Raw genomic sequence first — 72089 nt, forward strand, 5'->3', positions numbered from 1 at the left:
GTGTATGGTATTAGGGTACAACAGGCCTCTCCTTTCTCGTCTGGGGTCACCATTAAAATCCTTGTTGACAGTATAGTGGTTTTGCCACTTGTTACTTGTTGAAGAGGTCTGGATTTGATTCCCATCTATCACTGGAGGAATTTCTAAAGTCCTCTTCAGTGGAGGCTATATTTAGCCAATCTTTGGCAGAGGGACTAGAGTTCCTCAGCAAATCTTCCAAACTGCATAAGATTGCCTAACTACAGTTATCTCAAGTTTTTCAGCCCGCACAATATTCATATTGACCTGTAAAAACACACTTGTACAAACAATATATAATGGTGTAATATGGCCTAATTCGCTGTACACTTGAAACCCTATAACAGCAACACCATCATTTAAAAAAAAGGAAAAAATAAGCGAGCATGAAGTTTACATAGAGATATTTAATACAGTATTAGCTTACAAAAAAAAAGAAAAAAAAGAAGTAAATGATTACAACCTTGAATATCTGCAGACAGCTGGACCCATCAGTATCTATTTTGATGTCTTTCTCATTAGTACAAAGAGAAAATAGGCTGAAATGTCTTGTTTACAAATATTCAAGACTGTGCGCTTCATTTTATGTTTAATATGTAAGCCGATATGTCATTAAATATCTTTGTGGAACAAGTATTCACCTATGTACTTTGAAGTAGTTTGCTATCAGCCTACATCGATCTATCCTATAGATCACATATTTTAAATTTCTGTAATTTGCAGTTATCAGAAAATTTAATTTTCTAATAATATTTTTACCCATGATTTAATTCTAGCTCGTTAGAAAATGCCAAAGGTCTAGAAAGTGTTACTCCCATTTTAATAAGAGGTAAAGCCTTAAATGTGGAATGTTCTCCAGACATTCAGGAAGTTTATCTCACACTGAAATCTGAAAATTCGGATATTTTAACGTGCACTCTTAAAGACCACTGGTAATAATTTTGTATTTTTAAATAATTATATAAATAAAACTGAGTAGAAGTTTAAAATATTTTTAATTTTGTTATTGGATTAATTAAAATACCCCATGCGCTTATTTTCTGAAATTATATCAAATCTCGTGTGTGCATGCATTTGTGTATATACTGCCAGTATATACATTGGGGCACAAAGCTGTATATACAAAATCATTTAAAGTTCTAATGAAGGAGCAATATGCTAAATGAATGCATCTGCTAACAGCTGACTCCAGTAGACAAAATAACAGCCTGAAGTTGAACGATTGCAACATAATGACTGATTTCTACAGATATAGCAATTAAAAGCTTTAAGAAATGTGACATATGATATAGTATAGTTATTAACCTATATTTTCACCTATTTGATTATAAGTTCACTCCCAATTATGATATACTGCAAAATACTTTTATTTACAAATACATAGATGGTTTGATTTCCATTAAGCTTTTCACAAGTATTTACAACTCCCAGGACTCTGTATATAGATCTCTTTGTTTTCAGAGCCATTTCAAATAATGTGTCATTTCATGTACAAATTATCTTGAAATTTGATGTATTCATCCTGCTGTCCCTTATCAATGTTTTCAACTAATATTAAACACTGTTTCAGTAGATGGCAGCACAAAAAATTAGCTTTGACAATCAAAGGACATCACACCTGTCAGGCATTGTCCAATTTTAGCTTGCAAAAGCTGAAATCATACCCTCAAATTAAGTAATACACAAATAGAGGATTTTATTGCTTCAAAAAAAAAAAAAATGTAATGGCAAGTTTATTTTTATATTGTTATTTTATGAATTTTGTTAAAATTCTGGTTTTGATTTTTGAGTTTTTCTCTAATGCTAGACAATCAAGTTGAAACAAGAAAAAATTAATAAATTGTTTTCAGTTGATTTTTTACTGTAATCATTTTGTGTTAATCTATTATTTGTTTTAATTTCTTGAGAGTATCATACAGAAGTGTTCTACATATCATATTGAGGTAAATTTCTCTTATTCTTCTACAAAAAGTATAAAGTTTTCATTTTTACAAAACTTAAAAATTTTCTGAAGAATCTTGCTCCACAGAGCACATTGATATCGAAAATTCTTATTGGGGAACCCACCCATGTGCAGCAAGGTCACTTGTAAAACAGTTAATCATCCTACTCTCACAGACGACATATTCTTTATTTATCCCATACTTCTTATTCCCATACTTTATTTATCCTAACAGTAATAATGATATTGTTAATTATCTGGATATGCAAGTAAAACTTATCAACACAGAAATCAATACAGGTAGTCAATACAGAAATTATTATTATTTGTTTTATTTGATTTTTTTGTAATTGACACTATTTTCTAATATTAATCCTATTGGCTACTTCACTTATTAATTTCAGGTTTTCCAATTCTAATCCATTAATGACAGTCCGAAGGTATAATTAAAAAGTTCATACGAGTACTTATTAATGATTTGCCATCATAGTCTAACAGAATGGAAATGCAAGTCTGTTCAATGCATTTATTTGTTCATAGGTTTATGTCATTTGATTTATGATATGCTATGCTGCTTTCTACCTTCCTAAGCAGCACACTTTATTTAATTCACTAACGCATCATGCATTATTGTTAATAGTTGATTTCCCATTATACATGTATTATGTATATTATGCAACATGCAAATCTTTCATTTTTTTTTTTTTTTGGGCACCTCCGTAGCCAGGTGGGCAGGAGCAGCAGTGCATAGCACATGCATCTTGATTAGACCAGGGTTCGAGCCCGTGACCACCAAATACGGAGGATGCGGAAAGGTCAGGGAATGACCGCCACATATCCCCAGAGCAATATGGCCTTAGTTGCTAATGCTCTTAAAAACCAAAAATAACTTTCATTTTTTTTAAATTTATAAGTTATAAAAGAATTTTTTTTGCCTGCCACACCATAATATCAACATTTTAATTTCTTTGCTTTGCTGTTTAAATTAAAACAACCCCTATAACAGCTGGTAATGGCAAAACAGATTTTTCCCCAGAGAAAAATTGAAGTGACTACAAAGTGCCAGTATCATACCCTTCATTGCAGTGAAAACTTGTCCAGTTATAAATAATCCTCTGTGGCAATATAATGGTTTTATCATTTGTCATTCATTTAGAGAGCTCTGTGTGTGAATCCCATTAGAGACTGGAGAAATTCTTAAAGGCTTTAAAAAGTTTGTCATTTACTGATCTCAGGCGGAAGAAGTAGCTCCCCATAGTTATTCTAAATTTCTCAGTCTGCACAACATGCAGATTGGCCTGTGAGCACACATTGTACAGACAATGCCAGTTGTTATGGAAATACCAAAAATTCTCAGAGAAAAATTGTACCTTTATTCATATGCCATTTCACTATTGGAAAAGACAGTTTCATCTCCAAAATGTCTGTTAACCTACTTTTTAAACAGACCCTAAGATATAAAATTAATCATAATAATTCAACACCATTTACGAATATTCCTATGCTGTAAATTAATTGAAGAATACAGTATTTTGTATGTGCTGTTTTTGCATCAGAATTCAAGTACAATACAACTTTTATTGTTGTAAGGTGAAATAACCATCCTGCACATCAACATTTAAGGGAAAAAAGAAAAACTAAGTTAATGGATTTACTAACCTACTCAGATTTTTGAACTGTTGGATTTTCTGAACCATTGGATACTTTCAAATTCCATATATTTTGATACATGCACACATACGCACACTAAGTGTTTTAGTGTTATAATAATGTAATTTGGAAATATTTTTTTTTTCATAGGGCAGATATATTTATCAAAAAAGATGACACAGTGCATGTTATTGCTAAGTTTCATAATAACCATGCACTTATTCATGAAGAAGGCTTCTTGATTGTTAATCCAGATTTCCTCATATCCAGTACTTCTATAGTGTCGTCTCTATTTTGTATGAGAAAAGCTGTTCTGAGCGAAAGGTTTCGTGGTTGGGACAGTGGAAATTTCAGCATGCTGTTAGGAAACATAGTTCATCAGCTATTTCAAGAGGTAAGGTGCAAAGGTGATTATCATACTTCAACTATACAGTGCCAGACAACTAGTAGCGACTTGCCCCATTTTAACCTATTTTTGACTTAGAAGTGTAAGTTTATTTTATTTTATTTATTTTTAAGTCCTTAGGAGATGGTTATTGAGTTTTAGTCCATTCCGCAACTTAATCCTCTGCATATATCCTGTCACAGAAAGCAGTTGTTTTCAGGTTTCCTGTAATTTTGTTGTAAGTGAATTGGCTCGTATAAAGTAGTGAAGATTGGGGGGGGGGGATACTAAAATTAGGACTCTGGTGGAATATGAAAAAAACAGAAATTGTTGAAACTGTTGATGCACAGAAAGTGACAGCAGTTAAAGTAAATGGCAGAATTGGGAAAAGATCATGGTGGAAAAAAATGCATGCTAACTCATAGAGCAGATAACCACCTTTATGAATCTCTGCCGAAAATAGATTTTCTTGTTCTGAAAATCTTTCCAAACAGTGAAAATAAATAACTGGAATAGAAAAAACTCATAGAACTGTAAGGAAAAGATTAAGGAAATGGGTCTGAAATCATGTGCCAGTGCTCATTAAACAACAGTGACAAGCACATGTTACATGAGCTAAACAGCATCAGCATTGGTCTGAAGAGGAAGATGAAAAGTTTAGTGAACTAATAAAAAATTTATTTCAGTGGCAGCAGCAATTGCTGTAGAGTTTTCTGCAGTTTCAGTGAATCTTTAATGCTTCATGTATGATGAAGACAGTGAAGTTTCCCGTTAGTGTGGTCTGGGGATGTTTATCAGGCAGTAGTGTGGGAATATTAAAGTTCTTTGATAGCATTGTGAATGGCATAATTATTGTTCTTGAGCTTAAAGAGAGATCCCTATAGGTTGTTGATGTGCAAATGTCTCCTCTATTCAAGGAGATCAAAAGATGAAGTGAATAAATAATTATAGACCTGTAAACTTGACTTCTGTTTCTGAGAAAATAATGGAGTCAATAAGAAAATAAGTCTGGTGAATTACCAAGTCAAGATTCACCAGATTTTAAGCCCATAGAAAAATCTGTGAATGCAATATGAAAAAGGTTAATGAAATACTGAAAGGAATGTCAAATTACTTGCATGCTCCTTTCTGAGATATAAAGCTGTTATACATTCCCCTCTTATATCTGACAAAATATTATGGTTTTAGGTGAGTAATAAAACCTTTTTAAAAAAAAACTGCCATTAGTTGCTATTATTTTATATCTTAATATTTATTTTGTTCATTAATATGTGCCTAATTTTTGTTTTTGCTGAAATCGTTATTTTCAGTCAAATATTGTCCTAGGAATATGAATTTCTTAGGTTTATAAAAAATTTAAATGTATTTGTGCTAGAAATGTGAAAAATAAGTTAAAATGGATAAATTGTTATTATTTGTTTGGCATTGTGTATATTACTTGTGTATATATGCAAGTAATACACAATATACACTGTGCTGCCACTTTATTAGGTACACCCCTGCTGTACACACAAATGGTTTGTCCCACAACGTTGCAAGTCACATGACCACAGTTGTGGGTATAAATGCAGCAGAACAACCTTTCTAGTATTAGTTACGCATACAAACCATAGCAAGAATGGGGAAAAGGAGGGATCTAACAGACTTCGAATGTGGCATGGTAGTATGTGCAAGACGTGCTGGACAAAGCATCTCTGAAATGGCAGTTCTCCTGAACTTTTCATGCACCACAGTTTCAAGGGTGTATCAAGAATGGTGCAACGAACAGAAAACATCCTCTCAACGGTACCCCTGTGGAAGAAAATCGCTTGTTGATGAGAGAGATCAGAGGAGGATGGCTAGAATTGTTCAAGCAAACAGACTGGCCACAATGTCTCACATCACGTCAGAATACAACCTTGGTGCGCAGAACAAAATATCACAACGGACCACTAGTTGCACTTTGTTGCGAATGGGCTACAACAGCCGACGGCCACATCATGTACCTTTGTTATCAATGAAGAACAAGAGAGCATGCCTCCTGTGGGCACAGCAACACCAGCACTGGACTATTGAGGATTGGGAAACAGTTCCTTAGCCTGACGAGTGGAAGTTCCTGGTGCATCGTGTTGATGGAAAGCTCAGAATTTGGCGAAAACAACATGAATCCATGGACCCCTCATGTCTGACAACTACTGTGCAAAGTGGTGGGGCAGTGTTATGATGTGGGGAATGTTTTCTTGGCACACGTTGGGTCTATTGATACCCATAGATTCACATCTGAATGCCACATCATACCTAAACATTGTTGCTGACTAAGTGCATCCATTCATATTGACAGTTTATCCTCAGTCAGACGGTTACTTCCAGCAGGATAATGCCCCAGTGCACAATTCCCGAATCACTATGGAATGGTTCCAGGAACATGACAATGACTTTTCTTTGCTGCAGTGGCCTGCTCAGTCCCTGGATCTCAATCCTATTGAACATCTTTGGGATGAGCTGGAAAGGGCTGTTTGCTGCAGACCTACACCTCTGTCAAATCTCAAGGGAACTTCGTGACACACTCATGTCTGCATGGTACTCTATTCCTGCACAACGTTTTAAGCATCTTGTTCAATCCATGCCTAGATGAATTCAGGCCGTTTTGAAGGCTAAAGGAGGCTCGACACACTACTAGGTAGGTGTACCTAATAAAGTGACAGCACAGTGTATGTGTAGCTGTGTTTTTTCAACTGGTGTTCCATTAGTGTTTCCCACAATGTTCCACCAAATATTAGCACTTATCCACATTCTGATATTCCAATGTACTTTAAAATTTAAAAAAAAAAAAAAAAAAAAATATATATATATAAGTTTGTATTAATATATTGAATAACGTATGTATAAATGGATGTGAAAGTTAAACATGGTTCCAGTAACTAGAAGGGTGTGGAAAGTAGAAAAAGAAATGTAGTAGATTTGTGAAAGGTTGAAAGAATGTTAATATCCTAAAGGTTAAGGTGAATTGATAGAATTATGGGCTGAATTAACAAGTAGAAGACAATGCTGAAAGAAAGCCGCGAGTTAGGGTTGAATTTGAAAGTGTCTGCAATTCTGCCCAGACACGATAGGAGGGAGTATATGATTAGCATTAGTAGAGGCATATGATGCAAGAAAGCAAGCTTATGCAGCATCAGCCAAAAAAAAACTTCCACTTCACCCCTCCGTTCATTCGAAATACCTGTCCAGCTGAGCCTTAAATTTATTTAGGCTATCAACTTGCATGAAAAGGGATGGAAGTCTGTTCCACCAACCAACTACCCGCTGGCTAAAGGCAAATTTCCGCACGTCTGACCTACATCTGTCTTTCCTCAATTTGAATTTATGCCCTCAGGTGATTATTCTGAGCAAGAGGAAGAATCCCATTAGCATTGAGCATGCTCAAACCATTCAAGGCTTTATATAACTCAATCAGTTCACCTTCAGGTGCCTAGTCTCCAGACACTAATTTGCAAAACTTAAGCCTTTCTTCGTAAGAGTACCGCTTTGGTCCATTCACTAATCTTGTTGCCCTTCTCTGTACTCGTTCCAGCAGCTCTACATCCTTCTTGAAATGAGGCCTACAGTACTCAAGGTGTGGCCTGACCATTGCCTTATACAAGGGAATAATCACCTCCTTATCCCTGCTAGAAAAATTCCTGTATATCATTGACAAGACACCACAAGCTACTCTTGCAGCCCATCTGCACTGCTCAGAGAACTTCATATCTGCCTGCACAATTACCCCCAGGTCCTTTTCATTCTCTACCACTGTCAGTGTAGTACCAAAGAGTTGATACGCTGCTCTGGGGTTGCTGTTTCCCATATGTAGTACTTTATATTTGTCAATGTTAAACTTCATTTGCCACCTCTCAGCCCATCTGCTCAACCTTTCCAGATCCTGTTGCAGCAGCATAGTGTCAGTAGTGTCTTTGACAACCCTGCCAACCTTTGTATCGTCTGCAAACTTGGACACTAAGCTTGATATACCATCATCAATATCATTTATAAATACAGAAAACAATAATGGACCCAACACAGAACCCCGAGGGACTCCACTATTAACATTAGTTCACGATGAGCAGTGTCCCTTGATTACCACTCTGTCCTCTCCCCTCAACCACCCCTTTATCCATAGCAGCAATTTGCCTCCAATGCCACACTGCTCCAATTTGTGCAGCAGTCTTCCATGTACAACAGTATCAAAAGCCTTTCTAAGATCCAAATATATAATATCAAAGTTATTCCCTGCATCCAGTTCTTTTGTGACTGTATCATAGTATCCAATCAAATTGATCAACCAAGACTTCTCCTTAACAAAACCATACTGTGTCCGAGCTATAACTGAAGTCTTGTCTAGATGATCTTGCAGTGCTTCTTTAACCAGTGCCTCCATTAATTTTCCTGGAACAGAAGTTAAACTCACAGTTCTATAATTACTTGTGTCAGCCTTTGATCCTCCTTTGTGAATTGGGATCACATTTGCACATCTCCAGTCTGTGGGTACCTCCCCTGAGTCCAAGGAAGCTCTCATAATTATGGCTAAGGGTTTGTTTACTTTCTTTGCTGCCTCCTTTAATATAACTGGATAGATCCCATCCACCCCAGGTGCCTTTCTTGTGTTTATCTTCAACAATTTCTCCTCCACTTTACTCTCAGTTATTACGAGATTCTCTAGCTTACTGCCAGAGTTGAATACACCTCTGGCATTCCCCTTCCCGAATAACTCCTCATGTGTGAATGTCGATGCAAAATATTCATTTAGTTTGTTAGCTACCTGAGCAGGATCATGAACAGTTGACCCATCGATATCAAGTGGCCCAATCTGATTCATCCCCTTCCTTCTAGAGTTTACATAATAAAGAACTCTCTGCTGTTTTTCTTTGCATCCCTTGCCAAAGATTTCTCATAATCTGCCTTTGATTTCCTAACCACCTTTGTAACTCGGTTACAGATCAACTTATATCTATCATAGGCTTCTGTGTCATGTGTTAATTTATATGTATCGCATACATTTTTATTCTCTGTCATATGTCTCATTAGTTCATCTGACATCCATTTAGGCCTAAACCTTGAACAATATTTCTTAGTTGGTATGCAAAGCCTAGTAGCTTCCAAGATAAGTTCTTTGAATGCTTCCCATTTTGAATTTGCTGTTGGTAACATCTTCAGTTGGTCCCACTGTATAGAATTTAAATACTGTTTCAGACCATCGTAGTCGCCTTTACGAAAGCAATAACCCTTCCCTTTACCCCTGATGGTAGTTACCTCTTTGAGTAAATCCCACTTCAGCACTGTGATCACTGCCACCTAGTGGTTCCTTCATCTGCAGATTCTTAATGCATGAAGAATCACTACTGATAATCAAATCAAGAGTATTACTCCCTCTAGTTGCGTCCCGAACATGCTGACGGAGAAAACAATCATCCAATAAATCCACAAAAGCCTTGCTAGTGTGTGAGTGACCAACCCACAAATTCCAGTCAATATCTGGGAAATTAAAATCCCTCATTATAAGACTCTCTGATGTACTGGCACACTCTATTTCTCTGTACAGTTTCTTATTATACTCATCAGAGTCATTAGGCCTATAGCACACTCCTACTCTCAATTTTGATCACCCAATGCTTATGTCGCACCAAACTGACTCGACACTGCACTGTCCAGCTATGTCAACTGGCTTCACTTCCTTGGATTTTATGTGTTTCTTAACTAATAGCATAACCCCTCCTCCCTTCCTATCCTGTCTATCCTTTCTGTAGACGTTGTACTCCCCAAATTCCAGTTCTGCATTCCTTATATCTGTGTGACACCACGTGTCTGATATCCCAACAATATCCACCTTTGATGCTTTGAGCAATACCTCAAATTCATCAAATTTATTTACCAAACTCCTAGCATTGGTGTACACGCAATTATGCATGCACCTGTTTCTGTTCTTAGCTACCCTAACACAACCCATGTGTTTACTTGTACCGCAATGACTCCCAGCAGTCTCTGAAATATCCTGCATCTTGTTTTTCAGGCTTCTGCTCATTCCAATAGAAGCAGTGCAAGAATCACTTTTTACCTCTGCTAGTGGCTGCTGTTAATCTATTAGTCCGTGTATCCCCTCCCAAGCTAGCAGTTTTCCGACCCACCTAACTCTGCCTCGATAGCATCAGCAAATATTCTTGCACTCTTTCTATTTAATTGTATCCGATCCCTGTAGAAGCAGTCTCTCCTGTTAACAAGTACAGTCCAGGCTGATAAAAATTCTACCCCTTGAGCCTTGCACAATCTTTCCAGGGCCGAATTGAGAGATGATGAGAGCCTTGTCGATCAATTCGGCCCTGGAGAGATTGTGCAAGGCTCAAGGGGTAGAATTTTTCTCAGCCTGGTATTAGTATTAGTAATGACCGCATGGTGCAAGAAAGCCTATGGCTTATGCTGCACCAGCCAAAAAAAATCTGAAAAAAACAATGATAAAAACAAAAAAAAAATAAATACTAATAATTAATTAAAAAAAAGGAAATTAAACCTATCATCCTATGCGCTTCCCTTACCCGAAAGTACTATCCAGATGACCTTTGAATTTCCCCAAACTGTCGGCCTCTACCACCCATGAAGGCAACTTATTCCAGTAATTTACAACTCGCTGGCTAAAATAAAACTTTCTGCAGTCCAATCTAAACATTTCCCCCCGTAACTTGAATTTATGTCCCCTAGTTCTGTGCTTGTTAACAGGAGAGACTGGTCTGTGCTTGTTAACAGGAGACACTGCTTCTACAGGGATGGGATACACTTAAATAGAAAGGGTGCAAGAATATTTGCTGATGCTATTGAGGCAGAGTTAGGTGGATCGGAAAACTGCTAGCTTGGGGGGGGATACACGGACTAATAGATTAACAGTAGCCACTAGCAGAGGTAAAAAGTGATTCTTGCACTGCTTCTATTGCAATGAGCAGAAGCCTGAAAAACAAGATGCAGTATATTTCAGAGACTGCTGGGAGTCATTGCGGTACAAGTAAACACATGGGTTGTGTTAGGGTAGCTAAGACCAGAAACAGGTGCATGCATAATTGCGTGTACACCAATGCTAGGAGTTTGGTAAATAAATTTGATGAATTTGAGGTATTGCTCAAAGCATCAAAGGCGGATATTGTTGGGATATCAGACACGTGGTGTCACACAGATATAAGGAATGCAGAACTGGAATTTGGGGAGTACAACGTCTACAGAAAGGATAGACAGGATAGGAAGGGAGGAGGGGTTATGCTATTAGTTAAGAAACACATAAAATCTAACGAAGTGCATCCAATTGATGTTGGTGGATAATGCAATGTTGAGTCTGTTTGGCGTGACATAAGCACTGGGAAAGGAAAAATGAGAGTAGGTGTGTGTTATAGGCCTAATGAATCTGATGAGTATAATGAGCAGTTGTGCAGAGAAATAGAGTGGGCAGTAAATTAGAGTGTCTTATAATGGGGGATTTTAATTTCCCGGATATTGACTGGAATTTGTGGGTTGGTCACACACACTAACAAGGCTTTGGTGGATTTATTGGATGATTGTTTTCTACACCAGCATGTTCAGGAGGAAACTAGAGGGAGTAATACTCTTGATCTGATTATCAGTAATGATTCTTCATGCATCAAGAATCTGCAGATAAAGGAACCACTAGGTGGCAGTGATCACAGTGTTCTGAAGTGCGATTTACTCAAAGAGGTAACTACCATCAAGGGTAAAGGGAAGGGTTTTTGCTTTCGTAAAGGTGACTACAGTGGTCTGAGACAGTATTTAAATTCCAACGGTGGAACCAACTGATGATGTTACCAACAGCAAATTCAAAATGGGAAGCATTCAAAGAATTAATCTTTTAAGCATAATTTGGTATGAAAAACTAGGTTTTTAATACCAACAAAGAAATATTGTTGAAGATTTAGGCCTAAATGGATGTCAGATGAACTAATTAGACATGTGACAGAGAATAAAAATGCATGGATACATATAAATTAATGTGACACAGAAGCCTATGATAGATATAAGCTGTTCTGTAACCAAGTTACAAAGGAGGTTAGGCAGGCCAAGTCAGATTACGAGAAATCTTTGGCAAAGGATGCAAAGAAAAACAGCAAAGAGTTCTTTACTTATGTAAACTCTAGAAGGAAGGGGATGAATCAGATTGGTCCACTTGATATCGATGGTTGAATTGTTGATAATCATGCTCAGGTAGCTAACAAACTAAATGAATGTTTTGCATTGACATTCACACATGAGGAGTTATTCTGGGAGTGGAATGCCAGAGGTGTATTCAACTCTGGTAGTAAGCTAGATAATCTTGTAATAACTGAGAGTAAAGTGGAGGAAAAATTTTTGAAGATAAACACAAGAAAGGCACCTGGGGTTGGATGGAATCTATCCAGTTATATTAAAGGAGGCGGCAAAGGAAGTAAGCAAACTCTTAGCCATAATTATGAGAGCTTCCCTGGACTCAGGAGAGGCACCCATGGACTGGAGATGTGCAAATGTGACCCCAATCCACAAAGGAGGATCAAAGGGGGAGACAGGTGATTACAGACCTGTTAATTTAACTTCTGTTCCAGGAAAATTAATGGAGGCACTGGTTAAAGAAGCACTGCAGGATCATCGAGACAAGACTTCAGTTATAGCTCGGAGACAGCATGGGTTTGTTAAGGGGAAATCTTGTTTGACTAATTTGATTGGATACTATGATGTAGTTACAAAGGAACTGGATGCAAAGAATAATTTTGATATCATATATTTCGATCTTAGAAAAGCCTTTGATACTGCTGCACATGGAAGACTGCTTCACAAATTGGAGCAGTGTGGCATTGGAGGGAAATTGCTGCTATGGATAAAGGAATGGTTGAGTGGGAGAAGACAGAGAGTGGTAATCAATGGACACTGCTCTTCGTAGGCTAATGCTATTGGTGGAGTCCCTCAGGGTCCAGTGTTGGGTCCATTGTTGTTTTCTGTATTTATAAATGATATTGATGATGGTATATCAGGCTTAATGTCCAAGTTTGCAGACAATACGAAGATTGGCAGGATTGTTAATGACACTAATGACAGTACACTGCTGCAGCAGGATCTAGAAAAGTTGAGCAGATGGGCTGAGAGGTGGCAAATGAAGTTTAACATTGACAAATGTAAAGTACTACATATGGGAAGCAGTAATCCCAGAGTAATGTATCAACTCTGTGGTACCACACTGACAGTGGTAGAGAATGAAAAAGACCTGGGGGTAATTGCGCAGGCAGATATGAAGTTTTCTGAGCAGTGCAGACGGTCTGTTCATGGTGTCTTGTCAATGATATACAGGAATTTTTCTAGCAGGGATAAGAAGGTGATTATCCCCTTGTATAAGGCAATGGTCAGACCACACCTTGAGTATTGTATACAGGTCTGGAGGCCTCATTTTAAGAAGGATGTAGAGCTGTTGGAACAAGTACAGAGAAGCGCAACAAGATTAGTGAATGGAACAAAGGGTTGCTCTTACGAAGAGAGGCTTAAGTTTTGCAAATTAAGTGTCTGGAGACTAGGCACCTGAGAGGTGATCTGATTGAGGTGTATAAAGCCTTGAATGGTTTGAGCATGCTCAGTGCTGATGGGATTCTTCCTCTTCCTCTGAATAATCTCCTGAGAGGGCATAAATTCAAATTGAGGAAAGACGGCTCTAGGATAGATGTGCGGAAGTTTGCCTTTAGCCAGCAGGTGGTTGATTGCTGGAACAAACTTCCATCTGTCGTTGTAGAAGTTGATAGCTTAAAATGGATTCAAGGTAGAACTTGACAAACATTTAGAGTGAGTGGATTGGTGAAATAAGGGTGTTTTTTTTTTTTTTTTTTTTTCTGCTGATGCGATAAAAGCTTGCTTTCTTGCATCATGTGCTTTTGCTAATGCTAATAGAAAGTGGGAGGACTGTAAAGTAATATTAGTACATCAAAATACTAATAAAATAAAAATAAAAAATGTAAATAAATTGAAAATGAAAATAAAATGGCTATTCCTTAAATGGCTGTTGAATGATAATATTAATTGCCTTAAATGGCTATTCCTCAGATTGGGTTGATGTAAGAAGCGGGGTTCCCCAAGGATCAGTATTAGGACCACTGTTGTTTTTAATTTTCATAAATGACATCGATGAAGGGATGGAGGGCGTGATGTCTAATTTGTGGATGATGTTAAAATTGGTAGAGTAGTTAATGATCACTGTCAAACTGAGCTTCTTCAAAGAGACCTAGATAGACTTCAGGAATAGTCAGAAAAATGGCAGCTATGCTTTAATCCAACAAAGTGTAAGGTATTACACCTGGGAAACAGTAATCCCAAAATAACTTATTCACTTGGTGGAGTTCAACTAAACCCTGTACTGGAGGAAAGGGACTTGGGTGTTATGATACGGTCAGACATGAAATTCTCTGAGCATTGTAAACAGGTTGCAAGGAAGGCCCACGATGTCCTATCGATGATCTATTGAACTTTTGCAAGTAGAGATAGGGATGTGATAATCCCATTATAAAAGGGTTTTGTTAGACCACACTTGGATTACTGTGTTCAAGTATGGAGACCACACCTAAAGAAAGACATCGAGCTTCTTGAAACGGTGTAAAGACGGGTAACTCGCCTGGTGAGATCGGCAAAAGCGCATCCTTATGAAGAAAGACTTCGAATGTGTGGGTTGCAGAGTTTGGAAACTAGACATCTTAGAGGAGATTTGATTGAGGTATTTAAGGCTCTGAGAGGCATCAGTAAAATGAATGAGGACGAAATTTTCAAGATTATAAATGATGCTAGAACTAGGGGACATAAATTCAAATTCGGGGGGGAAATGTTTAGATTGGACTGCAAGAAGTTTTATTTTAGTCAGCGAGTTATAAATTACTAGAATAAGTTGCCTACATGGGTGGTAGAGGCTGACACTTTGGGGAAATTCAAAGGTCATCTGGATAGTACCTTTGGGTCAGGGAAGCGCATAGGATGATAGGTTTAATTTCCTTTTCTTTTATTAATTATTATTATTTATTTTTATTTATTTATCTTTTTTATCATTGTTTTATTCGGGATTTTTTTTTTTTTTTTTTATTGCTGGTGAGACTAAGCCATAGGTTTTCTTGCACCATGCAGCCATTACTAATAAAATGATAGTGTTATGGCTGTCATCAGATATGGGTGGAAAACATATTTAGAAAATGGTCGAATATAGGTAAGGCAAATATGCTTCATCTGATGTCAGCTGAAATAAATAAATATTGATATATGATCAGATATTTCATCAGGGGACTACACCTGACCATGTATCAGGAACTTAGTTTCTATACTTGTCCATAGTAGTAGAAGGAAAGTGATAGGCCAAAAAGCAACGAAAATGAAATTAGCACATTGTAATACAGTATATTGGGACTACCTTGTTCATACTGGACAGGGTAGTCCCAACGCAGAGTAATTTATTTAGGTAAAAATAATGATCAATTTAGAATAAATATGTAAATTTAGTGTAGGATTTAATTATGTATAGATAGGTATTGATTATGTATTGAACTGTTTCATATCCATAGACTTGTTTCCTGTTCTTTCATAATTAGATTCTTAACTACACTACCATTGGATATGTCAACTGGTACTTTATCCTTGGATTCATTAACTATTCTTTCCGCAGTGAATTCACACCTGATACTTTCTATGGATTCATCTAGATTTATATACATGGAATTAATTCTTGTTCTTCCATACTATAGTCGTTTCCTTAGAATTGTTTCATATACATGGACTTATTTCCTGTTCTTTTATAATTGTATCCTAACTACACCACCTATGGATCTTAAGTCGCCATGTTACTTATATTCCTGGAATTATCACTTCATAATTGGATTCTTAACTACTCTACTTTGGGTATAATGTCAACTGATTCTTTTTCCTTGAATTCATTTACTATTCTTTCCACTGTGAATTCACACCTGATACTACCTGTGGATTCATCTAGTTTTATGTACATGGAACTATTTCCTGTTCTTCTATACTATAATTGTTTCATATACATGGACTTATTTTCTGTTCTTTTATAATTGGATCCTCAACTACACCACCTCTGGATCTTAAGTCACCATGTTAATTATTTCTAGAGATTTAAATTAGTTTTTTCCTTGGATGTATTTTCTTGCCAAATTGGATTCTTTACAAATTGGACTAAGATTATAATTATTAATCTATTTATATCTCAAAACATTTGATGATTCTTGTTTTCTATACTCTGATATGTTTACAATCATTCCCTTATATGAGACTATTCAGCTTAATATAATGTAGCCTCATCATTTGGTCTAACTTGTATATATAACCCCAGGGACTCACATCTGGTGAGTATGGGCTTGGCACACCCAGGGTCCTGAGCTGGATATCATCATTTTTCTTTTTCTTGGTGATTCCTTTCTACTTCTGACTCTTGTTTTCTCTCTCTCAGTGTAATTCAAAAAAAAATTTTGGCTGGTGCAGCATAAGCCTCAGGCTTCCTTACACCATATGGCTAATAATAATAATATATATTTTTTTCCAAAATATTGTACAACACTATTTTCCGAAGTATTGTGCAACAGAATTTATCTATTTTGTATGACTGTATCATGATAAAGTCATACTTTTCCAACGCTAATTTTAAATTATCTCCATACACTTGTATTTTAAATATGACTATAGCGTCACTATTTTCCCACTGTTTCGCATTTCTTCATAGCTTACTATTAAGTCCACTATGCTGCTATAAATTTCTTTTTCATATAGTTATATTGCTAATGTGGTTGAAATTTGTGTGAAATTTGTATCTACTCTGCCGAATGTGTGCGTGTCATCTCCCTGTCTTTTTCAGTCTGCTACGTATATATTTTTTCCAGCCAGCTTGTTTCCACTGCGCATTTCTTGAAATTTTCAGGTATCATTCACTTTCTTATTATACTTTCTGTTTCGTTTTAGATTCGTTTCTCAGCATGTTTCGACACATATTTTTTCATTTGAATAATGACTGCCCGGCTAAAATTTAAGCGATTCTCTCAGTACCGTATGGTACTACTCACTGATCTCGATCAATATTAAATCGAACATACTATGTGATTGAGATCAATGTGACAGGAGCATATAATGTTAAATTATGCAATTAATTTTTGCCCTGGATCGCTTAAGTCACATTTATAAATTACAGAAAATTTTATAATATTGAAAAGTATTACACTTCCCCACCCATCTACCTCATAATGCCACCCAGCTGGCAAAATTTTCTGGGGAGGACACTGACATATGCTGCGGTGCCAACTCTTGTCTCACATGCACATGTGCCAATAGCTCCCCTCAGGCAATCAGCAGCAATGTGCAACAGCGTTCAGTATTCTTAATTCCATCCTGACGAGACAACGTGATAGCTTTTCAAACTTTTCATTTCAAAATTTATTTTTTATCCCTTTAAATACGATCAAAAACATATCTGCATCTTGGTTAGTAATCACTGCCAACAACGTGCGTTCTATTTGGTGGCATGTTTTGCCCCATTTGGCAAATGATTTCACTGGTTTTGAATTGCAAGTTCAAAACTTGTAAACTTGCAATTCTATTGCAAGTTCTATTGCTTTTGAATTGCAAGTTCAAAACTTGTAAACTTGCAATTCAACTTCCCCTTGTATAAGGCAATGGTCAGGCCACACCTTGAGTACTGTATACTGGTCTGGAGGCCTCATAACAAGATTAATGAAAGGAACAAAGGGTTGCCCTTATGAAGAAAGGCTTAAGATTTGCAAATTACAGTGACTGGTGACTAGGCACCTGCGAGATGATCTGATTGAGGTTTGTAAGACCTTGAATGGTTTGAGCAAGCTCAATGCTGATGGAATTCTTCCTCTTGCTCAGAATAATCGTCTGAGGCATAAATTCAAATTGAGGAAAGACAGTTGTAGGATAGATGTGTGGAAGCTTGCCTTTAGCCAGCGAGTGGTTGATTGCTGGAACAAACTTTCATCCGTTGTTGTAAAAGTTGATGGCTTAAATAAATTTAAGACAGAACTAGACAAACATTAGGAATGAGTGGATGCGTGAAATAAGAAGGGTTTGTTGTTTTTTTTTTTTTGTTTTTTTTTTTGCTGTGATTCAAGAAATCTTGCTTTCTTGAATCATGTCTTTACTAATGCTAAGGACTTGGACACTGCCAATGTACGTACATGACTGCATTGACTTATATGCAAATGACTTAGATGATGCAACTCTCCTTGAAATTAACGAGCAAATTGCATACGAAGAAGAGAAAAACAATTCTGAAATAGATTACACTGAAATGGCACCAAAAGAATTTTCAACAGAAGAATTGGAGAAAGTTTTTCGGGGGTTGACATGGCCTGCCAGGTGATCATGAATGGAGATCTGAATGTTGAACGTAGCATCAAGATATGGCAAATTTTTTGAGATGGGAGTTGATGCTACAACGACTTGTATGATGAGAAAAAGACTACTTCACCAGACTTCATTATTGAAATACCTAAATAAACAATAAAGCTTTTTTCTCATCTCTCATTATGTTACTCATTAATAAGATTTTTTCAATATTTTTTATTTCAAATCCTTTTAATTGGCTATCAAGCGTAAATTGTTTATAGTTTTATTATAATTTGTTTATAGACAAATTATAATATTATAAATTATAAATTATAAATTAAAATTATAATATTTTTATTATAATTTGTTTAAAGGTATCCATTGTCTCTGGTATGAGAGACACAGTCTATAAACAATTTCGATTAAAATCCATTATAATTATAACTCAATCAGCACGGTTTCGCATAACACAGAACAGTTTCAATACTAATTATTAGTGCTATACAGGGTATTGCTGTATATACACGGGGTTTTTTAAAAAATACACGGCATAACTTCAGGAATGAGTTCCTCATATGTAGACAATAAAAATATTTTATATCGACATAGTTCCGGAAATGCTTGGTTCCCGAGTTATTGACCGGAATGTCTTATCTTCCGCAGGTGATTTCCTTCATCACAAGGTACTGACAGAATCTGGTGGTTTTCCATTTCGACCACGTGCTCAAATCAGGATCAAGCAGATATGCACTTTATGTATGGTTTGGCGGACGGCAATGCCCTGGAGGCTCATCGTTTGTACCACGAAAGGTTCCCAGAGCGAAGATGTCCAGACAGGAAAATATTTAAAGGTATCCATTGCCGCCTTTGTGAACATGGGACCTTTACACCTCGTGCTGCCGACAGAGGTCGACCAAGATCCACGACTCCTGAAGTAGAGGAGGATATTTTGTATGTTGTGCCATGCCACTCCTGGAATTGGCACACGCAGAATAGCAATGCAACTGGCTGTTCAACGTTCGACTATTTGGAGAGTGTTGCGAGAACACCAACTGCATCCTTACCATCTGCAATGGGTACAGGCCTTGTCACCAGCAGATTACCCTGCGCGAGTAATGTTCTGCCAGTGGTTCTTGCAGCACTGTGGTACAACTCCTCGCTTTCCTGCCTTAGTGATATTCACAGATGAAGCACAGTTCACACGAGATGGAATCCAAAACTTTCACAATCAACATGCATGGGCTGAGGAAAACCCACATGCAATTCTTCCATCACATCACCAACAGCGGTTCAGCCTCAACATCTGGGCAGAGGTTTTTGGTGATAAGTTATTTGGGCCCCATGTACTTCCAAACAAACTCACAGGGCAGGCGTACAGAAACTTTCTGGAAAACAACATGCCTGGTTTCTTGGATGACACGCCACTGATCATTCGTCAACAAGCACACTTCATGCACGATGGCACTCCCGCACATTTCAGCCACCTAGCCCGCAATTACATGGTTCGAAGGTTTCCTGGTCGGTGGATAGGTAGAGGTGGACCAACTGACTGGCCTCCAACGCTCACCTGATTTAAACCCACTAGATTTCTTCTTGTGGGGCCATTTAAAGTCATTGGTGTATTCGACTCCGGTAGCTGATGTGGAAACTCGAATTGTGTTTCCACAATCGAATTGTGGCAGGTTGTGAGACAATACAAAACATGCCAGGAATTTGGCATTGTCTTCATGAGATGTCGATGTGAGGCCTGTATTCAGGCAGAAGATGGACATTTCGAACAATTACTATAAGGTGATGTGAACAGTTAGACGCTTAACTTCAAAACTTGGAAACCAAGCATTTCCGGAACTATGTTGATATAAAATATTTTTGTCTACATATGAGGAACTCATTCCTGAAGTTATTATTATTTTATTTTATTTATTTATTTTTTTTTTTTCATTTTGTTTCTTCTTATTTTATTATATTTCATTTAGTTTTCTTCTTTTTTCTGTTCCAGCCTCTGTCAGATCAGCCATGAAATATACGTCAGCATACCACTTACTTACCGCTATTTTTGACCTGGCTTCCGCACTCGCTTAATTCAACTTTCATCATGGTTTCATTGTTTTAACCACATGCTATGTATATTTCATGTCAGAAACAGAGGCCTTACTTTTTGCTGCATTCCCTTTGGTTTTGACTACTGACCCTTGATGAAATTAATATTGTATTTACAGCATTAAGTGCTACTTTTAAAGTATTACTTTTAATTTACAGGTACCAACCGATTTTTTTCCATAGTTTTGACTTCTGGTTTCGTCAGCTTGTCTCCCCTCTCTCATTGCAACATATCTACATTCCATTATGGTCATTGGGTAATTTCTGCTATATATAGCAGTGCCCCTAGTCCATCAACCATTTTAATGGCATTCTAAATATCATTCCTTATATTGCTGTAACCATTCTCTACAACCTCTTATTATTAATACATTACACACACACGCACGCACGCACACGCACGCACGCACACGCACGCACACACACACACACACACACACACACACACACACACACACACACACACACACACACACACACACACACACACACACACACACAGAGGCAGTTCTCGCTTTACGAGTTCCTGGGCTTACGTGTTTTTTTTCCCCCAAGTATCAAGTATCAACAAAATCGAAAATATGAACATTAATTGCAAAAAATGAATGTTAAACATTCATAAATACTGCATTCCAAACCACATGCGTAGCTATACAATACAGTTTACCCCGCTTTACGATATTAATCAGTTCCAGAGACACCATCGTATCGTTAAAATATCGTAATGTGAACCCAATAACACATTGTTTTTTGGTAATTAGTTTCAAGATCTCAGAAGTTGAAATTTTTACTGATAACTAAGCTATTTATCTCTCTAAAGTGTAATTTGTAAGGTCACGAGCATGACCTTAAGGTCATATAAAAGGTCGTGAGCATGGTTTGTAAATTGTATTAGTTACCAATTGAAATCATTAAAATGCACTACACTTTCATCGTTATCATATGTTCCGTTATAAGAATCAATTTTAAACACCTTCGTGATATTTTTCTAAAGCACATTTCTGGAGGTTACGACCATAAAACAATAAAAACAATTTGCACTTTCCGGTTTATTGGGCTTTTCTGTTACTGCAAGCAATTATAAACGGGTAGTAAACTCAATGTTATTGCATTTGCGAAAATGCAAATAGCTGGAATTGTGTGGGTTTTTACATTATTATGGTGAAATGTTTCCCCTTTATTGAAATCTTCAATCCTATAAAAAACAAATAAATTTTCAGACTCTTCTCTTCATTCCTTTTTTTTTTAAACACCGTAAACTTGTTACTCCACATGAATCATGCTAGTTGCAATTTGTGCATGCTCTTAAAAAAATGCTTATGCATGCAGTCGTGAAATTTATAATTAAAAGAGAAGATTATCTTGGAAACAAGCGCCTCTTGAAACATTTCTGAAGAAGACTCCTTATGCAACAAACCAACAAGTGCCGAGCCAATCATGAATGATCAACAAGTGTGCATTTAGTTGATGATGATGAAGAATAAATATTCTTTAACATTTGTAAGTCATAAATAATTTCTCTATTATTATAATTTGCTTGATTTTACAGGTTACATTTTCATTTCTTTCGGAAAATCAATCATTGTTTAAACATAAACTGATTAGCTAACTAATTTCATTGTTGAGAACGTAACCCTTATTTTTAACCTTATGTCTATGGGAAATAAATTCCCGCTTTAGGAGTTTTCGCCATACGAGCACACGCTAGGAATGAATTAACTCGTAAAGTTGAGAACTACCTGTATATATATATATAAGTTAATTGAGAGGATGAGAATAGAAAATAAAAAAATACAGTGTCCTTAGTCCATAAACCATACTACAATCCTTTAATATACAGGGGGTTCTTGTTATCCAAGGATAATTGATTCCATAAAATTCCACTTAAAACGGGGAACAAATTTTCGTAATGTGTATTATGTACTTGTGTCTAAGAAATAAGTGAATTCACACACCAACCATTAAATGAATTTTACTAATATTAATAAAATAATAAGAGGAGTTTACCTCTTATTACCTCTGTAGAACACTTTCGTATGATACCCTCCAGAAATTAAAATGGAAAAAACGAAAAAAATCGACAACTTACCAGTACAATATGTACACGTAGAACATATTGTGTATTACAGCTCTGATTCGTACTATCTAATGAATTTTACTGTAATTAAAGTTTTTACAAATAATTTCAAAAAACAAATTATATAATTTACAATAAACTGGTGGCTGTATATACGGAATGCTAAAACTATAATAAAATCATTTACTATAAAATATGCTAAAATATAAAGATTAAAAGCGCTAAAAACCTGAAGCTTTCGAGAGCGTCAGCTCCCTTCCTCAACAGTAATAAGACTTCCTGCAACATCTCCTTATATAACAGGCTCACGGTACCTCCACACGTGGTTCCCTCGGCGTATGGGCAGACCCGGAAGCGGAAGTGGCTCGGGTACGTGGCAAATGAAATTGTTCATCCGTACTTAGGACAACTGCTTCGAAAATAGGATATATGCGCATACCTCTGTCTCTATTCATGGTATTCTTACTGGATGAGCCAATCCGTAAACCCTCTAGCCACTTACGCTCCCAGTACCCGTGTGCGTGGTCCACGATAATTGCGTCCTCAGGGGAGATTTGATGCTGCTTCTCCCAAAAATGTTTGGCCACAGCAGACTTATTATAATTGGCGGTTCTTATAGCATTTAAATTCTCCCCCAGACAATCACTGAGCTGTCGTTTTGTTTCCCCCACATAACACTCCCCACAGCCCGGGCATTCTATTCTATATACAACTCCACTACCGAGGTCTTTTGGTATACGGTCTTTCATCTGGGACACCGCTGTGCACAGCCTCTGCCCGGGGAGCTGTACACAGCGTGTCTTATAACCCCGTAAAATTCTCACTAAATGCTCAGTAAGGCCCAGATATTAGGGGATGTATGCGGTGGCTACCGGCACGAACGGCTCCATACGTTCAGACACTCCTCTGCTATATCTGTCCAGGATCCTCTGGGGGTATCCGCATTTTCTAAGGTCTGCCGTGACATGATTAATTTCCTTTTCTTTATCCTCAGAGGTGGTGCAGTGTGATCTTGCTCTATCAAATAGAGCTTTTACTACACTGTTTTTGTATTGTTCAGCTTGTGCTGAGTTGTAATGGGTGTATTGGCCTCTACACATGGGTTTCTTAAGAACTGACGTCTTAAGTCTGGAACCCATCCTAGAGACTAATACATCCAAAGAGGGCAGGGTATCGCCTATTTTCACCTCTGAGGTAAATTGTATGAATTGGGAGAAGCTATTAAGCCAGCAAACTGCATCATTCTCCCTCCCCTTCTGGACCAGGGCAAAAGTATAGTCAACATATCTCTTCCAATTTCTAATAGGAATTAGAAATTTAGCATATTTTATAGTAAATGATTTTATTATAGTTTTAGCATTCCGTATATACAGCCACCAGTTTATTGTAAATTATAGTAAATTATATAATTTGTTTTTTGATATTATTTGTAAAAACTTTAATTACAGTAAAATTCATTTAATGGTTGGTGTATGAGTTCACTCATTTCTTAGACATGAATTTTCCCGACCTCAGAGGCCTCTTTCAGGATATTATGTACTTGTACATAGTAAAAAAAATGGATTGAAGGAACTGAAAAATGAGATAATTATTTTATTAGACATTTTTTATTATAATATGCTGAGGAGTGTAAGGTTAAGTAAAGTTTATTGAAGTTACACTATTTTTCAGTTTTATGAATAAAGAATGAATCCAGAGTTGTTTGGATTTTTATTGCTGTATTTTTCAGATAAAATTGTGTCATAGCATTTAGTTGTCTTTAGCTTTGCATTTAACTTTTGCTGCACAATCATGAAGAGGGTCGTTCTCACAAAAATATTCAAGTGCTTGGTCAATTTTCTCAAAGGTCTCTTTTAATTCTTTAATTTTCGAATCCTCCTAACTGTGGGGACTTGGATATCGGGGACCCCCTGTACCTCTTCAATTTATTATAAATTCAATTTATATATATATATGTATAAAACAAATTTTTGCAATGTAGGTAACTTGAATTATTTGGATTTTACCCATGAAGATAATTTTTATTTGTTTAAATTTATATTTATATGTAGATTTCATGTTTTGTCAATTTCTTATCCATTCCAAAATGTTTCATTGTTTTGAAAAGATTGAGGAGCATTTGATTTACAGTATTACATATAATTTATTAAAATTTTTGTATAGTATGGTTGCAAAGTTACCAAATTATACTTTATTTTGTCTTAATTCTGTGTACCACCAAATATGGAGGATGCGGAAAGGTCAGGGAATGACCACCGCATATCCCGGAGCAATATGGCCTTAGTTGCTAATGCTCCTAAAAACCAAACAACAACAACAACAACTTAATTCTGTCTTCAGAATAATTTATGTTGATAGTGTTTCCATTAAATAGATTTTTTTTTTTAAATATAAACCCCAACCAAACATGAAAGGTATTAGAACCTGTAGTACTTAGTACATGCATGGATTGAAGACTAAGAAGATTATAGGTGGCTAATCATATTTATATAATGTTTTATTTATAGCCTGTCCTTTGATCAGGCTGTAGGAAAATTTTTGGAATGGAGTACCTAATTGAAAACTAATGTTTGATATATGGTCATAAAGAAAACACTATCTCATCTCAGGTGAGAATCTCCTCCCTTTAGTAGATTTGGGTTCTTGATCAAGTTGCCCATTTATGTCACTACAAATGAGGGCCTATATACAGTCGGTCCTCGTATAACACGTGTTTACATTGCACGAATTCGATCATACACGATTTATAAATAGGGGAATGTTATCTTATATAGCACGAACCGAATTCGCTTATGCACGATTTGCCTTTGTATTTACAAGAAATGGCAGTCAAATGCGAAATCACCCCAACCGAACGCAACACGATAGGAATGAAGAAGATTCTGAAAATGTATTTATGTTTTATATCGGTGAAGGGGAAACACATTTCACCATAATAATGTAAAAACTAACACAATTCCAGCTATCGGTATAATCGCAAATGCAATTAGATGGAGTTTACTACCAGTTTATAACAGATTCCACTAGAAGAAACGCAACTGGAAATTGTTTTTATTGTTTTATGGTAGTAACCCCCAGAAATGTGCTTTAGTAAAATGTGAGGTGTTAATAGCGTATCCCGGCCTTTACCGTGTTGTTTATTCAGTTGCTACCCGCGCGCAGCTTTGTTTATGTGTATTAAGGGTGCCTCCTCGTTTTGTAATTGTGCTTTATTCCCTAAAAATGAGTAAAATGCTTAAAAGGTGTGAAAAGGAAGCGTCCTGGTGAAGACAATACAGATTCAGAGAGAAAAGAAAAGCAATATCGATAAACAGAGGTGGACTGGATCACAAATTCTTACCCGGGAAAATTTATAGTGGCCTCATACTACAGTTTATGGCCAAAATCACACCGGGATTTCCCGGGTAAGGCTTATGGCCAGTCCGCCTCTGTCGATAGAGAAAAAAAATATGAAATTGTGAAACGCTTTGAGCGAAATGAAAGACCATGTGATATTGCACGTGCTGCAGACCTAAATGAGGCAACGCCGAGAATTACAAAGAATGCGAAGAAAATAAAAACAACTTTCATAGCAGGAACAACTCAAAGTGTAATTAAAATCCATTAGATTAAGACACAAGAATTGGAAGAGATGGAACGGCTGTCATCTGTTTGGATAGAAAATCAAACAAAAAACAAGTTTGTTTACGATAGAAGCAAAAGCAGTAGCAATATTTTATTACGTAATAAAATACGTAAGCATTTTATTACGACTTACGTATTATAATTTATACTTACGTATTATAAAATACGTAAGTATTTTATTACGACTATTTTATTTAATATAATAAATTTTTTACGAATAAAATACGTATTTTATTCGTAAAAAAATACTTTTTTATAATATAATAAAAATAAATATTTTTTATTATTTATTGTATAATAAAAATAAAAAAATATTATATTATTTTTTATAACGATTAAAATTACCCGATTATTTATTGTATTTGGTAATTTTTTGGTTCCAAATGTGTGTTCAATCTTGGGTGGTCGGCACCTAACCCCACTTTTCCCATAGGGACTGTTGTTAATATTGCACGTTTTTGCATTGCACGAGAGTTTCTAGGAACACAACTATCGTGCTATACGAGGACAGACTACTGGTTAACCATGAGTATTCATGAAACAGTAAGTTGTCAGACAAAATCATATTCCAGTTGTCATGGTGACTTACACTGATAATTACCATGTGACATACAATATAATGCGGCGCCTCCATAGCCAGGTGGGCAGGAGCGGCAGTGCGTAGCACATGCTTCTTGATTAGACCAGGGTTCGAGCTCGTGACCACCAAATATGGAGGATGCGGAAAGGTTAGGGAATGACCACCGCATATCCCCGGAGCAATATGGCCTTAGTTGCTGATGCTCTAAAAACCAAATAACAAACAATATAACACAAAAAATAAGTTAAAATTACCTCCTGACTTCTCTTTCCATCATAGCACAACTCTGTGGTTATGAGCTTTGCCTTTCTGAATCCTTTCCATTTCCATAAAGTGCCAGTACCACTTATATGCTTTCAGGGGTTAAATAAATAGATTACCAAAGGTGTCATTTAACATGGCAGATGTAAACCAAATAATTTCTGTCACACAAAACTCAATATTGATCAATTACATTGCAGCATTCGGAGCCTTGAAAAATGACAAGCATCATGTAACATTGAATATAATGCTTCAATTATACATGAAAAAAAATTGTGGTTGCAAAAAATTTTATGGTTTAAATATATTTCAGTACAAAAGTTATTTTTAATATGTATGTATTTTTGGTATACTAGTCATGGTATAATTAGAATGATGGATTGTCTTACAAACAATGGTTATTTTGTATATAGGTGGTTCAAAAAAATATTAATACTGAAGATGAGATTCTGTCAGTTTTAGATGGTCTTATGAAGAGAAATGATAATTTATTGGCAATGTAAGTTTGTTTTTGTGTTTTTTTTTTTTTAACCTTAGTTTATGAATTTGGTTAGGAATTGTTATTCAAATTTATAAATATGAAGAATTTGTTTCTTGTTTATAAACTTAAAAAAACTGTGTTTCAGTTAGTGATCCTTTCAGGTATCTTCAATGGAATATGCTCAATAATGATAGTTATTGAACTTTTTTTATTAAACAAATCTTTATTCTCAGTGTGGATATTCTCAAAGTAACTCCATCAAAATACAGAATACATCTCTAATTTAATGGTGGTTTGATGTAATGTGAATATATTAATGTACATAAAAAAAAAAAATCCCTGTTTAATAAAAGTTGTCTTTCAAATAAAGAGATTCTCATGACTGTGTCATTAAAAGAACTTTGGTGTACTAGTAAAATTTTTGCACACGGAACCAGTAACATATAGCGCATTTTTTCCTGTCTTGTGCCACAGTCCAAAAGGTTAAGGAACAGATTATCATTGTTATAAGATTGGTCATATGGAACAGCTTGCTTCACCCTGGCAATCTCATATTTCAAATAACAGTTTGAATTGCAGTGCCTTATATTGATGGTAAAAATGTTTTATGGTTAGATGAAACATTTCATCTAACCATAAAACGGGGGTTAACCCCCCCATTCAAGTAGAAACAGACTTCTTTTGTAAAAGATCTGAAGATTTTTTACAAAAGACAATAACCATCAATTCATGGAAGTTGGAAGTCCATCTGCACAGCGACAGATTTAATCATAAGTGGGATAAGTGGTCACTTGGGGCCTCAAATTTAGAGGATCCTTGAAACACTATATCTAAAGTACTACTGAAAATGTATTAGGATCTTCACTAAATAAAAATTTTACTTTTATTTATTGCTTTCTATGTTTTTTTTTTTTTTAATTCATAAAATATTTTGCCTGCTAAATACAAATATAAATTTATAGGACAATAGTGTCCTACAATTAAAATTCAAATGGGTACTTGTTAACTCTTTCCACATGTATGTCACTTGCATTTTGATGGCATTTTCATATGCAGAATATTGGTGATTGAACATGAAATACTGGTAATAGATGGTTTACTTGCAGTGATAAAACTAAAAACCATGTTAGTAATAGAGTGCTAAACATGTTAATACTCCTAAATCTTAACTTCATCAAGGTCATGCTTCAGACTTTGTTACAACACTAAAAAATTTATGGACTAAATGCAATTTCCAAAGTAATACAAACTTTATGTTTGAAACTACACAAAAGTAATAAATGTAAATGTGAAAACCATGAGGGTAAATGCATTTTCCTCAGTAGAAATATAGATTATGTTCAGTTCAAAACAAAGTTGAAGTTCATTTTAGTTCTATTGAAGCATAGTTTTTTAAAATGTTGTTTGTTTATTCTTTTTTATTTGAGTGCTTTTGGTTTCAGCAAAGAAAAATGATAAACCATGAAATGCTTTTACAAATTAGTTGGTCGTATGAAATGAGTCCAAAGCGTTATTTTTGAATAACTAAATTTCATAACAAGCATAACAGTGAATGAAGGTGTGTTTTTTAATAATGCATTTGAATATGTATATGTTATAGATAGCTATATATTGATTTATTTAGGTATCGTCAGGGTGTTCCTGAAGTAGATATTTTAAAAGAAGCAAAACAGTTTGTTTCAAGTATTCGGGAGTGGATGAAGCGATATGTTGGTAAACCAGATAGTAGTAAGACAGATGGAACAATCCACGTAACAGATGTGTTGGATATCGAAGATAGTATATGGTGCCCTAAGTTTGGGTTGAAAGGAAAGATAGATCTTACTGTTAATGTTAAGATACACTCCAAACAACAAGTAAATAAACAGGTAATATTTTAAACTCTTATCTGAAACTGAGAGTTTTTACTCTCAGCAAAAATTTCTTTATTCCTTCTATAGCATATCTGTTACAAAAAAATTCTCGTATCACTATTTTTTCCTAAGGCTCTTTTTCATGTTTACCTTCTGTTTTCTAATGATAATAATTAAAAGTATGATAGATTCTTACATTTTTTGTTGTGATAAGCTTAGGAGGTTCATAAACTGATTGAACTAAGAACAAAGTGTGACATTCTACTCTTCATACTACATTTGAGCTGAACTTGGATTTCTTCCATCTCCAATCATACAGTGACCATTCATCTCTGTAAATGCTCACAGTGCACAATAAAAGCTTGTTAAAATTTGAGGTTATTCATTCTTTATTACAGTTACATGTCATTACTTTCCAAGATTTTAAATATTTCATATTTCTCAGTATTTAAGGAATATTTTTTTATCAGAAAGTTTTGAAATATTTAACCATTTCTAAAAATAATAATTATATTCAAGTTATTGTATTATTTTGAACAGCATTAGACATGTAAATTGTATATGATCAATTTCAGATTCTGCCCCTGGAATTAAAGACAGGTCGCCCATCATTTTCACCTGAACACCAAGGACAAGTTAGTCTTTACACTATGATGGTGGACAAATATTCGCCATCTCTTGATAAAGGACTTCTGCTTTATCTCAAGGGTGAACCAAAAATGAAAGTCATCACTGCAAATTATAATCAGCAAAGAGGGTTAATTCAACTCCGAAATGAATTGGCACACCATTTTGAGTCATTTTCTGCAATTAATGAAACTTACTGCACTTCCAGCAAGGAACTGAGTGAAGAGGATTATTGCAATATTTTAGGAAGACTCCCTAGTCCTATCAATAATATGAGGTCATGCTCAAAATGTTCATATCTTCTGCCCTGTGTTCTATATCAAAAGTAAGATTATGAAGTTGTTTAGCCATTTGTGGAAATATGAAATATTGCTTTTAAATCAAAACTCTGTTTTCTTTAACCTAACAGCACGTTCACATCAATTCTTATGCATGTGAGGATTATTTTGGCCCTTCTCAACTGAGTTTTCCCAGATTTTTAACAGAGAAACTAAAAGAAAAACTGGTTGAACAGAGTGTTTTAGATCACAAATCAAATTTTAAAAAAATGGCTGTTCAAATATCTCCTATGCAAATGCCAATATTTAATAAAAAACTCCTTCACTGATGTTTAAAAAACCTAAACAAATCAAGCCAATCACAGATATTTAAGTCATGGAAATCGTTATCTATAGATTATACTTTTAAGATAAAACTTAGTAATTAAAAGTGAATTGATCAGAAGTTCAGAAAATGTAATAGTTGCATTGGTGGAAGTTTGTATAATTTTCTGATATATATATATATATATATATAATAATGTTTTGTTGGCTTGACTAGCCATTCAAAAACTAATGAGAAAACAGATTTTTAATGAAAAAAATGTAGATTATTTTTGTTGAATTAAAAGTTTACCATTGTTTCTCTCAGTATAGTACAATGCTCCCTTATGAATTAGCTTTGCAAACGGAAAATAGGTCATTAGCATATGCTTGAGTTCATGACATCATGTGCCGTTATGTTTCCTGTTTAGTAGGATCTCACCAATTGTGGGAGTTGCATTCCTGGTGAAGTTCTCAACTCAAGTTTAAGGGTCATTAAGAAGAGCTTTTGTTCGCAGCTCACAAACTGGCCTTCTACGCTGAATAAAATCATAGGGGATGTCTGATAGTAGAATTTGTTTGGATATTCATAACAGTTTTTAATACATTGAGGGAAAGACCTATCATGGGAATTAACAATTAAAATTAGATTAAATTAATCAATAACACTTCATGTTTTAACCCTACACCCCTTAAAAAGCCTACATGCATATCTGGATGTGTAGGGGTTTCTTCACCATTACAGAGTCAATAAATAAATTGTTGCCTTTAAAACATGGTATTAAGTGTTATTAATTAATTTAATTAAATTTAACTATTTAGATATTATTCATTAAAAGCAATATTCATTGGGGGGGGATGAAAAATCCTTTGCTAAATTATTTTTTGGTTCACAACTGGTCTGTTTTTCTAGAACTGAGACTGCAGGTGGAAAAGGTGTTACTTGCTTGTGCTGATCTGGACTCTGGCTGGTATAGGTGAAGATCACTTGAGGTGGAGAGGATGGATGTTGCATAGGTATCTGGGCATTTGATTGACTGAAGTTCATCTCTTATTTGCCATTTCTTTTCTTGTTACAATCCAGGCAGTGGTGGAGAGGCCTGTTAATTTGTCTAGTTTGTGGGGGAGGTTTGTTGACTGGAGATCTCATGGTAAGGGATGTGATATTCCTAAAGGCCAGCTGGTGGGAGAGGAAGGTAGTAACTCTTCTCCCTGTTGTGATTTATGGTTATCTCTGGATTCTTTTGAATTTCCATGTTTCTTCTTTAAACTCCCTTCTGTAGTTGTCATCTGTATTGTAGGATCCTAGGTTGTTGAAGGTTAAAGCTGTGCCCTTTCGAAACACTAGGCACAACTTCATTATATGGTGTAATTTTGTTTAAGAGTTCTACGTTTTGTTCTGAGTTCTCTTGTGTGCCATTTTGTTCTAAGAGCAATACCTGCTTTTACTAACGGTACTACAGTTTCACGATTCTTAAAACCACATGATACTTATGGTGGCAATATGTTGTCTCCAGTCTAATATGGAGTATCATCTGAGTTCCCAATGCTTTTGAAGATGTAAAAATCTAATTGGTGGTGAAATGTTATCTATATAATATATTTAGCAGTTTTGCAAAGTGCTGTATGTTGTCATTTCTTTGTATAGTGACTCATTCTGTATAAAAGAGGTGAGAATACATTTTGACATCATGATACATAACATAATAATACTATATAATGTGTTTTGCAGTGGATGAATTGCTGTTTGTTCGTGTCAGAGACAAGCTAACTTGGTATATTATGTAATATGTGTTATGCTGCCAAAAGAGGATCTGTCCACCTCTATTATATAAAATGACTTGTTCTATAAAGAAATTACAACAATTACTACTTTGTGAAAAACAAAATTTATTTTCTGGTAATGATGTGATCTTATTTCCAGTGCCAATATAAAGAATTATTTTTGAGTTCTCAGTGCATCTGAAGTTGTTAAAATGTAACTGATGAAATGTTAAGCATCTAATATAATAGATTTAATACTTTTGTAACATTTCTTTGTATTTTGCAAATTTATTTGTAATTTGTTTGTATAATGACTCATTCCATCTAATAGAGTTGGACATATACCTTTTCTTGGCAGCATAATATAAATAGCATAATATAGTATACTTTGTTATGGATAAATTACTCTTTCTTTGTGCAGTAAGAGGTGCCCAGCAACAGTGATTTTTGAATGGGGGGTCACACCACATGCTGAGGCTTAGAAGTGAGCAACATAAGCAGAATTTTCATATGAGAGTAAGTTTGAGAGTGGTCCAAGAGTGCTTTTAGCATAAACACCTAATATAAATTGTATACTTGGCAGAAGAAGCATAATGATATACAGTTGGTCTGTAGAAGAAAACAAATTTCAGAAAAGAGAAATTTTTCTTAATCAGTAGCAAAGTTAAAAATAACTTTTTGCCATCAAAAAGCTATTCCAAGCACTTAGATCTGTGATCCCAGGATTTTTTTTTTATTATTAAATATTTGATATATGCTAGTAATTTATTAAAAATTTTCTATTTTTTTATTATTTTCTAATTAATATTTTAATAAATTTCCTAATTTATTAAAAAAAGTTGACTTGCTTTTAATATTTTTATTTTTTTATAATGAGGCGTGATGTAAGAATAAAATTTTTTCGATATTTCTTTGCATGTTTACTTCTAGGGGTCTAGAAAAGGAAATTAATGACTCAGAACATTCCATATTTACACTAATACCAAACTTTGCTGGTCATCTACTCCCCTCTCATTTGCAGTATTTTAGACACTGGTGTGTGCTACTCAATCTGGAAAATTCTAGAAATTCACCTCAATATTTTTGGAATGAAGATAGTGGTTGCAGGTAATATATATTCATTTATAAATGAGCACATGTATTGTGCTTTATTTACATCATCTTTATTTTGCTTTTAAATAATCCCAAAGTGCTTTTGTTTCTTATAAAATTTATAAAGAAGTTGCAGTGTTTAATAATGTGGATGGAATATGGAGTGTAATATTTAATAATAAAGAATGGAATGATTTACAACTTAAAAAATGGTGTTTATCAAACTTTGGATAGTTGTCATACATTAATGTAAGGGGATTGAAAGAATTTACTTACACCCATCCAAGTAAGGCTAAGCAGTGATTTGTGGCTGCATCCTAGGAGGTCTCAAAGAATATCTGAGGGGGGGGGGGTTGTGATATATCATGAATTAAAAATACCAAACAGTTTCAAATGAAGAAGGGTACTAAGGCTGCTATAATTAGTGAGGAGGTTAAAGGTTTGCTGAATTATATGGGTTTTGTTTGGCTCGAAAGGGTTTGCTAGAAGTAAAAGGTTATGAAACACTGTCCTATCTAATCCAGTTGACTTTGAAATTACAAATAGCATTTTCAGCCATTTTAATTGCAAATCCATTAAAAACTCTTAATTCAATTTTTTATTGATAAGCAGTGCTAATACCTTTTGTTTTTCATACTATTAGTTCATAGGCATTGTTTATCTCAGAATATAGTGTTGGCAGTGTCAGTGTTTCACTTATATATAAATTAAAATTTTATATAGGTTCTCTTAGGAGAAGATGGTTAATGTGATCAGTGTTGTTTTGGCAAAGGACCAGTTCTGGTCCTTTGCCAGAACAACACTGATCACATCAACTACTTCCAAGAGCAGTGAACCAGAAAGTTCATTGCTCTTGGAGGTAGTTAAGTTTTGAATGTTTTAGTTACTCTTGAACATCTGTGATAAATAATAAATTTTAGATAAACAACCCTTACAAAAGTGAGGAAGGACTAATGTCAATGTCAGAACCAAATGAAAAGCAAAAAACAAAACAACACATCTTCAAAACTTAACTACCTACTAGTGCAGCGATTTTCAACTCACAGCACACCAAGCAAGGTGCTAAAATTGTCAAGGCACACCATCCGTTTTTTTAGGAGAGATTTTATCATTTAAAAAAAAAATGCATATTAAGATTGTGTTTAAAAGTTCAATAGCTAAAATTCTAATCATTGTGTTATTTTTTTAAAATAATATTGATCTGGATTTCAAAAGATTTATTTTTAAAATTTATGTTCATATTTGTTATTATTCCAATTATTGAAATAAGATATCATTGAAAAGGATACTATTTATAAAAAAAAATATTTATATAAAAATATCAGTGGGAAACCTGTGCTTGGTGATGTCTCTTGTCCGAGGTCGGATGGTTGATAAGCATACCCTCAAGTCCTCCTCCAATGTTTTGAAGTTGCGACCTGTTCTTGCTCTTCATCGTGTTCATAGCAGAAAAGCCAGTCTCACACAGATACGATGTAGAGAAAGGAAGGGGTGTTTCAATTGCCTTCTTTGTGATAATGGGGTACTCCTGTTGGAGAGACAACCAGAATGAGGGCAAATCTGTTGATGAGTGCTTTGGTTTCAGTCCTCTGTTGTTTCTTATTTCTGTCACCTCATCTTCTGCAACAGTTAATTCTGCTGATTCCAATGCACTTAACACAAACGGATCTCTTACCCAGTCCAAGGAAGATACATCAAGTGACAGGAAATACTTTTCAGTGTTTTTACTTAGCAGTGACAAACTTTGTAGAACTAAATGAACAAGATTTTTGTCCAGTCTGCAACTATTTGTCAGCTCAAACATTTCAACTTTGTTCTGTTTTTTGATTCTGGCTCCCCACAGCACTAATTTTTCCTTAAAAGAGTTAATTTTGTCAGTGCAAGAAGAATGCTTTCATTCTTTCCCTGCATACTCTTGTTAAGAGCATTCAAGGCTTGGGAAATGTCAGCTAGGAAAACAACTTTATTGCTCTCATCACTAAGCAGGTCATCATCATCATATTTACACTCATTGGAGCATTCCCCGAGCAAAAACTCAACAACGCAATTTAGCTGTTTTCGACCTATTTAGCCTTCCGAGCAGCAAGGACTCGCCCTGCTGCAGGGAAGTTTACCATCCCTAGCCCTGTGGAGGCAGGTCACTACTACCCTTAGATTTACACCAGCTTTATAGCTTTATGTTCATAAATTCAGATTGCTTTGATCAAACCACAGTCTAAAAACTACATCAATTTAGTAGTCAAAAAGTTATATATACATCAGTTTAGAAGTCTAAAAGTACCATTTACATATAATACAAAACTAAAATAAGCAACGACAAGCAGTTGCAACTCAATGCTAACATCCGCAAGCATGTGGGGATAAAGTGAACCCACTTGGTTCAAGTAGTGCCCTGAGCACTATGAATAATATTTACATTTTTTAGATACGTCAAGAAAACTCTATATATACTTTCATTGTCAAAAAGCCTTTGCATTTCATGGCGAGAGGAAACCCCTAACTGGCCAAGAAGCCCTTGCCTTGGTATGTCATATAATTGACATTGAAAAATTACACATGCTGACTATGATAGATACAAGTTGATATGCAACCAAGTTACAAAGGAGGTTAGGCAGGCGAAGGCAGATTACGAGAAATCCTTGGCAAGGGATGCAAAGAAAAACAGCAAAGAGTTCTTTACTTATGTAAACTCTAGAAGGAAGGGGATGAATCAGATTGGTCCACTTGATATTGATGGGTCAACTGTTGATGATCCTGCTCAGGTAGCTAACAAACTAAATGAATATTTTGCATCGACATTCACACATGAGGAGTTATTCAGCAAGGGGAATGCCAGAGGTGTATTCAACTCTAGCAGTAAGCTACAGAATCTTGAAATAACTGGGAGTAAAGTGGAGGAGAAACTGTTGAAGATAAACACAAGAAAGGCACCCGGGGTGGATGGGATCTATCCAGTTATATTAAAGGAGGCAGCAAAGGAAGTAAGCAAACCCTTAGCCATAGTTATGAGAGCTTCCTTGGACTCAGGGGAGGTACCCATGGACTGGAAATGTGCAAATGTGACCCCAATTCACAAAGGAGGATCAAAGGCTGACACAAGTAATTATAGACCTGTGAGCTTAACTTCTGTTCCAGGAAAATTAATGGAGGCACTGGTTAAAGAAGCACTGCAGGATCATTTAGACAAGACTTCAGTTATAGCTCAGACACAGCATGGTTTTGTTAAGGGGAAGTCTTGCCTGACCAACTTGATTGGATACTATGATGCAGTCACAAAAGAGCTGGATGCAGGGAATAACTTTGATATTATATACTTGGATCTTAGAAAGGCTTTTGATACTGTTGCACATGGAAGACTGCTACACAAATTGGAGCAGTGTGACATTGGAGGCATATTGCTGCTATGGATAAAGGGGTGGTTGAGGGGGAGAAGACAGAGAGTGGTAATCAATGGACACTGCTCATCGTGGACTGATGTTATTAGTGGAGTCCCTCAGGGCTCAGTGTTGGGTCCATTGTTGTTTTCTGTATTTATAAATGATATTGATGATGGTATATCAAGCTTAATGTCCAAGTTTGCAGATGATACAAAGGTTGGCAGGGTTGTCAAGGACACTACTGACACTATGCTGCTGCAACAGGATCTGGAAAGGTTGAGCAGATGGGCTGAGAGGTGGCAAATGAAGTTTAACATTGACAAATGTAAAGTACTACACATGGGAAACAGCAACCCCAGAGCAACGTATCAACTCTGTGGTACTACACTGACAGTGGTAGAGAATGAAAGGGACTTGGGGGTGACTGTGCAGGCAGATATGAAGTTCTCTGAGCAGTGCAGACGGGCTGCAAGAGTAGCTCATGGAGTATTGTCAATGATATACAGGAATTTTTCCAGCAGGGATAAGGAGATGATTATTCCATTGTATAAGGCGATGGTCAGGCCACACCTAGAGTACTGTATACAGGTCTGGAGGCCTCATTTCAAGAAGGATGTAGAGCTGCTGGAACGAGTACAGAGAAGGGCAACAAGATTAGTGAATGGAACAAAGGGGTGCTCTTACGAAGAAAGGCTTAAGTTTTGCAAATTACAGTGTCTGGAGACTAGGCACCAGCGAGGTGATCTGATAGAGGTGTATAAAGCCTTGAATGGTTTAAGTATGCTCAATGCTGATGGGATTCTTCCTCTAGCTCAGAAAAATCACCTGAGAGGGCATAAATTCAAATTGAGGAAAGACAGATGTAGGATAGACGTGCGGAAATTTGCCTTTAGCCAGCGGGTGGTTGGTTGGTGGAACAGACTGCCATCCCTTGTGGTGGAGGTTGATAGCCTAAATAAGTTTAAGGCTCAGCTGGACAGGTATTTTGAACGAACAGAGGGGTGAAGTGGAAGTGGGTTTTTTTTTTTTTTTTTTGGCTGATGCTGCATAAGCTTGCTTTCTTGCATCAAATGCCTCTACTAATGCTAATGCTAATGCTATCCTCAATCTGCCCGCAACGACAGCGATCACTGTCCGCGAGGCCAAATTGATGTAGCCGCAACCGAAGTCTGTGTCCAGTAACAACCATAGCTTGAAAGACTCCAAGCTTAGGCCACCTCCATATCTGTTCCAACTTCAAAATATCAGGCAATAGTTCAAACGTCACTCTGCCCTTAGAGGACGTAGCCCAATGCTCTTACCAGAGCTGAAGGAACTCTTGCGATATACACTGCCTTCTTCCTTCAAGTCAGATCTGCCCTATGTTCTTCCCACATCGGGGTAACAACGGACACCAGTCAACTCTGTGGGTAAGTTATTCTTGGTCCGGTATCTTAGGAGTCGCTCGAGAACTACCAAATCAGCTGGCACTGTACCAGCGATAATCTTGAAGGGCATCTGTGGAGACGGTGCAGCAGGCTCTGGTCATGCAAATCGCTGAGCCGCCATCAAATGTTGCTTCATGACACCTGTCAATTGCCTGATCCCAGGCTCCACAGGCATAGTTAATAATGGGCACAAAGAGGCACTTATACAGGATGTCTAAGTTCTGTCCTTTGATTCCCCAGCCAGTTCGGGTTATTTTCCTCAGTTTCCCATACAGCTTTTTAATCTTATCCCTCAGATACTTATTCACTGGAGCAAAACCTAAGGAGAGCCCACCAAGGCTTACCATGGGATGTCTATTCGGACTAAAAAATTCTTTAAGCATCATGCACTGCGACTTCGTCGGCGATATCATTAGCTTGTGAACCGAGGCCCAAGTCTGTATCTTGTTCAAAACCCAACTGGCCTTTTGTTCCAGTTCTAATCGGCCATTACCGCACACCAGTATGGCAACATCGTCTGTGGTAGATGACTTTCATCAACCGGTGAAATACCACCACTTTGCTTATTGGAGGCTTGAAGTGGTGAAACCCATGTTTAGTCTCTAGAGCAAAGTTTCCGGCATCCCTCTCCCCCCATACTTCTCCTTCAACCCATGCACGGTACTTAGTACTATAGGTTTTGATACCTTTCATATTTGGGGGTTTCATATATATAAAAAAAAAAGCATAAGCTACGATCCCCACACCATTCCAGGCTTGGTTTAATAACTCATCCAAGACAAAGTTCCACATGAAAGGACCAATGATAGACCCCTGCCATTAAGCAGGTCAGTCAGCTCAGACTCTTCAGACGTAAAAAAAATTATAAGCTCTTTCCTCAGTTCATAGAACCTTGAAAGTAACCGCCCTCGAGATAGCCACCTCACTTCTGTGTGCAGTAGGAGTTGTGTTTGTGAGTAGCTTCCATGGCAGAACACAGTGCTGAAAACAACCTCAATTTTAATGGTCTACTCTTGATGTAGTTAACCATTTTGATTGTCTCATCCAGTACTTTTTTTGGAGCTTAGGTACTACTTACTACTGATTTTGAAATGAGGACCTCTCTGTGAAGGAAACAGCGTGTAAAAATAATGCCAGGATTCTTTTGCTTGGCCAGTGCGATGAATCCTTTCAGGCTTCCCAGCATAGAGGGAGTACCATCTATGCAGTAGCAGATGCTGATGCATGATTTCCATGACAAATCATGAGAAATGAAATAACTGTGGACAACATCAAGGATGTCTTGGCCTTTTGTTGTTTCTGGAAGTGGTTTGCAATATAAAAATTGTTCAATGATGTCTCCATTATAAACAAACCTGCTGAATGCTAGCAGTTGAGCTTTTCCAGTGATGTCAGTTGATTCGTCCAACTAGATGGCAAAAAAATTGTCTTCTTTAATGTTAACTATCACTTTTGACCCAACATCTTGAGACATGTCTTGTATATGCAGACTAATAGTGTTCTCAGACATTGGGATTTTCAAAATCTTTTCATATTCCTCACCAAACATAATATTTACTATTTTACAGCATGCTGGTAAAATTACTGACTCTGCAATTGTATGTGATTTCATCTTTTTTGCCCCAATTTTGGCAGTGGTATAGCTTGCTTCTTGAGCTTTGTCAGAAATAGTTGTGATTTTGTCCATTTTTCAGCCTGGCATGTTTGATCAGCTATAAGCCTTTTAAAATATTCAGTTGGTTTCTCTCATAAATGTGAGAGCTTTTTGTGAAAGTGTCTTTTCAGCTTATTTGGAACCATAGTGTGGTTTGCCAGTTTCTCACCACAAACAACACACTTAGGACATGGCTGCTCTTCTCCAGATGAAAAGAATCTGAAAGACAAATAGTCTTCGTTATACTGGCACACGACAGTTTTAGAACTAATAAAATAAATAAATTTTCTGTTTATACTCCGGGACGACCAAACGGTCAGAGGAGTTCGCATGATAGATTGAATACAAGAAACAGCACCGTATTCAGTAGTCACGGGCTTGAACCCTGGTCACTCAAGGCACGTGTACTTAGGCACCCGCGCGCCTAACTGCACTGTGTTATTCTACCAGAACTAGTGCCAGCTACACTTGATTCATTGTCATCATCTAACTTACGTTTTTTAATTAGAAATCTTTCCATGTCTAATAAGCCCTAAAAAAAAAAAAAAATAAAAATAAAATAAATTCAGACATAACAAAATAATTAAAATAGAAATAAACAAAAATGCATTAGTGCAAACTCGCACGGAATAACATACCCAATACAAACGACAACTGACTGAAGACTGACACTGATAGCTTGACAATGGCGAAAGATGGGGTGGTAAAAGTACATTGCAGGGTTATTTTTGGATCTGGAACAACATGGATGGAAGTTCTTGGAATTTTACTATAATAAACTTTTTTTTTTTTTTTTTTTTTTTTATTAAACTGTCATTGTTTTCATTCTTATCGGCCTTTCATGAAAAATATACAGTACTTCTAAAATTTACTTCGGCAATTTTTTTTATTCCCCAATTTTTTTTCTCGCTTCTTTTCTACTTTTCCCCAAACTCCACGGCACGCTGGTTGAAAATCTCTGTACTAATGCAATGAACTGGCCTGTTACCAGAGCAGCACTAATCATTTTGAGTGTCCTCTCCTGAGAGGAGAATTATATGTGTGTGCTGTATAAAGCACATGAGCACATAAATAGATATAAATTTTTAATTATTAAGCATATTTCTCTCAAATAAAGGGACTACGCATTCAACAATATGTTGAACAGGATGCAATCAGTAATAAAAGAGAGAGCCAATCATGTGGTATTGAAATGGTTCTTTATACTTTTAAAAATTTTACAGTTTATTGTTAAACTTATCCTAAAACTTGATACAAGTTTTTCAAATGTGGATGTTACAGAGAATTTTTTTGTTCTGTTTTAAAGAATGTGACTGATTGACAACATTTAAGAGAATTAAGAGTAGCAGTCATAAGAAACGCAAAAATATAGAATGAAATATCCAGCATCTTGAGTGCAATATACAAAACGTTTCATACTGTGGGCTGTGCTTTCACAATTAATTGTTACCTGAAAATGAAAAAAGCTCATATAAATGTGATTCTGAATTGTTATGGAGCTACAACTGTTTTAATTTTAAAAAATTACTATGGAGTTTTTAACGATAAAAAAATTAAATGATAATAAGCAGACATATATCTGGTAAAATGTTTATTCATATTAGGTACATATTTGCTTCTGCTCCCCTAAATTTGCCTCCATTTGCTTCCGGTTGGGTTATCTCAGTCACAGACAGCTATGTTAAAGTGATTCTAGACAGGTATAGAAGAAATTTTCACATTTAACATAGTACTCACATAGTAGCTTAGCCTGAGCTCACTACCCTTGCCTGAGGTTGACTGATTCAGAACCAAATGAAAATGCTTAGATAAGTTTCTCTGGCCTTTGAGAAGTTTTGAAAAGAAAAGATCTTGGGTTCAAATTGTGCTATATTCATGAATGTTGTAAATGTCCAAACAAGTTATATCAATATTGAAGCTGAGAGGAACTTGTTATTTATATGAAAATAAATAAATAAATCCAAAAATTTAAACCACTAGTCAGTAGAATTCTCTGTACTTTGGTTGTGTAATTGGTTTATATATTTAAAGTTTTTTTCACAGAGTATTTTTTTTTTTTTTTAAATCATTTTTGGATAAAGTAACGTTTGTCATTTGTTTACAGAGAAAAGAAGGGCTTGTGCTTCAGTCAAATGATGCTGTCTTTTCCCATTTCTGATAAAGATAAAATTGGAATGCACTATATTCACAATTTTAAGAGAAGTCCCCATCACTGGAATGCTTCAAATTTGAGGAGTATTGGCCTCAGTGCTTCAGATCCAGTTGTCATTAGCAGTGAGCATAACAGACATGAGATTGCATTTGCTTCCGGTTGGATTATGTCAGTCACAAACAGCTACATTAAAGTGGCTCTAGACAGGTATAAAAACTTCACATTTAACATAATTTAAATTTATTTGGTATATTGTGTTATTTATTGCAATTTTAGTTTAATATTTAAGGAAGATATTTTTATTATGTAAATCTTTAATTAAATGTAATTATGGCCTCAAAAAGAAAAGGTATGCATAACATGTCACAGGGTGTCATTACCAATTGGGGAATTGTCACTGACAATTCAGCCGTGAGTTGTGATCTTTTCCTTCTACTCACTGTCACTTGTATGCAGAACTCTCCCTAACTGATGGTGCACTTCCGTAGCCAGGTGGGCAGGAGCAGCAGTGTGTAGCACACACTTGTTGATTAGACCACCAAATACGGATGATGTGGAAAGGTCAGGGAATGACCGCCACATATCCCCGGAGCAATATGGCCTTAGTTGCTAATACTCCTAAAAACCAAATAACAAACAAAAACCCTAACTGATGGTGATTACTCGCAGGCAGCATACCTTGTGAATTAATCTAGACTTTAGGGACTGTGGAATGCTTATGGGATAGGAGGATTTTTCTTAGTGTGAGCCTGCCTTAGTTAATAGATGGAATTTGTTTTGTAAAGATGGAATTCATTTGAACAGAGGGGCAAAGGTTTCTGCTAGTGTTATTGGGAATAGGTTCAAGAAACTTAATTTGGGAGAGGGGTCAGGGCTTCATTGGAATAATGCAAAAGTTAGTGACATGGATCAAAATCACACTTGTCTGTGAGTATTTGTGTCCAACCTGTGATTTTTTTATGCACAGAAAGAAACATTGAAATAGGTGCAGAAACCACCAGCAGTCACATACAACTCAGAAAAATGTGTTTAAGTTTAGCATTAGCATTAGCAGAGGCATTTGATGCAAGAAAGCAAGCTTATGCAGCATCAGCCAAAAAAAAAAAAAAAAAACAAACCCACTTCACCCCTCTGTTCGTTCCAAATACCTGTCCAGCTGAGCCTTAAACTTATTTAGGCTATCAACCTCCACCACAAGGGATGGAAGTCTGTTCCACCAACCAACCACCCGCTGGCTAAAGGCAAATTTCCTCACGTCTATCCTACATCTGTCTTTCCTTAATTTGAATTTATGCCCACTCAGGTGATTATTCTGAGCAAGAGGAAGAATCCCATCAGCATTGAGCATGCTTAAACCATTCAAGGCTTTATACACCTCTATCAGATCACCTCGCTGGTGCCTAGTCTCCAGACACTGTAATTTGCAAAACTTAAGCCTTTCTTCGTAAGAGCACCCCTTTGTTCCATTCACTAATCTTGTTGCCCTTCTCTGTACTCGTTCCAGCAGCTCTACATCCTTCTTGAAATGAGGCCTCCAGACCTGTATACAGTACTCTAGGTGTGGCCTGACCATTGCCTTATACAGTGGAATAATCACCTCCTTATCCCTGCTGGAAAAATTCCTGTATATCATTGACAATACTCCATGAGCTACTCTTGCAGCCCGTCTGCACTGCTCAGAGAACTTCATATCTGCCTGCACAACCACCCCCCCAAGTCCCTTTCATTCTCTACCACTGTCAGTGTAGTACCACAGAGTTGATACGTTGCTCTGGGGTTGCTGTTTCCCATGTGTAGTACTTTACATTTGTCAATGTTAAACTTCATTTGCCACCTCTCAGCCCATCTGCTCAACCTTTCCAGATCCTGTTGCAGCAGCATAGTGTCAGTAGTGTCCTTGACAACCCTGCCAACCTTTGTATCATCTGCAAACTTGGACATTAAGCTTGATATACCATCATCAATATCATTTATAAATACAGAAAACAATAATGGACCCAACACTGAGCCCTGAGGGACTCCACTAATAACATTAGTCCACGATGAGCAGTGTCCATTGATTACCACTCTCTGTCTTCTCCCCCTCAACCACCCCTTTATCCATAGCAGCAATTTGTCTCCAATGTCACACTGCTCCAATTTGTGTAGCAGTCTTCCATGTGCAACAGTATCAAAAGCCTTTCTAAGATCCAAGTATATAATATCAAAGTTATTCCCTGCATCCAGTTCTTTTGTGACTGCATCATAATATCCAATCAAGTTGGTCAGGAAAGACTTCCCCTTAACAAAACCATGCTGTGTCTGAGCTATAACTGAAGTCTTGTCTAAATGATCCTGCAGTGCTTCTTTAACCAGTGCCTCCATTAATTTTCCTGGAACAGAAGTTAAGCTCACAGGTCTATAATTACTTGTGTCAGCCTTTGATCCTCCTTTGTGAATTGGGGTCACATTTGCACATTTCCAGTCTATGGGTACCTCCCCTGAGTCCAAGGAAGCTCTCATAATTATGGCTAAGGGTTTGCTTACTTCCTTTGCTGCCTCCTTTAATATAACTGGATAGATCCCATCCACCCCGGGTGCCTTTCTTGTGTTTATCTTCAACAGTTTCTCCTCCACTTTACTCCCAGTTATTTCAAGATTCTGTAGCTTACTGCTAGAGTTGAATACACCTCTGGCATTCCCCTTGCTGAATAACTCCTCATGTGTGAATGTCGATGCAAAATATTCATTTAGTTTGTTAGCTACCTGAGCAGGATCATCAACAGTTGACCCATCAATATCAAGTGGACCAATCTGATTCATCCCCTTCCTTCTAGAGTTAACATAAGTAAAGAACTCTTTGCTGTTTTTCTTTGCATCCCTTGCCACGGATTTCTCGTAATCTGCCTTTGCCTGCCTAACCTCCTTTGTAACTTGGTTGCATATCAACTTGTATCTATCATAGGCTTCTGTGTTATGTGTTAATTTGTAAGTATCCCATGCATTTTTCTTCTCTGCCATATGCCTCATTAGTTCATCTGACATCCATTTTGGCCTAAACCTTGAACAATATTTCTTAGTTGGTATGTAAAGCCTAGTAGCTTCCAAGATAAGTTCTTTGAATGCTTCCCATTTTGAATTTGCTGTTGGTAACATCATCAGTTGGTCCCACTGTAAGAATTTAAATACTGTCTCAGTCCATCGTAGTCGCCTTTACGGAAGCAATAACCCTTCCCTTTACCCCTAATGGTAGTTACCTCTTTGAGTATATCCCACTTCAGCACACTGTGATCACTGCCACCTAGTGGTTCGTTTATCTGCAGATTCTTAATGCATGAAGAATCACTGCTGATAATCAAATCAAGAGTATTACTCCCTCTAGTTGCCTCCCGAACATGCTGATGTAGAAAACAATCATCCAATAAATCCACAAAAGCCCTGCTAGTGTGTGAGTAACCAGCCCCCAAATTCCAGTCAATATCTGGGAAATTAAAATCTCCCATTATAAGACTCTCTGATTTACTGGCCCACTCTATTTCCCTGTACAGTTCCTTATTATACTCATCAGAGTCATTAGGCCTATAGCACATTCCTATTCTCAATTTTGATCTCCCAATGCTTATGTCACACCAAACTGACTCAACACTGCACTGTCCGGCGATGTCGACTGGCTTCACTTCCTTGGAATTATTTAAACAAATAATTCTGAGGAGAATGACAAAAATCTCTATTTGCAACTTCTCTCTTATAAACTGGAAATCATGGATGGTAATGTGCCATGGTAAAACAGTTTTGTGAGCCATTTGGATAATTGTCATTTATTCCAACATATCAGAGAAAGTACAAGGTGCTCTCTAATATCCTTAACCTGAATTTTTACTAAGAATCCAAACTGTGGTCAAAATTTGACAGTGCAGGAATCAATAGTGAGTAATGATAACAGTGTCATAAAATGGATGGTGTCCAAAGAGATTTCCATGGTCAAAGGAAAAGGGGAGGCTTCAATTTCAAGAGTGAGAACTATAGTGGATAGAGGTATTTATTGGGCTCTGTTAACTCAAAAGACATGTATATGCTGTTGGATATAAATTTGTTATGTGAGGTATTCAGTGATTTATCCTGGAAGGCACAAATGCATATGTTTCAGTGGAGAAGTTTTGCAAAAGAATGATGCCCAAGTGAATGACCATTAAGGGTTTAATGAGCAAAAGAAAAACATGGATACTTACAAACTATCATGAGATACTGATTTATATGATAATTATAAGCATATATATAACAAATTCACTGATGAGATAAGATAGGCAAAAGCCAAGTACAATAAATCACTAGCAAAGAAAGCTAAAAGTGGAGACAAAGAGTTATTTTTATATATGGATACAAAAAGAAGAGTGAATCAAATGGATTCCTGACTTGGTCAAACTAGAAAAGTCAAAGTCCAGCAGAATAAATGTTGAATAAGTATTTTACAATGATCTTTACAGTTGAAAGATCATTCTAACCATGAAAGATCATTGGCAAGACTGAGTCAGACTGCTGTAACATTTAGTGACATATCAACCCAGAGAAGAGTTTATGGGGGAAACTTCCGAAGTCAAGAGAAAGTAAGGTTCCAGCAGTGAATGGTATACATCCTGTTATACTAAAAAAGACTGCATGTGAGTGCTTGATATCCCACTGGGGATGTTAATGAGATCATCATTAGACTCTGGGATTATCCTCCCTTAGTGGAGCAATGCTGATGTCTGCCCAATCCACAGGAATGAAGGATGTGATGAGCAATTATAGATGGGTAAGTTTAATTTCAGTGGTCAAAAAGATCATGTAATCTGTGGTTAAGGATACAATACAGGATCATATCAATAGGAATGGTATCCTTAATGGATCACAGCACAGGTTCATGAAGGAGAATTCTTGCCTGAGCAATGTAGTTAATTATTACGATGAAGTCATAAAACTACCATTCCCCACCAATAAAATGTTGGTTGGTGAATGGTAGTGAATGCAAAATACGTCACATCTTTAATGTGACCAGAAAAACGAAGGAAATTTTGATGCGAGAAAAATGCAGTATTCTATATTGATATCCTGAACAGCCTTAGTACTTTGGTTGGAAAGCAAAGATTTAGATGAAGGATGAGAGTTTTGGGTGAAGTGAGGGATAATAAATTTAATTTAGATGAATTATTTTGACGAAATGGTCAGAGTAAGTATGATAGGAGCAGGAGATTTAAAGTAGCCTTACCAAGGAAAAGAGGATCAGAAATTGGCTGGATATGGGCAAATTTCCAGTCAGATAAATAAGAGAGCAAAAGGAAAACACAAAACAAGAGGTAATTCTGAATACAGGTGTTGAAGAAGAAGTGAAGAAATATCATCCAGTCTTGACATGTCATCCAGATAATGCAGGATTCTTCTAATCTCTTTTTGTTGAAAATGCACATAATCTCATTTGGAATTGTTGTAATGTCAAATGATATGAAGTTTGACTGGGAATGGCAGCGAGGAGGAGAAGCACCATAGGCAAAAAAGTTTATTAAGTTGTGATTTGAGGTACCTAGAGCACAGCAGACATATATTGTGTACTATGAAGGTTATTGGCAAGGAAAAGAATGTTAGGTGTGTGCTTCCAGAACAAGAAATATCTGACAAGGGATATCAAAAAGGAAATATGCACAAGTATTACCTTTAAAACAGAAATAATCATAGAGTGGGTAATTAGAACAGATGAGACAAGCACTGGTTGTGGAAACCAATAGTTGGAATCATATTTGAAAAAATAAATGGGATTCAGAATATTGTAGATGGAAAGAGAGGGAGTATTTGCAAGGTTAATTAGATTCTTCTTCCATTAGCTTGCCTAGTCGTGGCTCATTGAATTGAGGACATAAAATATGAAGGAATGATATTTTATTCATGGCAGGGTATATTTGTCTCCTTGGTGGATGTCCTTATAGTATATAACCTTATAGCGTTGTTATAGTTGGCCTTGTAGTATAGTACATAATGCTATTCATTTCTAATGCAGTTCTGCTATCCAGATCACTTCAAGCATTATTGTTTCACTCCCACAAACACACTACTTGGGCTCCATCTAGTCAGAGTTAACAGTGTAGAGATAGTGAAATTATTTGCTAGATTGATCTACATGCCTCCTAAAGTTTTGCCAGTGAGTTCAATCTGAGAATCTATCTGTCAGCCAGATTGTAAAACCATTTTAAGATTGTGCTCTCTCAAAATGTGAAGAATGTAGTGCTCATCGTAATCTCGAAAGTTATGATTTGTATCATGTTGGTAGAAATGGGAAAAGTCTACATTTCCAAGGCAGCCATCCAACCATAGTATAACCCCATGGGGCAGCTACCATCATCCTTGTTACAAGTGAATGCAGTAGGAAAATGCTAGATCTACTACAAGACAGAGGTGCCTATAGTGCTCAAATTTGATTTCATGGTTTTCATTGGAGAGGAAAATAAAATCTAAACTTAAGAAACCCCTAAAATAACACAAAATCAACAATGATACACAAATACTTTGATCTCGGCTGCTCATAATATCCTTCATGGCTGAATGAATTTGTCACTTGCCATTTAGAAAGGTTTACATTTCAATTCCATTAATGATGTAAGTAGGTCTTTTTAAGTATCACTGTTTAAGTATCAAATTAGCTGGTCTCAGAGGTAGAGTTTTTCCAGGATTTTTACCAGGTTCTTCATCCCAGAAGTGGGCATAGTGCGACTAATGCCTGACAACTTGACAGTTTCCCTAGTGCTAACACATACATCTCACAATTCTGAGGTCATTAAAATGCAGTATTTGCATATTAATAAAGTTTGTTATTAAAGAAGACAAAGTCTGACTAAGCCTTAAGCTCTCAAAATTATGAACCTATTGCTGCAAATTACTCTAGCACTTCCCAAAGGGAACTATATTGTTGCTTATACTTATACTGCTTCTTAAAAAGTACCACTTCTCAAAGTGAAATATAGTGCTGTTCATTTCTAATGTGGTGCTGCTATCCAGACCACTTCAAGCATTATTGTCTTCTTATTGGTTGATGATATGATAGGTACACATCAGTGCAGCATTTGTTAATCCAATAACAATTTAATTCACAAGATCAGAGATGACAAAAGGTGTATAAAGGGAAATTAAGCAATGTAGAGCATGATAAGCTTCAGGTCTACATAAGTTATATACTGTTTAATCATAGTCTGTAATATAGACTGTGATTAAATAACGTATAGACTATATGTTATTTAAGCTTGAAGTTCATTATGCTTTAAATTATTTGACCTCACAGCTGTGGTTAACCATAGCTGTCTTTTGAACCAAGAAGAGACAAATATGGGCTTTTTGATTCAGAATGATTTAAACAGAGAATTCTGTTTAAATCATTCACAGAAGAAATTAATTATCCAGCTCATTAAATGCATTTATCTCTGCCAAACTCACTCCATTACAAAATTTTCAAATAATGGTGTGTAATGTAGACTTTTGTCTGTAACTAATTAATCATCATTTAACCATAGTAGTATTGCTAAATGATGCAAGGAAGTGGATTTTTTCATTTTCAAAAAAAACCCCTAATAATGCAATAGGAAAATGAAAGCTGCTGTCTGATAATGGTCATACATAAATCATTTCCTCTTTAATTCAAAATCTATTTAAATTCAGATCAAGACATAAAAATCATAATGACTTGATTCAGATTATGAATAACATTTTTTTGTGATTATCATTTTTTTTTTAATAAGGGACTTAACAAAAAGATCTAACTGGAAGAATGCCAGCTATAGACTAGATAAGTATTCATCTCAGAGTGCAGTGTCAAGTAGCTTTACCAATCTGCTTCATCTGATGTCTGAAGAACCTGTTGCAACTCATTTGAGACATCTCATTATCAGTCAGGAAGCTCCATCTTATCTCAGCTCTTTGGGAAGGGATGTAGTCACAAAAGGATATGCAATCTTGAAACCTTTGAACAAACCTCAGCAAAGAGCCATCTTCAAAGTCCTTATGAGTAAGGACTATGTTCTTCTAAAAGGAATGCCAGGCACAGGTATTTGTAATTATGTTTTTCTGTTTGTATATTTTTTATATATTAAATACTAGAAACTGAATTAGATTCTTATTTCACTATACTTTGCAAACTTCATTTTACTTTAAATTGTTATGGTGGTGGTATTGTTATATTAAAGAATACAGTTTCTATACTGATTTTGATCTTTTTTGATATAGGGAAAACATCAACTATTGTTGCTTTGGTGAGGTTATTAGTAGCTCTAAAGCAGTCTGTTCTTATAGCCTGTTATACTCATTCAGCAGTTGATAATCTTCTCCTTAAGCTGAAATGCTACAATATAGATTTTTTAAGGGTTGGACAGTTGGCAAGGATAAATCCAAGTCTACATTCCTATTCCTTTGAAACCCATTCAAAAACACTAGCCTCAGTTGATGAACTGAAAGAACTTCTGCAGTCAAAGGTAAGCATGAGAGTACCTAAGAAATACTCCTCCAAAGATAAACAAAGAATATAAAGCACTTCTGGTATGACATCTTATTAGCATTAGATATTATGTTATACAGGGTGTCTCAAAAATATTGGTACAAACGTTTAGGGGAGGTAGGTAATATCTAAAAGAATGTGAATCGCATTGGAACCCATAACCAGAAACATCACCGTAAGTCGGTACACAGCGCTGTTCATCAGTTTGCGAGAGGGAAAATTTCTGGTTTACTCATTCAAGCAGTAGTCGCCGCATGAAGAGCATGCATCGATAAACAAACTGTGAGCTGGCAGACATGCACCTAGTGTATGGATTAGCAAATGGCAATGGACGAGCTGCTCAACGAATTTAGGGAGAACGCTTCCCAGACAGACATGTACCGGACCGCCGTTTGTTTGCGCGTGTGCATCAAAGTTTGTGCGATTATGGGTCATTTAGAGGTAACAGGAGTAGTGCGGGCAGACCACATTCGACACGAACTGCCGCCATGGAAGAAAATGTGTTGAATGCCATCCAGAATAATCCTACTGCCAGCACACGTGCCGTTGCCTCTGCCTTAGGAGTGTCTCGTTGCAGTGTACAGCGTGTCTGGCACGACAATTCCTTACACCCCTTTCATCTCCAAAGGGTTCAGTTACTGCTCTCCCAAGATCATCCTACATGTGTGGCTTTTGCGCAGTGGTTTCTCCAAGAAAGTGTTCAATACTTGAATCTTCCAGCGTGTGTTTTGTTCACGGATGAGGCTTATTTCACTCGGGAAGGCTTATTCAATCAACACAATGCTCATGTGTGGGCTCACGACAACCCACACTATGTGCACCCCCATGCGGCACAACATCGCTTCGCAATAAATGTATGGGCAAGTATGGTCGGTGACTGCTTAGTCGGCCCATACCTGTTACTATTCCACATGAACTCCACTAAATATCGGATATTTCTTGAACAAGTTCTACCAGTGTTACCTGACAATGTTCCAGCAAATGTGAGACGCAACATTTGGTTTCAACATGACGGGGCGCCTGCCCATTATGGAAAGTGTGTTCTGATCATTTGAACAGGTGTTTTGGGCATCGATAGATTAGCTGGGGTGTACCCGTTGCCTGGCACCCACGCTCACCTGATTTATCGACCCTTGATTTCTTTCTGTGGGGGCCCTAAAATCTATTGTGTTTGAATTGCCTGTGGAGACGGAAATGGATCTCGTGGTGAGACTCGTCTGCGCTGCTGCTACTGTCAAAGGAACTCCAGGTGTGTTCAACCGTGTCCGCCAATCCATGCTGTGTCAGTGTCACACGTGCATCGCTTCTCATGGTGGAACATTGAGCATCTGTTGTAACATCATGAAATGCATACATCTCGTACTCCATTGTTAATATTATGTCAAATAAATGTTTGCCACTAATTACTGTCTAGTGTCATTTCTGCTTCTTGTGCCTCTGCTACTACTTTCCTGTGACGTTTCTGGTTATGGGTACCTATGCGATTCACATTCCTTTAGATGTTACCTACCTCCCCTAAACGTTTGTACCAATATTTTTGAGACACTCTGTAGATTATTATATGTAGTAGTCAAGTTGTAATGATAGCTAATTATTTTTTTATTATTTTTATGTATATGGAAGATAAGGCAGCAAGTGAGGCCTCTTAAAGTCTCTTTTGAAGTTGTAATTTAAAAACTGAATGATAAAACCGAAATATAACTTTGAACTTTATAGTATAGAAATGTAACATTTTGAATTTCTGCATGATTGAAAAAATTCATATTTGCTATTTGAATTCAACAATTCGTAATTTACAGATGCAATATTATTTGAAAGTTAATTTTATTTGTTTGTACTATATGAAGATAAAATGACCTTAAATCTAGTATATCAAATTACAAAATACTCTTTTGCAAATAGCATGTTTCTGGATTCCAAAGGTTTTTTTTTTTGGGATAAATATTTTGATATTAGTATTAATAATGTCCGCATGGTGCAAGAAAGCCTATGGCTTATGCTGCGCCAGCCAAAAAAAAAAACAAAAAAAAAACGAATAAAACAATGATAATAAATAAATAATAATAATTAATAAAAGAAAAGGAAATTAAACCTATCATCCTATGCGCTTCCTCACCCGAAGGTACTATCCAGATGACCTTTGAATTGACCCAAACTGTCAGCCTCTACCACCCATGTAGGCAACTTATTCCAGTAATTTATAACTTGCTGGCTAAAATAAAACTTCCTGCAGTCCAATCTAAACATTTTCCCCCATAACTTGAATTTATGTCCCCTAGTTCTAGCATCATTTATAATCTTGAAAATTTCGTCCTCATTCATTTTACTGATGCCTCTCAGAGCCTTCAACACCTCAATCAAATCTCCTCTAAGGTGTCTAGTTTCCAAACTCTGCAACCCACATATTCGAAGTCTTTCTTCATAAGGACACCCTTTTGCCGATCTCACCAGGCGAGTTACCCGTCTTTGCACCCTTTCAAAAAGCTCGATGTCTTTCTTTAGGTATGGTCTCCATACTTGAACACAGTATTCCAAGTGTGGTCTAACAAAAGCCTTATATAATGGGATTATCACGTCCCTATCTCTACTTGCAAAAGTTCGATAGATCATCGATAGGACACCATGGGCATTCCTTGCAACCTGTTTACAATGCTCAGAGAATTTCATGTCTGACCGTATCTTAACACCCAAGTCCCTTTCCTCCAGTACTGGGTTTAGTTGAACTCCACCAAGTGAATAAGTTATTTTGGGATTACTGTTTCCCAGGTGTAATACCTTACACTTTGTTGGATTAAAGCATAGCTGCCATTTTTCTGACCATTTCTGAAGTCTATCTAGGTCTCTCTGAAGAAGCTCAGCTTGACAGTGATCATTAATTACTCTACCAATTTTAATATCATCTGCAAATTTAGACATCACACCCTCTATCCCTTCATCGATGTCATTTATGAAAATTAAAAACAACAGTGGTCCTAATACTAATCCTTGGGGAACCCCACTTCTTACATCAACCCAATCTGAGTAATAGCCATTTATCACAACCCTCTGCCTCCTGCCCTGAAGCCATCCTGCTAACCATCTAAGGATTTTCCCAGTGATATCGACCTGTTCCAGCTTATAAAGCAACCGCTCATGTGGGACTGAGTCAAAAGCTTTGCTGAAATCTAAATAAACAATGTCGAAATTATTCCCTAAATCCAGCTTGTGAGTGACCCTTTCAAAATAGCGAACCAGATTTATTAAACATGATTTTCCCTTTACAAAACCATGCTGAGTATCCTTGAGAATTTCAATTCAATCCAAATGATCCTGAATTCCACCCTTGATCATTGCCTCCATGATTTTCCCTACCACTGAAGTCAGACTGACAGGTCGATAATTTCCCACTTCACTCTTAGAGCCACCCTTATGTATGGGAGATACATTGGAACTTTTCCAATCCAATGGAATCTCCCCAGAGTCTAGTGATGCTCGCATAATAGCCGCAATGGTTCAATGCACTCACTTATCGCCTCCTTTAAGATTATAGGGTATATTCCATCAACTCCAGGGGCCTTACTGGCCTGTAGGCTCGAAAGGTTTTTCATTAAATAATCTTGCGAAATTTCAATATCATTAATTACATATTTTTCAACTTCGCCCCCACAATTTTCAATTGCCACAAAAGGTTTTTCATTTGTAAATATCGATGCAGAATAACTGTTGAGTTCATCTGCAACAGCAGCTGGTGAATTTAATACTATCCCCTTTCCCTTACATAAAGGTCCGATCTGGTTTGTCCTGTTCTTCTTGGCATTTATATATGTGAAGAATTCCTTATCCCCCCCCCCCTTGCTCTGTTTGCTAGTGATTTCTCATAAACTGCCTTTGCCTGTTGAACATTTTCTGTGGCTCTATTACAGATGTTCTTGTAGCTGTTATAGGCCTCAGTACTTTTTATTGCTCTGTAACCTTTCCATGCCACCTTTTTCTGCTCATGTAATGTGGCAACTTCACTATTCATCCAACTTGGAACCCTCCTCGTGGAATATTTTTTTTTTAATGGTAAATATGCATTCAAGGCATCTGTGATTAATGTTTTAAAAGCATACCACAGTTCAAATGTATTCATTCTTTGTGCGATATCTACCCAGTTAATAGAGGCCATGTAGCACCTTAAGGCATCGTAATTTCCTTTTCTGAAATTAAAACCCATTCCTTTGCCTTTTACTGCTGCTACCTCTCTCATCATCATCCACTGTAGAACTCCATGATCACTTCCTGCTACTGGTTCCTCTACTGTCAGCCCTGTTATGTCATCTGATTCATGGGTGATGATGGGGTCTAGGATATTCTTTTCTCTAGTACTTTCCTTGACACGTTGATACAAATAACAATCATCTAGTTGATTTAAAAATTTTGTTCCCCATGTCGAGTTTCCTTCCCATTTACTCCAATCAATTAGAGGCAAATTGAAATCACCCATAATAAGACATTGACGCTTACTTGCCCATTCCATTTGCATGTAGAGGCTTTCGTCATAATCACCTGGTCTGTAGATTACTCCTACTCGCATTATACCTTTGTTTCCAACTACCTCACACCATACAGATTCTATACTAGCATGTGAAACGTCTGAATCCGGGAAAGCTATCGCTGCACTTAGGCTGCTTCTGATAAGAAGCATTACCCCACCACCCCGTCTATCTACCCTATCCTTCCTAAATACATTATACAAGCCGTACTGAAACTCATCATCAATTTCCGGGTGGCACCATGTCTCCGTAAGCCCTATTATGTCCATGTTACTTGTTTTAACCAACAGTTCAAATTCGCTCATTTTATTGACGACACTTCTAACATTACTATATAAACAATTAAGACTTACTGTCTTAACTACCCTAACACAACCCTTGAAGTTTTTTAGGCTCTCTTCCCTGGCATTAGCTACCCGCTCACTTGAAACTTTTCTGCCCCCAGAACACCTAGATAATGTCCAGTTGGGGTAACAGATAAGAACTCTTGAGGTATGTGCAAGAGTTACTTTGACCAATATTATCAGATAAACGTGTGTCAGCATTACCCACATCCCTCCCTAACTAGCAGTTTCCCTGAACCTTTAAGATATCCTCAATAATACTGGCAAAAACTTTTGCGCCACCTTTGTTTAAGTGTATCCCGTCTCTACAAAACAAATTCCTTCTACCTACAAGTGTGGGCCATGCTGATAGAAATTTCCCCCTAAAGCCTTGCAGAGTCCTTCAAGTCTTGAGTTAATCCACAAGGCTTTTAACATATAATCCCTCCTGTCGTGTCTGGCAGAATTGCAGACACATAGACATTGTGGCCTAGCTCGCAGCATTTCCTCAGCATGGTCCTGTATTTTTCCAATAAATATGGGAAGAAATATATTTTTTCAGTCCATATACCTCACCACTACCAGGGTTGCTACCCATCCATAAAAAGCTGAAATTTGTAAAAGTACAGTACTAAGAAATTTTTAGGGGTTTAAAGAACATTAAGTGCACTTTAAGTACACTTAAAGTTAACATGTTAAGTGCACTTAACGTGCACTGCATGCTTGCTTGTGTAGCACTTTTTTGTGCCAACAAAAATGGCTCAAATCATTAGAGATCATATGTTTCAATTAAAAAAAAATTGTACCCTTTATATTGTTAAAATAATGAATGGAATTGAAAAATGCACAACTACATTATCTATGGATTTTTATTGTCCCATTTGCAGAAACCATTGTGGTGTACAAAAATACTGCACACCTGCTTGTGAGTGGGGTGGTTTTTTTTTTTTTTTTTTTTGCTCACTCTTGAGGGTTAATCTCCTGAATCTTTATTTTTACCACAAATAAAAAAAACTGGAATGTGATACATTATGACCACTTAAGCATGAAGTGTGACTACGAGCCACCTATGAAGTTTACCTTATGTGTGGCTTGTTTAGTGTTCAACCATCTCTGAGAGATTTATTATTAAAAATTTTTTGAATGTCTTGTGTTTTATTTATTTCTTTTTTTTTTTAAATATCTTTAGTATTATCAATTTTTGTTGAGTCCAGTGTGGAACAGATTGGTGTGAGAGGGTAATAATAATAAAATGTCAAAACTTTTTAATGCAAACTTCAATCAGTAAGGCAAAGGTAATTTTTATCGAATACTATTTTATGGAATATGGAACACTACTCTGTATTTTGAAAAAAATTCACTGATGTTTTCTCAGAAAAAGACATTTCTGAATCATTTTCTAATGCTGATTTCAAAAATGACTTCCATCATGTCAGGTTTCTTCAGAAATCATGAAAGAAAATTTGATTTTTTTTTACAAATATTCATTAATTTTGGCAGAATTTGTGCACTGAAATTATAACAAAATGCTACTTTCACCAGTCTTATATTTAAATACATGTTGAAAATACTATTAAAAAGTGTAGTGTGGTAAAAACTGATCTATAATGGATCAAATTTTCATTTTTTGCAAATCCTTCTACTTTACTGTCCCTCTCCAACATCCAGCAATAGTCAGCTATCATGTTGATATTCCACCTCTCTGGTTACCTCATTGCCATGTTTTTAATGTCCTGGTGAAACCTGTTGCCCTGCTCTTTGCTAATGCTTCCTAGATTTTCTGGGAAGTAGTCAATGTAGGAGTGTAAAAATTGTACCTTTACACTCATGTTGCAGCTCAACTTCTTGAAGTTTGCCAACATATTTTCTTCAACTATATTGTAGTTTGGGATCCTTTTTATTCCCTAAAAAGTTCTCAACAACAGACCTGAAGCTAATCCCAGCCTGTTTTTCTCTTTTATTCATAGTTCCCTCAAAATCTCGGTCCCTAATCAGTTTGCAAATTTAAGGTCCAGCAAAAATACCTTGTTTTGCCTTCTCTTGAGTGATCGATGGGAATTTAGTACAAAGCTAGTTGAAGCAGGGAACTTCCTGAGGTAAAGGTTTCACAAACTGTTTCATCAAATCCAGTTTGATATGCAAGTGTGGAAGGACAGTTTTGGAATCAACCGGTGGTTTATGAACTATGTTCTTTAATCCAGGCAACAAACTGCCCCTCTTTGGCCAGGCCTTGACATCCCCGTGTTTACTCCTTGCTCAACTGTCCCACTCGCACAAAAAGCAAGGCAATTTCTTCAAGTTCTCATATGTTTCTTTCAAATGCACAGAGTGAGCTACTAGAATTAACCCATATTTATTGCTATTGTGGAACAACACACACCTTTGAGACTCCTCTTTGATGAGTCGATAAAAAATCTCTGCTGTGTAGAATTGTAATTAATTCCTAAATAGTTCATTAAGTCATTTATATTATTTAAAAAAAACCATAGAATCATCCTCAGAAAAGTTGAGGGCTAGTTCTTGTTTTCTGTGTCTGAACCATGAGAAAAACATCCCATGTGCCAGAAGATTTTTTGACTTAACTCTAGAACCAAGGAGTTCTGCAGATTGCTTTGGTAAATTTAAATCTTGTACCAGATCATTGAGTTCATGCCGTGAAAACAGTTGAGACTCAGTGTCTCTAGACTTGTAGGCCCTCATGGGTAGCACAGCTAGTAGAATCGCCGTCCTCCCCACATCGAATGGAAAAGACTTGAGTTCGAGTCCCATCGATGACGTGAGGAATTTTTATGGGCCTTTTTCACAACGTGACTCAGTTAGTCAGTCTCAGGCAAGGGTGGCATGCTTTTTCTCCCAGAAAGTCTGGTTTTTCATTCGGCAAAACTTTTTTCTCCAGCAGAAAATCGACCACAGAACACACGCAATTTACAAACAATATACTCGGAGCAATATGGCCTTAGTCACTGATGCTCCTAAAAATTCTTACTACTACTACCACTACAGGCTTGTAGACTTCAGTTTCATCTTCAGACGTTTCACTCTCTGCTGCTGCATTCTGCAATATAAGTGGAGGGCATGGAATTGGCAGGTTATCTCCATGTGGGACTGGTCTAATGGCAGATGGAATGTTAGGATACATATGACCTTCTTACTCTTTGCATTGTATCCCTCTACATTAACTAAGCAAAAATAACAGTCATCACAGTGGTTTGTAGGCCAAATCATCAGAATTGCAAATGGCATAGCCTTCTTTTTACTACTTTTTTCTCAATCTCAGTGCTTCAACACAGGTTCGGCAAACTTTATGTGGAGCCCATTGTTTATCGTGGTCACTGAGTTTCACTCAGAAATAAGCGCAATACATATTTTTTTACAAATTCTATAATATCTTTCATTGCTTGAGGAATGCATAACTTACACAAATATGACAAAATAAGTTCTGATTGTTTAGACACTTGCGTGAAGACATTCAACTCACTTTTCAGCACAATTTTGGGATGATAACCTCAAAAATAAACTGAGCTCACACTGTAATAAACACTGCTCCACATGGAGCTCTCAAAGTCAAGAAGCAAATGACTGACAGCAGTGTTGCCAATGTGTGATGATTGTTTACAAAATTCTCTGCATTTACTGCTAACTTAATACATTCAATAATACAACTCATGACATTAATTTAAGTGATTTATGAAAAAACGGTACATGATTGAAAAAAAAAAAAGAATAACATTTCTGAAATCAGCATGAAAAACAGTTAAAAACAGCTATTAGTTTACAAACATTGAAATCCATACAGAATGGTGTAATTTCTATAAAGCAGAAGATATAGCACAAGAAGATATTTTAAACTTTACCTACAACCTGTAGTGATTTTGTTGTTTCATGACAAGTTACATACATTAATCACTGTATTCACAGCGATTAATGTACGTAAGAAATGTTACATTATCTATAAATAAGACACGCTTTTTATCCCTAAATTTAGCATTTTAAACATATGTGACTTATACAAAGTGCCTTAGAAAAAATTAACATAAGTGGGGGCACTGGCCTGCAGTATATACCAGCAAACACATTGTGAACATCTTTATTTTAAAATACAGTTGAACCTGGTTATAATGAGCACAGAAATATCGAGATCATGGCTGTAATGAACAAAAAGACAATGATTTTAATTTATGCATATTCCCATACAATCGCTCACTGTTATAAAGAGCATACTATATGAATGTACTGTACAAAGTTTTGTAACTATGCAAACATTCTTAATTGCGCAGGTAGTCGGAAAAAACCGATCCTTGGAATAGACAAAAATGAAAGGGGCGACTTGGCTTTTATGACCACCTGCATTGGATTAGGGGCCGGTTTATGACCTGACCTTGTCCTTTTAGGGATGGGGGCTATACAGTGCATTGGCATTCCACTTGTAATTTCTGTGGTCGCATTACCCTATTTATAGATTGTCTTCACTGAACCATAAATTTATTTCGGGACTTCTAAGAATTTTGGAAATGAAAATTGTTTGTATGCAGATCACTTTACTGTCATTTTAACGTAAAATCAGTTAGAAATTAACCCTTCCTTCGGAAACAGGTCTACTAACAAAAGAAAGTGTCTCTTGATTTGCGAAAAGGTCAAAATTATTCGTGATTTAAAATGTGGTGCAAAAAATGTTGAAATGTGTAAAAAGTTTTCTTTGTCCTCTTCAATAGTATTGACATTGCGGAAGAATAAACATGTTTACATATCGGCACTGGAAAGAACATAAATGGGAAAATAAAAAAAAAATAGAAGTGCAAGGTTACAAATGTCAATTTTAAGATTCATAAATAAAAAGACTAATTGAAATTGTTTTTAATTACAGAGAAATAAATTGTGTTTAATATTAGGTGTACTGGAGTTTATACAAGCATATTAATACAAATAATATGTAGGTATATACTTATATTATTTTTTTCTCTCTAATATTTCTTTTGTTTTTTGAATCTAGCTTTTTATCAAGTTATTGAGAATTTAAAAAAAAATAGGAGGTAGATTTAACTCATCACTAATATAATGAGTAATAGTTATAACGAGGAAATTTTGTTGGTCTCTTGGTGCCCGTTAAAGTTCTGCTAGATTCAAAAAACAAAAGAAATATTAGAGAGGAAAAAATAATATAAGTGTTGCACATTTCAAATTTTTCAGTGCACCTCCCTTGAAGACTTGATAGTTGAGGATGTACATCACCTCAAAAAGTGTGTGAAAAAAATTGAAATTTTAGTCGAGAAACAAAGTTCAATTGGAATAATGATTCTTAAACCATGTGAAAATGAAACAAAGAAAGCCTACTTTCTTGGCGGGAAGAGCCCGCAGTCCTTTGTGAGGTTGGCATTGATATTGGAGAAGAGAAAAAACCATCATCAAAGAGAAAAGCAGACCATTAAATAAGAAATTAACTGCAGTCAGAAAAATAATAAAGAAGAATAGAGGCATCACAGGCAAGATGGGACTTTTCGGGTGTTGATGGGTGTGGTCAGCCACACCTGTTAGTATTCGAAAGGTCACATTTCCATAATGAAATGTTGAAAATCAGCTCAGCATTCACTAGCACCCTTATACACCCTATGACAGAACAAACTGAAGGAACTAACTAATTTACAAAGCAAGCACACTCAAATATGGCCAGCCCTCTACAGGCCAACTTAAAACCTAAACATATTGTCTATAGCCAGCGGGTGATTGATTGCTGGAACAAACTTTCGTCTTCTATTGTTGTGGAAGTTGATAGCTTAAATAAATTCAAGGAAGAACTGGACAAACTATTGGAGGGAATGAATAATGAGATGGAGGGTGTGGCTGATACTCTTTAAGCTTGCTTTCTTGCATCATTTGCCACTGCTAATGCTAATATGAAATATAAATTTTAAAAACATCTAGTTTTACAGGAACAGCTTATTTTCTGGGCAGTATAGTAATATCAGCACCCTTAATCATTATCATTGTTGAATAATAAGTGCCTCTATCAAGTGGCAACCTCTATTTTGCTTGTTTAGCATGCCATGGTTGATAAGTAAGATACTACATTTTTGTTACAAAAATTATTATTCGAGTTGGAGACATGAAGGATGTAATATTTCATTGGGTACTCAGTTTTGTAGTTAAAACAGAAGAATAATATTAATCAATATGAGCATAAATAAAATATTTATGAATTCATACACCTGAAATGTTTTCACTGTAATATTGGTAATGCTATTTTCTGATTCGTAGTTATGAAAAGAGCATGTATTTCTAAAGAAATATTACATCCCTCATGTCTCCAACTTGAATAACATAATTTCTATTGAATTATGAATAACATAACTTATTTGCTGTCTTTAGGTTGTTATGGCTTCCACTTGCCTTGGAGTCAGTCATGCTGTCTTTCACCAGCGAAATTTTGATGTTTGCATCGTAGATGAAGCAGCCCAAGTGTTGCAGACTGCATGCCTTGGTCCTCTATTCCTTGCTAAAAAATTTGTATTGGTTGGAGATCCCAAACAGTTGCCTCCTGTAGTTCAGAACAAGGCAGCAAGGTATGTATTCATGAGAAATTACCAAACATTGTTGCTTTTCTGACATGCTGTTATAAATTAATTAAATTTGGAGTTAAATTTTTTATTTAATAATATTAAATGTTCTTGCAAACCAGCTTCACACGTACATGCATATGATTAGTTTGATAAGCATAAAATTTATTTTTCTTGTAGTGATTCTGTGGTCATTACTGAGAGGAAAAGCTGAACTGGTTTTTATGGTTTCTCATCAGTGTGAAGATTCTAGAAAATCCAAAGATAATTTATTTCCAGTTTTCATTTCAATTTCACTCAGTGGTGGGCACCTCCGTAGCCAGGTGGGCAGGAGTAGCAGTGTGTAGCACACGCTTCTTGATTAGACCAGGGTTCGAGCCCGTGCCCACCAAATACGGAGGATGTGGAAAGGTCAGGGAATGACCACTGCATATCCCCAGCGCAATATGGCCTTAGTTGCTAATGCTCCTGAAAAAAAAAAAAAAAAAAAAACTCAGTGGTGTTTGTAATGCCTCATCCAGTCTTTCAGTTTGAATTAAGTAACACAGCATGGCACTATATTGTTGTTGTTTGGTTTTTAGAAGCATTAGCAACTAAGGCCATATTGCTCCGGGGATATGCGGTGGTCATTTTCTGACCTTTCCGCATCCTCCGTATTTGGTGGTCACGGGCTCGAACCCCGGTCTAATCAAGAAGCGTGTGCTATGCAGTGCTGCTCCTGCCCACCTGGCTACGGAGGCGCCCACGGCACTATATTATTATTATTATTGCTCTTATATTATTTCTTCCTGACTGGGAATTTCACCTCGTTACGGGTATTGCTACCAAGTACACAGGGTGGTGGTTGTTATGTCTGGTGTTACTGTTGGTCGAGGAACTGTCTGACTATCCTACAGGTGTTCAGGATTGTGACTTTCTGGAGTTCCTTGTAGGTGTTCGCTGGGAGACCTATTGCTACTAGGCTGTTATGTAGGGTCTTTGGCACCATATCTGTGGTTGACACGATGATCGGGATGGTTGTTACTTGTTGCATATGCCACATCTCTTTGATCTCCTGTCTTAGGTTCGTGTAATTCCTGATTTTTTCCCCATGGGTTTTCTGCAGGTTTCCATTGTTGGATACTGTTATGTCAATCAGATAGGTGGCTTTTTCCTTTTTGTCCACAAGCGATATGTCTGGTCTGTTGTGTGAGATTGTCCTATCCGTTATTATGGCGCGGTCCCAGTACAGCTTGTGGGTTGGGGTCTCTAGTACTGCCTGGGGTTCGTACTTGTAGTACGGTACACTTTCTTCAATCAACTGGAATTTGCTTGCCAGCTTCTGATGTATTATCCTGGCTACCTGGTCGTGTCTATGAGTGTACTCAGTCTGGGTGATCACCTTGCACCCCGCAGTGATGTGTTCGATCGTTTCTGAGGCCAGCTGGCATTGTCGATGTGTCATCGGACATTCTGGGCTCCTTGGTGATGTATTTTCTATAGTTTCTAGTGTTGATTACTTGGTCTTGGATGGCGAGCATGAATCCTTCAGTCTTGGGGAAGAGCATCCCGCTCGTGAGTCATGCATTGGAAGCAGTTTTATCTATGTGATCTTGATGGAGATCATTGTAGTGTCTGCCATGGAGTGTCTTCTCTGCTCATCTTTCTAGCTTCGTTTGTGCCTCCTGGATGGGGGAGACTCCTCGCTTAGGTTGAGTAGGGTATACCACTTGTCTGTCTTCCTTATGGCCTGCTGGAGTGCTGCTGTGTGATTTCTGAAAGTAATCATTCAGGTTAACTATCGCTATCTTCTGTTGCTCAATGAGGTCTATCAGGTCCCTTCCTCCTTCTTTTTGGGCAATTGTTAGTCTCTTCATGGCAGATTTCGGATGGTGTTGACGGCTCTTGGTCATTATTGTCCTTGTCTTTCTGATGATATCCTCCAGCTCGGTGTTAGCCCAATCTATGACCCCGAAGGAGTATGTTAGCACTGGGACTGCATAGGTATTTATTTTGGCTTTAACTGTGTTCCCTCTGTTCAGCTTTGTTTTCAGCAGACTTCTGAGTCTCTGATGGTATTTTTTGGTCAGGCAGGCCTTAATTTCCTTGTGCTGTAACTGCTGAGCCTGCATCATACCCAAGTATTTGTAGGCCTCTCCCTCTGCCATGGCTTTGATCTCTTCCTGGTTATTATTATTAGCCATATAGTGCAAGGAATACTGAGGCTTATGCTGCACCAACAGAGAGAGAGAGAGAGAGAGAGAGAGAGAGAGAGAGAGAGAGAGAGAGAGAGAGAGAGAGAGAGAAAACAATAGTCAGAATTAGAAGGGAATCACCAAGAAAGAGAAGAATGATGATATTCAGCTCAGGACCCTGGGTGTGCCAAGCCCATACTCACCAGATGTGAGCCCCTGTGGTTAATATATCCTTGAGATGCATTTCAGGACAGTACTGAGCATTCATCTTTCAAAATGTTTTTTCTTAATAAAGAAAAATATTGGAAGATGGATGCTCAGGGCAAAAAACTGCTAAACACATTTGGTTTTTTTTTAATTTTCTAATCAAATTTGGTTTTTATGAATTTTCTGTATTGAAATTTAATGATTACAAATGTCAATTATTGTTGACTGCAGAACACTTAGGAGTGATGCATGCACTTTTTCTTTTCACAACTTAATTTGTATATATAATAATACAAATTAAATAAATGAAAGAAATAAAAATTATGCCTAAGAATGAAATAAAAAGAATAGTAGTAATCACAAACGTAAGCGGCAGCATAATGCAAAATCCGACATGTTGTGCAAACTATAAAGGAATATAAATTTATGGGAATTCACTCTTTCACCTTTTCCCCCTAATTTATATATGCCTTTATAATTTTTACATGTTGTCGGATTTTGCTTTGTTGCCGCTTACGTTTGTGATTATCAGTTCATTTTATTTCATTCTTAGGCATAATTTTTATTTCTTTCATTTATTTAATTTGTATAGGTAATAGGTTACACGTGTTTTGGATATGCTTTTACAGCCACTTAAGTTTGTGATATTCTATTTTCCACAGAGTTGATACGTCACTCTGGGGTTGCTGCTTCCCATACGTAGTACTTTACATTTGTCAATGTTAAACTTCATTTGCCACCTCTCAGCCCATCTGCTCAACTTTTCTAGATCCTGTTGCAGCAGCGTACTGTCATTAGTGTACTTAACAACTCTGCCAACCTTCGTATCGTCTGCAAACTTGGACATTAAGCTTGATATAAATATCATTTATAAATACAGAAAACAACAATGGACCCAATACTGAACCCTGAGGGACTCCACTAATAACATTAGTCCACGATGAGCAGTGTCCATTGATTACCACTCTCTGTCTTCTCCCACTCAACCATCCCTTTATCCATAGCAGCAATTTGCCTCCAGTATCACACTGCTCCAATTTGTTCAGCAGTCTTCCATGTGCAACAGTATCAAAAGAATTTCTAATATCCAAATAAATGATATCAAAGTTATTCCCTGCATCCAGTTCCTTTGTGACCACATCATAGTATCCAATCAAATTGGTCAGGCAAGACTTTCCCTTAACAAAACCATGCTGTGTCCAAGCTATAACTGAAGTCTTGTCTAGATGATCCTGTAGTGCTTCTTTAACCAGTGCCTCCATTAATTTTCCTGGAACAGAAGTTAAACTAACAGGTCTATAATTACTTGTGTTGCCCTTTGATCCTCCTTTGTGAATTGGGATCACAGTTGCACATATCCAGTCCATGGGTACCTCCCCTGAGTCCAAAGAAGCTCTCATAATTATGGCTAAGGGTTTGCTTACTTCCTTTGCTGCCTCCTTTAATATAACTGGATAGATCCCATCCACCCCAGGTGCCTTTCTTGTGTTTATCTTCAACAATTTCTCCTCCACTTTACTCTCAGTTATTACAAGATTCTCTAACTTACTGCCAGAGTTGAATACACCTCTGGCATTCCCCTCGCTGAATAACTCCTCTTGGGTGAATGTAGATGGAAAATATTCATTTAGTTTGTTAGCCACCTGAGCAGGATCATCAACAGTTGAACCATCAATATCCAGTGGACCAATCTGATTCATCCCTTTCCTTCTAGAGTTTACATAGGTAACGAACTCTTTGTTGTTTTTCTTTGCATCCTTTGCCAAAGATTTCTCATAATCTGCCTTTGCCTGCCTAATCTCCTTTTTGACTTGGTTACAGACCAGCTTATATCTATCATAGGCTTCCATGTCACCCATTAATTTATATGTATCCCATGCATTTTTCTTCTCTGCCACGTCTCATTAGTTCATCTGACATCCATTTAGGCCTAAACCTTGAACAATATTTCTTAATTGGTATGTAAAGCCTAGTAGCTTCCAAGATAATTTCTTTGAATGCTTCCCATTTTGAATTTGCTGTTGGTAACATCATCAGTTGGTCCTACCGTATAGAATTTAAATACTGTCTCAGGTCACCGTAGTCACCTTTACGAAAGCAAAAACCCTTCCCTTTACCCCTAATGGTAGTTATCTCTTTGAGTAAACCCCAGTTCAGCACACTGTGATCACTGCCACCTAGTGGTTCCTTTATCTGCAGATTCTTTTGCTTTTTATCTTTTGCTGTAAAGGTGGATGAGAAGTCCTCAAATCTCTTTTACATAGATTAACAGTACATTGTTTTGAATCAGTACAAACTTAGCTGCCACCGAAGTTTACTTCGGTTTCTAATGTGGAATGTATATTCTTTTTTTTCCCCTCAGTCCCAGTTCATTTTTACAGTAGGTTTTTCAAATTCTTTCACCTGTTTAACCACTACTTCACTTCCCCTTTCTACTATCCCTTAAACTTCTCTTAGTCCTTGTGTACTTTTCATTTCCATTTTCACAGGCACTTTATTTATTCTACAAACCACACATTATTTATATCCTTTTGTTTCCTCTACTGCTGTACTGCACGTTTTGGAGCATTAGACGTACTATAACTTTTGTTATTTCCCTTTTTCTGCTTAATTTGCTTCTTAACTGTTGTTATATATTCCTACTATATATATATATATATATATATATTCAGTCATCGCTAAACAATAAAGCCCAAGTCAATAAGATATGGTCAGATATTCCTATTAGATGTGGTCTAACCCGGTATGTTATTCTTTATCTTTAAAAAATATGTTCTTGCAAGAGAAGCACTAGTCTATGTGTGCATCCCTCTTATCTTTTGCTATAAAGGTGGATGAGAAGTCCCCTAATCTCATATATATAGATTAACAGTACAGTGGTTTGAATCAGTACGAACTTAGCTGCCACCAAGTTAACTTCGGTTTCTAATGTGGAATGTTGGCTCATGATAAAATAATCACTCTGGATTAAGGGAAAAGAGAAACAGTTGTTTACTAAGCTTGGACACTTAAAATAAAGAGGGTAGTTCAGAAATTCACAAAACAAATGTAAGAGCATATTCTACGGCTAAAAAAAAGAGAAAAGTTCCTAGAAACGTGTCTCAAAAGTCTTTATTTCTGAGATATTAAACCTTAATCATAAAGTACAAAACCCTGAAAAATGACAAAATATTTTTATGTTCAGATTTATGTCATAAATATGTGACTGTAAAATGGGCTTTAAATGCTACAAAACATACATACCACTATCAACATGATCAGCATTGTTCTATTACATAAATCATACCAATTACTTAGTTATGAATAACTGGTGTGCAGAGTACTAACAGTGGCAGTATGTGTGTTACTTGAGTTTCCTTCTTAACTGAATTAATTTTGGCAAGTTATTTTATGTTTACTCATAATGCCGAAACCATTACGAGTAAACGCTGGTAGAGAAAGATTTCAATAAACTACAAATATTTTGTGCCACATAAGCACATCCTACCACAAGTACCAAAAGTCTGTTAGGTCACATAAATGTTTTATCTATATGTGTGTGTGGAGGATACTGAATACTAAGTGTATCCATTTTACAGTATTCATGATGGTGTAAAAGAATTGTTGTCACAATATATGAATAAATGCAGAAACCTTTGTCAGGAGCTAAGTTTGCAACATACATGTGATCCTCAATTTCTTAGGCCTGTTCTTGGTTACAGATGAATCATATTTTACAAGAAATGGAATTCTCAACTCTTGAAACACTCATACTTTTACCAATGAAATTCACATATGATTGTCACTACTCATTATCAACATCTTTTCCTTTAATGTTTGGTGGGTGTTCTCGGGGATAATCATATTGGTCCTTATTTTTAATGTAATGCTTTTAGGAATGGCATACCTACATTTTCTGCAGAAAGGATGTGATTTATGCACAGTGTATCAGTCCACTTTTACTGTGATGTTTCTGACTTTTTAATACAATAACTGAATGATTGTCCAGAATGGCCCAGTACAGTGGCCACCACAGTTGTCCAACCTCACACTTGTAGATTATTTTGTGTGGGGTCACGTGAAAGCCATGGTTTATTCTACATATATTACCATGCAAAGTGAACTGATAAATCATATTTTGGAAGCTGCTGAAACATATTAAGAATAGTTTTAAAAAAATTAATAATAACATGCCAGGGAATTGTGTTATCATACTGAATGCTTCCTTCCACGAAAATGGAAATCACTTTAAACAGTTGCTTTCGCTCTTTGAGTAAACTGGGGGTTCAAGCCCCTGACTGCTAAATACGGTCTATGTGTCAACCCGCACTGGACCAGCATGGCAGATTATGGTCCATTTCCCTCAGCATGAATTGTTGAGGAGGCTTCCATCCTGCAGTGGGTTGATAATGGCTGCAGTTTACCTTTATTTTATTTTACAAAGTTTTGTAATTTATAATTAATATTTGATATATCAGAAATAAGAATTTTTAGACATGTTTATAGAAACTTTTTTTTCCTTATTTTTAGCTGTAGAATATGTTCCTACATTTTGTTCTGTGCAGTTTTGAAATACTATTTGCAAAATTGTGCAATAAACACAGATACATACTTTCTTAGATCTCTCTGCAGGATGTAGTTGGGGGGGGGACATGCTAATAATAGGCATGAAATAATGAATGAGCTACACTTAGGAAGGCACATACATAGCCATATCTTAAAGTAAACAGCATAACCACAAAATAAACCACAATAAATATGTACATATTTACTAAAGAAATAGATAGAATTAAAAAGAAGTGGAACTTAACTTCTTTGGGAATACCAGTGAGATCATCATCAGAAGGCATCTACTACTGAGTATTCCAAAAATATTGCATTTCTGAAGTCAGTTGGTGACCTTATGAAATCTTGAGATGGATAGTGTAAAAGTTATCATGAGAAATGCTAGTTCTTTTAGCATGGTCTTGTCTCAGCTGTGGAGGCAAAAGTTCTTTTTGTTTTATCAAAAATAACTTCGCAGGAAAATTTTCTTCAGAGGAAAGTTTATTTTAGATGTCTCATTTTAGTTATATAGTATAGACTTCAATATGTAACTTAGCTTCACTGGAGATTTGTATGTTATATGTGTGCGATAATTTATTAGTGTAAACTAGCATGAATCATCTAATTAGATAAGTCCCACATTTTCTTTAGAATTCAGTCTTGCATGAGAATACTTTTGTGCAACAAAAAACAAATAATAATAGCATTATAACCAAGAAAAACTGTATCACCACAACTGTACACATTTTGCTTCATGCTTGAGTTTCCTTCAGTCCTCCAGTGACAGTATAGTGGTTTCGTTTGTTATTCATTTGGAGAGGTGTGGACTTGTTTTGTCTGTGACTGGACGAATTCCTAAAGTCCTTTTCAATAAAGGTTATGGGTTTTTTCAGTGCACACAACATGCAAATCAGCCTATGAACACAGTTGTACAGACACATAATACACAATGCATGCTGCCATTGATCCCAGTCTTTAATGGCATTATTCCTTCATTTAATAATAAAGATGTAGTGTGGTATAGTTAAGGACTTAACACTATCCCTTCATAAGCATACTGATTCTTTTGTCTCAAAGTTCAATAGAGATTTTGGGAATCTTAAACAGCAGTTACTTCATGTTTGTGATCATAATATAATTGTATACTACTTGCCCATGTCATCGTCTTATTTTTATTTATGTATCTTAAGCGGAGCTGCTCATATCCACTACATTGTCTGGTCCAGAGGTACTGGGTGATAGTGTTTAGATGGTCAAATATTATCACAAGTGAAATGAGCCAGGATTATTTGGCTATATTTCAGTAGAAAGGAGAAACACATGATTTTTGTCTTAAAATGTTTGCCAAGTTGTATGAGAATCAAATGGATTCTACCAATTATGAATATGTAGGTTAATAAATGCACTGTCATTTGTCAACACCAGTTAAATTCTTGCATTATCAAGGTTAAACATTTGGTAAAGCATTTTTATTATCAGTATAATATATACTTTTAGTCATTAATATCAACAATTAATTGTTTACGTGGTTTGAATTTTTTATAACTTAATACTTGCTTTCCTTGCTACTTGTTTACATAATTGTTTTGTTTTACTTTTTTTTTGTGTTGTTGTTTACTCTGCTTAATTTCAAATTTTCTCCCTAATCTCACTGGAATATACACTGCCCTACCATTAATATCCGGCCACCTGCCTTTAGACGAAAAAAAAAAAAGAAGCTTTTATTGTGTTATTTAATATTTTCTACTGAAATCTTTTGCTTTTATGACCAGCATTTTTATAAATGTGAGGTGATGTGTTCCTCCACTTCTAACACAGCCACCAGTTCGGCTTTGTTCTTTGGGTGACCTCTATGTGCCCGTACCTGACGATCCAATACATCCCAAAGATGCTCGATAGCATCTTTGGAATGTATTGGATCAGACGCTGGGCTGGCCAATCCAACTTTTCCACACCCATGTCCTCAAACCACTCTGTTATGACCCAAGCAGTATGGCATGGTGAGTTTGTCTTGGTGATACAGGCCTTCCCCGAAGTATTACCATAATGTTGGAAGTGCATAATTGTCCAGGATGTGCTTGTATTGCACAGCATTCATGGTTTTGTCGATAATGACTAATGAAAAGTAGCCCCATACCATGACACTGCCTCCACTAAACTTCATTGTTGGGGGGATACAATCAGGAAGGAACTGTTCCTCTGGCATTCACCACACCCAGGAATGGCCATCAGACTGGTAGAGTTCAAACCTTGACTCGTCTCTCCATAGGACTTTTCCACTGCTCTACAGTCCAGGATTCGCACTCCTTACACTATGTTAATCGGTGTCTAGCATTTGTTGAGATGAGCAATTCTGTTGAATGTATCATCTTGCATGTGCACTTTTGCAATTGTCTGTTCGAAGCCCGGTGTGCATATTTATAGCAGGTTCTGTGACATGTGGCATGCATAGGACATTTCCCCATCCATGGAGGGGTGTCCATATATTAATGGTAGGGTAGTGTATATTTTTAAATGTGTTGATTTCATTATACAAGCTAGCACTACTCTCTTAAGACTCACTACCTTCTGCTTTTCCTAACCTACCCTACCATTAACATCTGGATACTCCCCATTCATGGAGGGGTATATTTTGTATGCCATGTTTGCCAATCACTGTCCATGATCTGGATCCTCTTGTGACAGTATACTGTCACAAGAGGATCTGTGAAATGATCAAATTAGATCTGATAGTATAGTCAGGTAAGCTTTGCTTACCTGTTTGGAAAGATCAGATTAGACTCTTATTATACACTGGATGAATCTCTATAAATGTTTGTAGTGAGGTTTTTCTCTAGAAAATCTCTGAAGTTTAATATAAATGGAAACTCTGAAGTTTAATATAAATGGAAGAACTAATCTAATCCATGATTTTCGTGTTCGTTATAGAGAATTGGGAATGGGAGAAAGCCTTTTTACCCGATTGGAAACTAAAGATAATACTATGGAATTGAACCTCCAGTACCGAATGAACAGGTAAGACAAATAAAAAATAAACATATATAGGTTTTGTAATGATACTAAAATACTTTTGGCTGGCTTTTTTGATTGCATAGCCATAAGTGGGCACCCTTTGTCCGTTAAACAGTATTTTTTTACATTTCCTGTGCAAACTGAAAAGAATACTTTGGACATATCTTTCTGTATATTTTCTTTGATAAAAACAGTCCACTATGACATGCTCACTTATCATTAAAATACAAATCCTTGCTGCTGTATATAATGCACTGTGTTGGTGTTGTAAACTGTGTCCTATAAGTGACATTCAGTAG

The sequence above is a fragment of the Mastigoproctus giganteus genome, chromosome 2, assembly GCF_048544385.1.
Source record: "Mastigoproctus giganteus isolate SK-2022 chromosome 2, ASM4854438v1, whole genome shotgun sequence".
NCBI classification, from domain to species: domain Eukaryota; kingdom Metazoa; phylum Arthropoda; class Arachnida; order Uropygi; family Thelyphonidae; genus Mastigoproctus; species Mastigoproctus giganteus.